Source organism: Ictalurus punctatus, chromosome 18, assembly GCF_001660625.3.
Source record: "Ictalurus punctatus breed USDA103 chromosome 18, Coco_2.0, whole genome shotgun sequence".
NCBI lineage: Eukaryota > Metazoa > Chordata > Actinopteri > Siluriformes > Ictaluridae > Ictalurus > Ictalurus punctatus.
The window spans coordinates 12,974,901-13,035,848 of NC_030433.2; the positions used below are offsets into that span (position 1 = coordinate 12,974,901).

Below are 60,948 nucleotides of genomic sequence, written 5' to 3' on the forward strand. Positions count from 1 at the left end.
TCTTTGAGTTACTGTGGACTTCCTGTCAGCTTGAACAGATCAGTCTGGCTATTCTCCTCTGACCTGTTTATTGTGAACATTAACAGAAGCTCTTAACCTGTATCTGCATTTTATGCACTGTGCTGCTGTCACGTGACTGGCCGATTGGATACAGTAACTTCATGAATCAGCAGGGGTCCAGTGAGTGTATGTGGTAGATACAGATTGGGGTGAGAATTTCTGTCACTAGCTCATACTGCAGTTAAATCCTTAAACCTGTTTACTAATCATACTGACATGTCTACTGAACATTGTATAGTGCTCTCTCTCTCTCTCTCTCTCTCTCTCTCTCTTTTTATATATATATATATATATATATATATATATATATATATATATATATATATATATATATATATATATATATATATATATATATATATATATAAAATAATCATTACAGTATGCATACTATATTCCTGAGGCGAAGAAAGGCTCCTACATTTGTGAAAATCTCAACAATGTCATGACTGATCACTTGTAATTGGTCCTCATTGTGTCATTAACTGATGTTTTTCTTAAGAAGGTTTAATGCACCCAAAAGAAATACAATGTTTTACTTACTGTAATGAGTTTTACTAAGCAACTAGTGTTTACTTCCTGGTTTATGAGGGTTTTAACAAATGTAACACACGTGTTTCAAAATTCCGACACTTGTTTCAAGTTGAAATTCAGTTTGCTAAATTATAGATATGTATACATTAATAAATGGGATCATGCTGGACAGAATTGGAATTAATCTTACAGGCTTGTCAGGAATGATGGATTTAATAGTGTTCATCTCAATGTGCATTTATTTCCCTTCCATATGTTGTGTTGATGATTTGTTAGAGTTTATGCAAATACTAATTCACCATATCCTTTTGGTCTATCTTGTGTCGGGGGGGATTGATATGAAATAAAAAGACTGATGGACTGACTGCTTGCTTCCTGTTACTTGGATTTAAATGCATACAGTGGGGTCCATGCTTCTATTCTAGTCCAAATGCATCTATTCTGCATGTACATGAATTTCAGAATTTTTTAGTATTTGGTATTTCCCTCATTTGTTTAAATGAGTGTGCACTTAAGCTGGTATGGACTCATTACAAATTCCAGATGCAGTTAGCTTAAATCCTTGTTATTTGATCCTGTAATTTGACATAAGGGATAAGACCCAAATGGTTGTTAACATAGGAACAGTACAGTATAATGAATATTCAAGATATGGATTCAAGATGTTGTCTTAAAGCTTATTGTTTTAAAATTCTAAAACCTTGTTTGTTTATTTCAGTGTGGTCTCAGACTTGGACCCCACTGTATATAAATGGTATGAATAGTATAATTAGATATGAATATTTGATGCAACATGGATGGCAACAAGAGGGGGAAACATTGTAAAAGGAAACACAATAAGTGGGTTTTTATTACTGCCTCAATGATCAGTGGCCTTGTGGTCACATGATCTATAATGGCTGAGGGAGTTTATTGATCAACTGTCAACTTGGCAGCTCTTTAACCGTGGAAAAGGGAAAGCATATATGAGAGAGAGATGGGGGGAGAGAGAGAGAGAGAGATCTGGAAATGAATCACCAATCAAAGTATATTAGCATGGGTAACATCAAAATGCAATGTGTGTGTGAATCAAAACGAGCCACTTCTGCTCAATTAGATGTTCTTTATGATTGCCAGAAATGACTGAAATGATGCGTCCACAAGCGCAGTATGACAGGCAGCGTGGGGTTTAGTTAGAAATGATGGATGGCTCCTCCTGTCACGGAATACCTGTGGGGGTAGGTCTGTAGAATCGATCTGGAAAACGAATGCAGGCTTGATCTCAAGATCCTTTTTATTTTATTTATTTATTTTATTTTATTTTAATCTTTTGTTGCACAGAAGCTCCACAGCAAATACAGAATATATTAAGAAAGCGCTGCACTTTGGACATACGAAAGGTCATTTTAGAGTTGTTTGTGTTGATTTGTGTTTTCTCTCTTAATTAAATATCGGGTTTTTTTGGAAAGGTAGCGAGCCGAGATTAAAAATGTAAACATTGTGAGTAAAATGATGGGAAGAAAGCAGATGGTGGGTAAATTCAATGATCTTACCAGACATAGGCCCAAAGTGGAGTGGCATTTAATTAGAAATAAATCTTCTTTAATATCATTTTAATCAAGAAACCATGCATTAGACCCTATTTAAATGAGTAGCAGGTGCAATTTCTAGCAAAAACTCAATGTGATTCACTAGCACCCATGCTAATAGAATTAACCCTCCTATTATGTTGGGGGGGAGTTGTATCCATTATGTTATGGGTCAGAATGACTTTTACATTTTAAATACAAACAAAAAAAAACAGCAAAGAGCAACTTAAAACAGTAAACCTTTATTATTGCTTGTCTGAGACAAGCCATAAGAAGAAATATTTGCGTACAAGTTCATGACCCTAAATGAGGAAAGTCCAAAAATTTCAAAGAGAAAGAGAGATTAACCAGTATTTCAGACACCTCAAATGTGGAAATGGGTCAAATTGACCCATAACATAATAGGAGGGTTAATGTCATTCTAATGATTTACTGGTTTTATATACAGTGGGGGAAGTAAGTAATGAATGAGTCAACATTTTTTTTTTCTTCAATAAATATATTTTCAATGAGGCTATTCACATGAAATTTTCACCAGACTTTGGTATTAACTCAAGAAATCCAGAAATATAAAGAAATCCAAACATTAAATCCATAAATAGTTGAGTGTAATAAAGAGGAATGACAGGAAAAAAAGTATTGAACACGCTAACTGAAAATTATTTAATACTTAGTGAAGAAGGCTTTGTTTGTAATGACCGCGTCAATATGCTTCCTGTATGAAGAAATTAATCGGCCGCAGTATTCAGGTGTGATTTTGGCCCATTCTTCTAAAAATATTGTCTTTAAAACTTGTTCAATTGTATTCAAGTAAGGTAATTGACTGGGCCATTCTAACATCTTGATTTTGTTTCTGTGAAACCAGTTGAGTTTCCTTTGCTGTATGCTTTGGATCATTGTCCTGCTGGAAGGTCCACCTACATCTCATCGTCATCATCCTGGTGGATGGCAGCAGATTCTTCTCAAGAATCTCCCGGTAAAGGGCTCCATTCATCATTCCTTCAATTAATATGAGGTCTGCCAGTACCTTGTGATGAAAAACAAACCCAGTCCATGATGTTCCACCTCCAAACTTCACTGTTGGTATAGTGTTTTCAGGGTGATGTGCAGTGCCATTTCTTCACCAAACATGGTGTGTAGTATGACCACTAAAAGTTAAATTTGGCTCTCGTCTGACCAGACTATACTCTCCTAGTATTTCATATGCTTGTCCAAATGTAGCAAACTTTAAACAAGCGTCAACATGCCTTTTCTTAATGCCTTTTCTTTTAGTAATGGAGTCTTGCGGGGTGAGCAGTCGAGTGCATCGCCTATTGTTTTCTCTTTGAATATGGCACCTGCTGCCTCCAAGTGTTTCTGGATCTCTTTCTGAGTGGTCCTTGGCTCTTGGGCTACTCCTCTGACTATTCTTCTGACTCCCTGGTCAGAAATCTTGCAAGGAGCTCCTGTACATGGCCGGTTGATGATGGAGTGATGTTTATTCCACTTGCGGATAACAGCCAAAATGGTGTTTACTGGAGGATTCAGAAGTATCTGATGCCATCAATATGTTTTGCAACAATAAGGTTGTGAAGGTCTTGGGAGAGCGCTTTGCTTTTACCCATCATGAGATGTTTCTTGTGTGACACAAATAGCCTTTTTATAGACCATCAATTTACTAACCCAGCTGATATTAATTTGGACTGATATGAGGTCTAATTACTTTCTAACTACTTACTGATTTCAGCTGGTTCTTTGCCTTGCCTTGGAGAACTGCTTTTTCTTAGCGTGTTCAATACTTTTTTCCTGTGTCATTCCACTTTATTGCACATAACTTTATTTATGGACTTTAATGTTGTGAATTCTTTATATTTCCAGATTTCATGAGTTAATACTGATGTCTGGTGAAAAGTTCATGTGAATAGCCTCATTGGAATTATATTTACTGAAAAAAATGTTGATTCGTTCAATACTTATTTCCCCCACTGTGTATGTATGTGTATATACAGACATACATACACACACATTATAATTTTGGTAACAGCATTGTACTTTCCAAGTGACCATACTAGTCAATATAATTGTAAATGAAGAACAAAAGAAGTCTGGGAGACCTTTTCTTCTTCCCAGGAAATTCAAAAGATGAAACTTCCTGTTGAACATGTGACCTTTAGAGTAGAGGTTGACTGACTGATCAGGTTTTGGAGATTAATCGGTACCGATAAACGATTGCTGGAACTATCAGTTATTGGCAAAAATCTTTAACATCATTATATCACTTCATCAATGTTGAAAGGTATATACAGGTTTTAGAGCAATACGTTTCCATCCAGAGTCCATTCAAATCATTGAATTCTGTTTTTAATTTACATTTTACACAGCATCCCAACTTTTTTGCAATTAGGGTTGTGTGTGTGTGTGTGTATATATATATATATATATATATATATATATATATATATATATATATATATATATACACACACACACACAGCGTGTTATTTATATGCAATTCAATGTACACTAAACACAATTTGCAATATTTAAATAATACAGTGCAGTATACAATATCATAAATTGCATATTAAGTCAATTAAGAGCAAGAAGAGATAAAACCCATCAATTAGACAAAGGTCAGAAAAAAGAATCCCTTTGATGTTCTGTCCCCCCACATCTGAAATGATGGCTACGCCCCTGTTTGTCAGTCATATCAGCAGACGCTCACATCAATGCTCCTCACCCGAGTGTGTCACTACAGATCATGTATAATGATCCTCTCCTGCTGTCTCCTGCTGTCATCTTCCAACGCCATCCGTTCTTCGTTATCCATTCTCTTTCCTCTCCTCTTCTCTCTTTTACTCCCCCTCCCCCCCACCCTGAATCACTGTATCTCTGTGGGCTGCCATCTTCCAGCTCTCATTAAGTATTCAAGGATGCTTAGAATGCCTCGGCAGCACCTGTAGCTACAATGATGAATTAGATATGAATATTCAGAGTGTAACCCTGCCAGTGTCCAATGACCCTAATGTCAGTTATTAAAATATTTATGACCCCCAAGTAAGCTGAGCTGTACTTTCAGAGCGGTATGAGCCCCTCCTGGATAAAATCGATGAGTTTAAACAAAGCCACGATCAATAACAGCACGATCTGCAGCAATTCTCTTATCCTAAAACGCTTTTTAAAAGGTCTTAACTCAGTTGCTATTACGCTTTGCTTTTGTGGATTGTATTTGACTCGATTATCTGAAATGCTATATTATGCTTGTTGTTTGTGTCTCCTTGTTCTTGTCCTTGCTCAGGGTCTGAACAAAAAAAATAAAGTACAATCCACTTTATGGGTGTGAGTGTATGAAAACTTGTTTCTGCCATATACAGTGCATCCGGAAAGTATTCACAGCGCTTCATTTTCCCCACATTTTGTTATGTTACAGCCTTATTCCAAAATGGATTAAATTAATTATTTTCCTCAAAATTCTACAAACAATACCCCATAATGAAAATGTGAAAAAAAATGTTTGAAATCTTTGCAAATTTATTAAAAATGAAAAGAAAAAAAAAAGCACATTTATGAAAAAAACTCACAATTATGAGATACAAAAAGCTGCAATTGAGGGAAAGCTGCATATAATCCCCTCTGAAAGTATTGGAACAGCAAGGCCAATTCTATTGTTTTGGTTATACACTGAAGACATTTTGGGTTTCAAAAGATGACTGAGACAATAGATTAGAATTTCAGCTTTCATTTCCTGATATTTAAAGCTATAATGTGTTAAACAACTAAGAACAGTGCATTCATTCATTTGATCCCACTCATTTTTCACGTGATCAAAATGACTGGAACATGTGACTGTCAGGTGTTTTTTTGTTGCCCAGGTGTGCCCTGTTAGCTTGACTGTTTAAACAATGAATAGCTCTGAATGTCTTCTCTTGGTTTGAGCCCTAGGTTTTGCCTATGAAGACTGCATTTGTTGTTAAAAAGGATAAACCAACAAGAAGACCAGAGAGCTGTCTATGGGAGAAAAGCAAGCCATTTTGAAGCTGAGAAAAGAAGGAAATCTATCAGAGCCACTGGGCGTAGCCAATGCTTACTGCCATTCCAATATTTTCAGAGAGAAAACTGTATATTCCTATTGTTTTGGTTTTGTTTATTGGAAATGGAAGCACCAAGTCACAATTGTGTAATATTAACAAGCAATTGCAGGATTCAAAATTTGTAGTTATAAGATATAAAGTAGCAATTGTGTAAAATCAGCCTGCATGTGCCACATAATTGTATGAAAACTTACAGTTATGAGACAACTGAGTGATCTTTTGCATATATTTAATATATTGTGAGACATAAAGTCGCATTTGTGTTATAACTCGTTGTTAGAAAAAAAAAAATCAGTAGCCTGAAAAAGTCACAATTGACTTTGTGAGATAAAAAGTTGCAATTATAAAATATTAACTCATGGCTGCAAGATACTTTAAAAGTCCCAATTTTGATATTAACTCACAATTGCGATATAGTAACTTAGCAATTACGATAAATAACAATTATAAGATATAATCTCGCATTTCCAGGACAATCACTCACAATTATGAGATACAAAAAGTCACAATTGACTTGAAACTGCATGATAAAAAGTCACAATTGTAAGATAAATCTGCATAATAATTTCTTTTATATGGCAGAAACAGGCTGCCATATGCGAGTGAAATTTGATTGTGTATGTGTTTGTTTTTGTGTGAACCCGCATGCATGCACAAGATAATGTGTTAATGCTTTTTTCCGACCTCTCTTGCCCTCAGGGACAGCTGGCTGCACTATTCAGTCATCCATGGCTGTTCTAGTGGCGAGACAGACCTACTCTCCTCCTGTGCCCTATTTTTTTGTGGTTTGTCATTATTACATGCTTGACTCGTGTTATTGTGGTGCAGCTCTGGTCAGTGGGCCATAGGGTTTTGCTAAAAAATAGTAGGGAGAGACTAGACAGAGCATTGGTGAACTACTGCAGGAGGGCTGAAGGACCTGCACTATATCAATGGAGGACAAATACCTAATTTGCTTGATTTGTGTGCTTTCAATATGCACCCATTTGCTTAATTTTCATTTGTGACGGCCAATTTGTGAGCTTTGTTTTCATGCTTTCACATGCAAGCAGCTCTCTATGTGCACAGGTGCTCTGATGGAAAAGGTCATGCTGTGCATTAACACTCTGGCTGAGGGCTGTGTGAAGACGAGTGGTGTGGGTGGTGGTGTTTTTATTTATTTTTTGGATATAACACGTTTGATTGCTCTGAGGTCGCTGTTCTCCAATTCTTTGCATGGCCAATCTTTTCTTACAGTACATATGCAAGTACTGAATTTTGAACCCAAGCAGTCAGGGGCAGGATGAGATTTTCACTTTAGCAACATTTTCATTGTAATTGTTTGATTCCCATCTTCATATCATATGTATTACAACAAAATCATTGTTGTCTGGTGAACCCTCATCATTAATATTCACAGCATGCTCTACTCCAACATTTAATTAGTCATTTGCCATAAGATCTGCTGGAGTGCTAAGGGGGTGGTCTTTCCAGACCTGCTCTCGAACATGAAGTGTTTGGGATAAGTAAGTATTAGAGATAATTAAGTCTTACAGAATAATACATCATCCTCATAATCACAACACACAATGCACCTCTGTTTTCTTCACGCTGTTGTTGACGAGCTCAAAATTACAAAATTGACCTTCAAATATTAACAGCGGTGGAAAGAGTACAAAACACAGCGTGAAAAGTATTGCTATTGTAGTAATAATTCATTTGAGTAAAAATAAACAAGAAAATAAGTCAACTGGTGAAAAATGACTTTATTAATGAATGTTCTATACATGAGCAACACATTCTTGAAGAATTATGTGAACTAACCAAGTGAGCTTTGCTGAAGTGAACACCACCTCCATTATCAATAACATATAAAGAAAGGTAATATCAGCTGGCTAGCTAACTTAAGCCGGGTTCACACTGTATGATTTTGGCCACGATTTGGTCGTCTGAGACAAATTTTGAGAATCCTAAAAGATTCCTGTAATCTTAGGCCAAAATCTTTAGTCTTTGGTCGCTAGTTTGACGTGTTCCCCGACAGCCGATTACCGGCTGTTGCGATCAAATTTTTCCTCTGATTAAATTCTGGCAGTGTCAAAAGATTTGAACCACAGACCATACGTTTTTCGTGTCTTGTCTGTCGTACAGTCTGACTTTAATGACAACTGAGATCCTACAGTGTGACATGGCTGACAGCAGGGACCATGCTCATACAGTCTGACAAGCAACAGTTGCAAAGGACTATTAAAAATTGCAGTGTGCACCCGGCTTAATATATTTATAATACTGTAGATTGCTTGGTTTGTTAGCTAAACTGAGCTAGTTAGCTTGTATTAATTCATACATGTTTCTAGCTACATAATTAAACTATCTATCAAATATGCCCTTTATGCATTATGCTGAGTGTTACCTACAGATTTTATCAACAGTTAGGGATGCATTGTCCTTAACCATTACAGGACAATAAGCATACCTAATAATCTCTTTCTCTCTCTCTCTCTTTGTCTCTCTCGTGCTACACATGCTACTCCTGAGATACCAGTGATCCTGACCTCTTGTGCTCTCCTGATTTGCCTGATCCATCCTGATGCCCTACTTCTGGTTGGAGTTCTCATCAATTGGAAATCAGTGGCTGTTGAGGATGACCCCACACGGTGCAGCCTAAATATCATTGAGATTGCTGAGGATGGTACCACTTAAAAACCATGAAGATGTTTTTGGACCACACTTCATATGAACAGTTATGCTATGATGGATTACAACTGCTATTATAGGTTTAGGACTGCAATTACCACAAACAGTTTTGCACTCAAATCTCCATCAGTAAACAGTGGAGAAGTTCAACAAAACAGACTTCATGTGAAAAGTGTAATGAATTTCCTGGTTACACAGTTGCACTTTTTGACTATGTAGTACACAGTTATAGAGGGGATTTATTTATAATTGCACTATCCAGTGTCACCCAGGTGAGTATGGGTTCCCTTTTGAGTTTGGTTCCTCTCAAGGTTTTTCTTCATATCGTCTCGAGGAGTTTTTCCTCATTACTGTTGCCTCTGGCTTGCTCATTAGGGATAAATTCAAACATTTAAAATATATCCTGAATTTATATATTTCTGTGAAGCTACTTTGTGACAATGTCCATTGTTAAAAGTGATATAAAATTAATTTGAATTTAACTGAATTGAAGATATATTTAACACAACAAGAAATAGCTACTGAATATCAAAGTGACATTTTAGGATTAATACCAAGCTTTTATAGTGGAAAACATAAAAAAAAAATAAAAAAAAAATCTGGCTTGCTAGTCTAGCTCACTCAGCTAGCTAATGATTTACTTGTACATGTTTCTGCAGGATCGAAGCTGAGTTGTGAAATGCTGATATCATTATCACACTCTTTCCTTTGGAGCATTTAAAAATGTACATAGATTATAAATTGGGCTGTGCTGCTCATGTGTCTCCACTGTCTCAGAGATTACTGCTGCTGACATTTGGGAAACTGCTTTATTTTGATTACTGTAGGTCTCAAAACTGAATTCTTTAAAATGTGCACATGCTGTCTTTTAATTGCATTACAGCATTCCGGTGTTAAATGCATTATGGTTTTTTTTTTTTAGTAATGGTAAATATATATAGCAAAGTTTAATGTTTTATTTAAGTGAAAAGGACGGGAAAGAGAGAGCATAGCCATCCCGTCCACCCAGAGAGCAAGGCCAATATTGCTCCCTTGGCTCAAAGCTCACAGATGGCTGTGGAATCATTGGGACTTGAAATTTCCCAACAAAGAGGAAATGCTTTCCTGTCACACCACTTGGGAGTATATATTTTTTTAACCCACATCTGCCTAACTTGGTTCAAAATGGCTAGTTACATATATAACTGTAGTTCTCTGAACCCAGATAAATGCCAGGGTTTGGAAACATTTGGAATACAGTGAGAAATTTCCATGGAAAGAGGGCTCTATGATAGTGGTACCTCATGCAAATACTTATAGGTTATAGGTTACTTTGTGGTTTTCGTGTATTTAGACAGGAAGGTATCCAGGTGACTGCACTTGGGAGGTATCCAGAATTGATAGAACTTTAAGTTGGAATGCCTAACGTTAGAAGACAAACATTGCAAAGCATCTTTGTTTTGGGGTGATGAGGATGTACAATAGCCACACACAGGCCTGTCACTGCATGGCATGAATTACATCTGATAAGCTATTATTTGAAAAGGAAGAGTCTTTTGGAACCAGTTCAGCCTGATTAAATCTAGAATTAGACGGAAACCACCATCCTTCCTCTGAACAAGGATGCATGTTGAGTAGAACCTTTTGCTATAAACTGTGTACTCTACCTTTTTAACTGCACTGCTGTCTGGAAATAAACTAACTGATCTTGTCAGAGCGACAACTGTCTTGAGGTCTGATGTGGATGAGATCCAGAGGCCTGAGAAGGTTGGGTTGCTAGTGGCAGAACTGGAGGTTGTATCCTTGCAACACTGGCATCAGGACCGACTCATCTTGTCCTGTCCCTGTCCAATGTTTTAATTTGTAGCCTCAGCCCTGCCAACCACTGGCCTTCATGGGGGCGTTCTTGGAGCTCTGTACAGGCCCAGCTTCACAAGATCGAGGGACGCCCATGTGCCTGCTAGGGGCCTTAAGGAAAGACTCTCCCTACCTAAGAGTCTCCTTGCAAGTCACGCAGACCCATTGGGGGCACGGAAAGGGGTTACAGGGATCAAAAACTTCCACTTGAACAGTCCTGGTTTCATCATTCTGATCCTTGCAACCGAAGCACACAGGGCAAATTTGACAGAGCAGATCTTTCAGAATGGTTTGTGCTGACCACACGTAAACCAACTTGACCAAGAATTGCCTCATATCTTGGCCTAGGTCTCCCACTGTTTCAAGAAAGGTGTTCATCAGCTTTATCACAGCATTTACAGTCAGCTCATTTGGCTGACGCTTTTATCCAAAGCGACTTACAATTGAGACAGGCTAAAACTGAGCAGATGAAGGCCTTGCTCAAGGGCCCAACAGTGCCAGCATGGCGATGCTGGAATTTGAACCCACAACTTTCTGATCAGTAGCCCAAAGCCACTGAGTAACCACTGCCCACAGCAGTAAAACAGCTAACATTTTGCCTTTGTATGCTACACACAATGCAATATCACGAGTGCTCACTAGAACGTTAATAGTGTGTCTGCATTTAGCACTTGGACAGCACAAATCTCGACATAGTGCTTTGTTAACTGGTGTTATTCTCTGCCCTCTCTGTCAGGACCAGATCTGTTGTTCATTTATCCTCAGTAGTGGTATAGTATTTGATGTCCAGCAGCTCAATACAATTGATTACTTTTACTGTACAACCAAGCTGTGATAGAGCAGGAAGCATGATCTGCACTGGCATCAGCCCATTATATTTTGCATGCATTGTTCAGAGGTTGCAGGTGCCTAAAAATAGACCGCACAGGGAGTTAATCATGATTAATATCTGTGAGGTCTATTTTTTGTGTGAAAATGACTCATTCCTTGCACTGTATCACAGGGAAACGTGCAGCAGAGCCTCAGCGTGGAGAAGGACAGAGCGGGATTGTGTCTGTCTTTGGTCACCCACAGCAACAGGAGCTTTTGTATTTCAGCCACGTACTTGACAGTCCCACATTACAATGACTCATGAGATTTAAATGAAAATCCTGTTCAGGATGAATGAAGTGATTAGAGTTACAAGCTGCTGCTCTGCATCCTTTACACATGGCTTTATAATAATGTGGTTTTGTGGAGGAGGGGAGAGGTATACACCCTCTGTATCGTTAATAAATCCTCATTAATCTGGCTGGATAAGAGCGTGTGTGTGTGTCAGTGGGTACTACATGTTTGCACTATACCTTTGTGTATGAATAGAAAAACATTTAAAATCACTGGTTTTAGCCCTTTTTGTTTTCCATTTTGCCATGACCACAAAAAGACAACCCAGACTTGAGAAAATGAGTAGCACAGCAGCTCCTCCAGCTGGTTATTTGCCAGCTACACTCTAACAAAAGATTTTTTAAGCCTTCCACAATCACCTGCAAATCTTGTCATGCAAATATGGAGTTGCTGGGCTAATTAGGTGCTGCCATCTTGGATAGGTCACCCTATTGGCTAAATTTACATGTACATCAAATCCCCTTTAAGGTCTATATTCTGGTTGCAGCCATATTCCGTATACAATGTTTATATGGGTACAGGCAGCGGAATATTCATGGACTACATTTACATGGACAGCAATAATCTAATTATTGACAATATTCTGAGGAAGACAATATTCTGATTAAGGTGTTTACATTAGTTGCTTCCTTTCACGTTCCTGTTTTACATAGATCGATTAACGTTACACGTCATTACGTCCCCATGCCACGCCGGCCGATGTTCCCTCCAGAATTTCACGTATTGACATACAGTTTATCTTCGTTATGTTACCGTATACAGTTTTGAGTGTTTCATTTTTAACTTTACAAAAGCTTCAAGTGCAGTTAATTATTTGTCATGCTATACACGCAAATAGAAGATTGCTTGAAACCGTGGGCTGCGTCTGAACCCACATACTTGTATTTCACCTACTATATAGTGAGTAAATATGTGGTTTAGGATGTAGCTGTGCTCTCTTGTTTGCCATCAAACGGTTGAGCACTGCCGTGTGTGATTGTGTCCTGTCGCAAAATGCAGTGAAAACTCCCACATGACATTAATAGTGTCGTTAAGGTGTGCACATATCTGTAATGCACATCAATAATGCAGCTAAAATAGGAATGTTCCACGTCTTAATTCAATCTGTGTTTACTTCAAATATGACTTTAGTCGGATCATGGTCATCAAAAACCGCTGTTTACATACTAGTTTCTTAATCAGAGTACGGTCTTAATCAGGTTAATATCGGATTATGGTTGTCCATGTAAATGTACTGATGGATACATGGTTGCTGTAAGTATATTTGCTCGAATTTCCATTAATAAAAACCTAGCCTACAGCTAAGCATCTGTTAGCACCCACAATTCCTTGCAAGTTGAGCATAATCAAATTTGATACATTGTCATTTTATGAATCTTGTTTTTTTTCTGATTCTTGACACATGATATAAAATATAACCATTTTTTAATGATCTCTACTCTGATACTTTCTTAAGCTATTTTATAGTCATCTTTAATAAGAGTACAGTTAATTTAAATGTGTTCATTGAGGTAAATCACTTGCCTAAGACTGGCAGAAATAATCTCTGTACAATCTTTGTACATTTCTGTACAAGTACACTTGTACTTAACATAGATACCAGTTTGATAGCAGTTGTTAGACAATAAGCTGAGCCAAAATATTAACAGTAAGATTTGTGACACCTGTAACAAAACAAAAGCTTTGAAATCTAATTTACTTTCACATTTATTAATTTTGGCAGACGCTTTTATCCAAAGCGATTTACAAATGAGGAAACACAGGCAAAGTCATACATCAATCGGAGGACAATACAAGTAGTGCTACCAAACAAAATTGATAACTGAGCTCTAGAAAAGCAAAGTGCGCAGAGTAGAGGTGTAAGTGCCAGTTTTATTTCTTATTTATTTATTTATTTATTTTAAAGGATAATGTGGGGTTGGCGTTTTAGATGTTAGTTAAGTGTTCACGGAAGAGGTTGGTCTTAAATATAAAGCTAGTGACAGCGGAATTTAATCAAGCTCGCCACAGACTTCTAATTGACTTTCGATTGAATGTGGTCCCTCCCAATATGGCGGACGTGTTGACGTGTTACTGTAGCTAAATGTAGAAATGTCGAGTGGATTACGCGATAATAAAAGTCCTACATTAGAACATCTTTTGTTTCAAGCAAAAAATAAAAATAAAAAAGCGCACAATCCACATAAATACGGTTTCAATAAAGGTAAATATTAATATTGGGTGTTATAAATAGTCGGGTCAATCTTGCGCGTTTTAGTTTATTGGTTAAACGTCATTGTCATTTGTATTAAAATTGCTGGCTTCACAACAAAGCGTTAATCACTTACCCTGTTATAACGAAACTGACCGGGAACTGCCATTTTACCCCAATTACAGGTAATGCGAGAATGAAAATATTTTTTCATAGTTTTCCCACTCCTTTCAATAATACAGTGAGAAATATATAATCTATATCTGAATGGATATCACGTTGGTTTACTAGCTAGCTTTACTTTATCGTTCTGTCTCCAGCTAGCTAACCAGCCTAGCCAAGTGTCGCTACTTCTGCATATTACAAGCGACTTTGTATTATATTGAAGATTGTATTAAATAAGATTGCAGAATGATGTATCGGTTCTTTTTAATGAGTAATTAAAATATGTGTAACTGTGATTATATAAACCAGCTTTAGTATTAAATTAACACAGATGGTGTAGATTGACTGAGCTAGTTGCTAAACTCGTTTTATTGTTTCCAAGTCTGTAAAAACGTATTCGGGAGATTATATTTTCAATATAATCGGTTTATTTTAATAGTGGAATAATTTTCTTGCAACACTGAGAATCACGTGCTGTTCTAAATAACTCAGTTGTTTATGATAACGTGTACTAAGGCACTAGACTCTCTGCGCATGCGCAATGTTAAGAACGCTGCAGAAGGGTTTAAATCATTTCAGCAGATGTTAAATATTGTGGTTATGAAACGGAAACCTCAAAATCGTATATTAAAGGGTATACACACTCTCACAGAGCACTTTTTTTTTAAGGAACACTATACTAATATTGGGTAGGGTCTCCCTTTGCTCTTAAAACAGCCTCAATTCTTCGTGGTATGGATTCAACAAGATGTTGGAAACACTCCTTTGAGGTTCTGGTCCATGTAGACATGATTCCATCAGGCAATTCCTGCAGATTTCATGATGTGAATGTCCCGTTCTACCACATCCCAAAGATGTTCTACTGGTTCAAAGTTCTTTATTTGTCACGTACATATTACATATGTGCGATGTAATGTAGTAAAATGTTTTTCCTTAGTTACTCATCCCACAGTGTAATAACGAGCAGACCAACAACGACTGAGGATGTACACACACAATAAAACAGAATGTAGTAAAATAAAATACAGTAGATGTAATAAAAATTTTATAGGCTGTAGAATAAAATACAATAGACTAGAATAAAAAAAATATATAATGGACTAAAGGGAATATGATGTGTGGGAGCAGATATATACTGTCGTGTAAAGTGTATATAGAGTTTCTACAATGTGCAAAATAATAAATTTTTCCTTCTCTATAGTGCAGATTATTTTGTGTGAGATAGGAATATGCAGACTTTCAAGTGTTCGGTAGCCCGATTTCCTGAGGGTAGAAACTCTCGAGTCTCGCTGTGTTGGTCCTCAGGAACCGGTAGCGTTTCCCTGATGGGAGTAGTGTGAAGAGTTGTGTCCAGGGTGGTGAAAGTCATTGATAATTCTCCTGGCCATGGTCCTGCATCGCTGGGTGTAGATGTCTGTGATGCAGGGGAGAGAAGTCTTGATGGTGTTCTCTGCTGCCCTCACCACTCTTGATAGTGTCTGTCAGTCCTGGGTTGTGGTGATGCTCCTTGTGAGAAGACTGCTCACAGTCCCAGTGTAGAAAGCCCTCAACACTTTGTAGGAGACCTTGAACCTGGCCAAACTTTGTAAATGGTAGAGGTGCTGACGTGCCTTTCTCACTAAGCAGTTCATGTGTGTTGTCCATGAGAGGTATAGGACTCCTAGGTATTAGACGCTGCTCACGCTCTCTACTGTAGCCCCATTGATCATCAGGGGGCTGTAATTCCTCACCTGCTTCCTCCAATAATCAATAATCACCTCCTCAATTTTGTTGACATTCAGGGAGAGATTCTTATTGCAGAGCCATGTGGAGAGGACATCTACTTCCTCTAGGTAGGTTTCTCATTGTTGTTAGTGATGAGGCCTACCACCACTGTTACATCAGCAAACTTCACCAGCTTGTTGGAGCTATGTTTGGCCGTGCAGTCACAGGTATAGAGGGAGTACAGCAGGGGGCTGAGGAGCCAGCCCTGATTGACTCAGTTGCTGAGGGTGAGTGTGGAAGAGGTGTGATTTCCTATCCTGACCATTTGGGGGCGTCCGGTTAAGAAGCCCAGGATCCAGTGGCGTATGGAGGAGTTCAGCCTTTCTGCAAAGGTGTGAAGGGACAGTGGTGTTAAAGGTGGAGAAGTAATCCACAAACAACATTCTCACGTAGTTCCCTTTCCTCTGGTCCAGGTGGGAGAGGGCAGTGTGTGGTTGATGGCATCATCAGTGGATCTTGTGGAACGGTATGCATACTGTAATGGGTCAAGGCAACTGGGGAGGGAGCAGCAGGCGTAAGTTCTGATCAGTTTTTCGAAGCAATTCATCACTATAGAAATGAGTGATACTGGGTGGTAGTCATTCAGGGACAAAGGGTAGGGGAGCAGGAATGATGGTGGAGAACTTAAAACATGTGGGAATGGCCTGTTGATTGAGGTTAAAAATGGTGGTGAAGACTGGAGCTATTTGGTTAGCACAGACTTTTAGCACACATCCAGGGATGTTGTCCAGACCACATGCTCTTCTGGTGTTAACTTTGTATAACACTTTCCTCATGTCCAGTTATGAAATGACCAGTCCTTCCTCTTCCCCTGCTAGACCTGATTGTTCCTGTTCATGGTTTTCCTGGTTTGTGCTGGAGCTGGTATCTTCAAAACATGATTAAAAGATGTTCGTCATTGGCTAGGGAGGCACTGCCATTGTTTATGGTCGGGGGGGGGGGTTGTAGTCTGTAACAGTTTGTATGCTTTTCCACAGATGCCTGGAATCTGCTTGTTCAAACTGGGTCTCAATATCGGACACAGATCCGGTAACTGGGAAGGCCACCGAATAACACTGAACTCATGGTCATGTTCATGAAACCAGTTTGGGATGATTTTTGCTTTGTGACATGGTACATTATCATGCTGGAAGTAGCCATTAGATGATTGTGGCTATGAAGGGATGGACATGGTCAGCAACAAACCTCAAATACGCTGTGGCATTCAAGCAATGATTGATTGGTATTAATGAGCCCAAAGTGTGCCAAGAAAACATTCCCCACACCATTGCTCCACCTCCACCAGCCTGGACTGTTGACACAAGGCAGGATGGATTTATGGGTACATGTTGTTGGCAACAAATTCTGACCCTACCATCTACATGCATCAGCAGAAATTCATCAGACCAGGCTACGTTTTTCCAGGCTTCAACTGTCGAGTTTTGGTGAGCCTGCGACCACTACAGCCTCAGTTTTCTCTTCTTGGCTGACAGAAGTGGAATTTTCTGCTGTTGTAGCCAATTGTACAGAGTGGTTATCTGAGTTACCATAGCGTTTCTGTCAGCTCGAACCAGTCTTGCTGTTCTCCATTGACTTCTCATCAACAAGGCGTTTCCACTCGCAGAACTGACACTCACTGGATGTATTTTCTTTATTGTACCATTCTGAGTAAACTCTAGAGACTATTGCGTGTGAAAATCCCAAGAGATCAGCAGTTATACTCCTTTTAGTTTATTTCTGTCTTTTGCTTGCTTTCTCCCTCTTTCATCCCCTTTTTCCATTTTCCTTACTTTCACCATTGTACCACTGCGGTCTGAACAAACCACGTGAAATCAAATGTTTAGAATTAGTAGCGCAGACACTCGGTCTAGACTCCACATTCAAGAAATACATCAGATATGCACTGCTGTGTAAAGAAAATGTTTCCTCGAGGAAAACGTCTCTAAAGCGCTCTCATATCATCAAAAGCTGGCAAAACCTTTTTCTCTGTTATACCCAGAATGTCATTTCCGTATGTAGTCTTCCCTCTTGTGTGATTGACAAGATTGCAGTATTATACACCTAACAGTCGAGTAAAAAAAATCTCTGAATCTGTTTGTAATATCCTTTCAGGCTTCATCACTGTCTAGTATGTAGACTTCTTTAAAGCTTTTGTAATGTTACTACCTTCAGCTCACTTTTTTGCACTTTATGCAACAGACTCTACACATTGTTTAGTTTAGTTTAGTTTTAGTTACAGAAATGTTTTTCTGCTATTTACTGTAACCTTGCTCTTGTATTTACAGATATGAGGCTGTATTTGTTTCTAGCCGTGACCCTGATGACCCTTCTCACGGAGGTGGTAAACGGGGCTGAGAAGAAGAAACTCCAGATCGGGATAAAGAAAAGAGTGGAAAACTGTCCCATCAAGTCACGGAAGGGGGACGTACTGAACATGCACTACACCGTAGGTTTCTTATAACGCACTTAAAGAGACTGATAAGCGTCTCAATATTTACGTGCAGTATGAGTCCTTACCTGCAATATCTTAATATTTATCCCAAAAAAATCTAATTATTTCTATTTTGATGTTCTTTCTTTTTTTATATACTGCATGGCCAAAAGTTTGTGGACACCTGACCATCACATCCATACGAACTTGTTGAACATCCCATTCCATATTTATTCCCCCTTTGCTGTTATAAAAACCTTCAGTTTTCTGGAAGTGTTTTCCACAAGATTTTGGAGTGTGGCTGTGGGGATTCGTGATCATTCAGCTACAAGAGCATTGGCAGTGTTGGGTATTGATGTAAAGTGAGGAGGACTCTGGGGTGCAGTTGGTGTTCCAGTTCATCCCAAAGATGTTCAGCGGGGTTGAGGTCAGGGCTCTGTGCAGGCCATTTGAGTTCTTCCACTCCAACCTTGGCAAACCATGTTTTCATGGAGCTCACTTTGTGCACAGGGGCATTGTCATAGTGGAACAGGTTTGGGCGTCTTAATTCCAGTGAAGAGAAACTGTAATGCTACAGCATACAAAGACATTTAGGACAATTTTGTGCTTTCAACTTTATGGCAAAAGTTTGGTGAAGAACCACATAATTGTGATGGTCAGGTGTCCACAAACGTTTGGTTGTATAGTGCGTCTATGCTGCACGCTACATTTTCATCACTATTATTGAACAACTGAATTTCCCTCAGAGATGAAGAAAGGAAAAAACACGACTGGGCATACTGTTACAGGAAAATAATCACTGGTAGTGTTAGAAAATCTTTTGATGATGTAGAAAATATGAGATAGATAAGAATGAGAATAAAAGGCGCTGTCACACTGCCACAGCTATATCTTGTTTCGAGCGCTTGGGAGAGTTGCCATAAGACACAAACACACAAGGTCAGATAGCAAAGTCTCTCGGTTTATTAAAAAAGACGAGAGATAGATGCAGTAGCAAGAAAAAGTAGGTGAAACTTTTGGAATTTCATGGTTTTCATAAATTTGTCATAAAATGTGATCTGATCTTCATCTAAGTCAAGGGTATTGACAAATATAATGTGCCTAAAATAATAATAACAAAAAAAATTCTGATCCCTCTTGTCTGTATTGAACACACTCATTCAACATTCAAAATGGCAGTGGAAAAAGTAAGTTAACCCTTAGAATTAATAACTGGTTGACCCCCCCCTTGGCAGCAATAACCTCAACCAGGCGCTTCCTGTAGCTGTGGATCAGACTTGCACATCGTTCATGAGGAATTTTAGCTCATTCTTCCTGGCAGAACTGCTTTAGCGCCATCATATTCTTTGGACATCTCATGTGTATGGCTCTCTTCAAGTCACTCCATAGCATCTCTACTGGGTTGAGGTCTGGGCTCTGAGCCACTCCAAAAGGTGGATTTTGTTTTTCTGAAGCCATTCTGTTGTGGACTTGCTCCGGTGTTTTGGGTCGTTGTCCTGTTGCATCACTCAACGTCTACACAGTTTCAGCTGACGTACAGACATTCTCACATTATCCTGAAGAATTGTCTGATATACTTGGGAATGATTGCAAGCTGGCCAGGCTCTGATGCAGCAAAGCAGGCCCAAATCATGACATTTCCTCCACCATATTTTACGGTTGGGATGATGTTTTCATGATGATATGCCATGCCCTTTCTACGCCAGATGTAGTGCTGTGTGGTTTTTCCAAATAGTTCAATCTTAGTTTCATCAGTCCACAATACATTTTGCCAATACTGCTGTGGAGTGTCAGTGTGCTCTTTTGCAAAGTTTAGCCATGTAGCAGTGTTCTTTTTAGTAAGCAGTGGCTTCCTTCATGATGTCCTGCGTAGATACCCTGCTTGTTCAATGTTTTACGTATTGTAGACTCATGAACAGAGATGTTAGCCAGTTCCAATGATGCCTTCAAATCTTTGGCTGTCATTCGGGGTTGTTTCTTTACCTCATTGATGAGTCTTCGTTGTGCTCTGGGTGTCATTTTGACTGTGCGCCCACTTCTTGGTAGAGTAGCAACAGTCCCAAAGTGTCTCCATTTGTAGAATGTTTGCCTAACTGTAGACTGGTGAATTTTGTTACACTTTGTAACCCTTTCCAGCTTTATGTAAATCAACAATTCTTGATCGTCAATCTTCTGAAAGCTCTTTTTGCTGAGGCATGGCTCACATAAGCATGTGCTTCTTGTGCAGAGCAAACTCCAAAAGTTTGAGGGTTTTTCATCAGTCAAAGTAGCTGTAGTCCACACCTCCAAACTAATTTTCTTAACGAGACTCCAGGTGTGCTAAAACCTGACTCCAATTAGCTTTTTTGAGGTCATTAACTCAAGGGTTCACATACTTTTTCCACAAGCACTATGAGGTTTTTTTGGTTGTTCTCAATAAAGACATGAAAGATCAGAATGTTTTGTGTGTATTATTTTAGGCACATTATATTTGTCAATACCCTTGACTTAGATGAAGGTCAGATTACATTTTATGACCAATTGATGCAGAAAACCATGAAATTCCAAAAGATTCACATACTTTTTCTTGCCACTGTATATAATCAGACAATAGTTTTAATTCTTATTGGTTAGACACAAATCATCAAATAGTCATGTGCCTCAGCAACAGGTGTGATCATGGGTCAAGGTAAAAACAGCGGGCCGTTGGTACATCGTGTACGAAGTGAGAGGAGTAGCATGTTTTTGCCAGATAAGAGAAACTAGCAGAGAAAGACACATTCCTGTGATATCGAGGAGATAAGAAAAAGGTCACAGTGTTCTCAAGAGGGAGAACTCATGAGCTAAAGTAAGAGAGCGTGTCATATTAATATTTATGAATGCTCTCTTAGGTCTCAACGGGACCTGTGCATGCTCTTTGGTGATAGGCATCTTGAAGCCTCCACAGAATTAGTCCTTCCCTCAACTTATATATACAGAAAAGAATGTGAATACACAGAAACCTATATGTGAATGTGTTAAGGAGCAGAGGCCCCCTAAGGGCAGCTTGATTGTGAATGTTTCAGTTTCTCAGCTATTGAGGATGTGATACCGGGTTCGCTTCAGTCGACTGGTGTAGATCCACTGAGGCTGTGAATTTGCAAGCTCGGTGGTTAGTGTGACTGCCATCACCTTCGCTGAGGGTTAAGACTTTTACCAGTATTGAGTACTGGGAGGAAATGGAGAGTAGGCTTTTCTGCAGGTAAAGGGAGAGAAGCAGAGACATGCACACTTCAATTTTTCAATTAAGGCTTGAGTATAATCGCCAACAATCACGACCAGGCCTCCTGCAAAAGAAATGCCAAGGTGACCTTTATTCCAAGGGGTTGGAAATGGCCTGCCCATTAAGATCTCGAAAGGAGACAGTTGTGATTTGTGTGGACGTGGTGTCATTCTGATTTTACAGAGAACTGCTGGGAGCAGATCTACCCAGTTTTACATTAATAAAATTAGAATAATATTAACCATCCCTCTGTGAAACACAGTGAAAATGGTGCACCAGAAATGGTAATACTGAATTGGGCAATGCAGCGCGGACATTGGGGCAACGAATAATACCATCTGAGGGAAAATCACAATATCAACATCATGAGGTAACCACGCATGCATGAACAGGGGAAAAAACAGTGTTATGATCAATGTATGGCGATGATGAGCCGTCTTTTTTTTTTTTTTTTCCATTTATGCCCATTTTTAATTCCCTGGGGCCAGTTCGGAATCAGCAGAATCGTGACCCTTGACACTCAATACAGTTAAGCGTAGCGGGAGGAGGGATACTGAAACGAGTGGCATGTGAGATAGGTTTACCATCAGCCACTTTAAAACCCCTGGCATGCCATATCTTAACAAAATCATGCGCAACAACACAAAGGCTTAACGAGAGTCTGTGTAAATGGTGACGTTCTGGCCTTGAAACAGACGACAAGCCTGAGTCTGAGCAACCAGTACAGCAGCCTGTGCGGACTTGTAAGGAATAGAGTGTGCTTCATGAACAATGTTGAACAAAGACGTGTGTGTGTGTGTATATATATATATATATATATGTATATATATGTATATGTATATATATGTGTATATATGTATATGTATATATATGTGTATATATATATATATATATACACACACACACACATATATATATATGTATGTATATATATATATATATATATATATATATATATATATATACACACACACACACACACATATATATATATATACATATATATATGTATATATATGTGTGTGTGTGTGTGTATATATATATATATATATATATATATATATATATATATATACACACACATATACATATATATACATATATACATATATATATATGTATATGTGTGTGTGTGTGTGTATATATATATATATATATATATATATATATACACACACACACACACACACATATATATACATATATATATATATATATATATATATAAAATATCAGACAATAGTTTTAATTCTTATTGGTTAGACACAAATCATCAAATAGTCATGTGCCTCAGCAATAGGTGTGATCATCGGTCAAGGTAAAAACGGCAGGCCGTTGGTACATCGCGTACGAACAAGTGAGGGGGTAGCATGTTTTTGCCAGATAAGAGAAACTAGCAGAAAAAGACACATTCCTGTGATATGGGTTGTCGAGGAGATGAGAAAAAGGTCACAGTGTTCTCAAGAGAAAGAACTCGCATAAGCTAAAGTAAGAGAGCGTGCCATATTAATATTTATCAGGTGTTCTGTGACCAAACACGAAAGGGAATTACTGTTACCACTCTGAAGTTGATTATTTCCCTTTAGCAGCATCTCCTGAAGTGTTTTATTAGCTTAATACCAGTGGTATATGTAAATAGTTATTTAAAATTGTACAAAGTCTGCATACATGTTAGTTCCTGTTATCAGGACAGTTATGTTATACTTACAATTACATAACACTGCCACTGGAGACTCCTTCCATAAGGAGGAGTCACTTTACAAAGATTATGTCTTTCTGTGTTGAAATAAGACACATTTTAATATTATTATGCGAGTTAGATTAAGTGGAGCATTTGCTATGCAAGCCCCCATGAATGAGCTGTTACTAAAGCATGTGTAATGCAGTACCATTACCTGTATCATATCCCATACTCTATTTGGTGAATAAAGAAATTTTGATTCTGATATTGCTTATGTGACTGATTTTTTTTTTTTAAATTGACTCTAAGGGAAGGCTGGAGGACGGGACTGAATTTGACAGCAGTATACCGAGGAATCAGCCCTTCACCTTCACCCTGGGGACTGGGCAAGTCATTAAGGGCTGGGACCAGGGGCTGCTAGGGTGAGTCCGACTTCACATGTTGGGATTTTGGCTCAATCTTTGCTTCTAGCAAGGATGAGAGTTACCGAGCCAAGTACAGCGTGGAAGTTTAAATGTGTCGTTGATTGTGTGACGTCTCTCTTTTGTTCTCAGAATGTGTGAGGGAGAGAAGAGGAAGCTGGTCATCCCATCTGAGCTCGGTCAGTATATAGTGTATAGATTTTGGCCTAGACGTGTCATGTGACATCATCACAGCATGCATTCAGTCAAAACCCTCTTCGATTCATTTGTGTCAAACATGAGTACAGCTAAAAGGTCTCATTTACTGACATCACTGCGAAAGACAGTGCAAAAGAATTTCGTGCAGTTGCAATTTCAACAATTCAAGTAGTTTTCGACTCCAATTGCAAGTTGCATCAAGCATTTTGAAAAAGGCTGCAGCAAAATCAAGCATTTTAACTGCAACCCAAAATTTAAAAAAAACTCTATAGCAAAATCCTGTATAGGGAATGATAAACGTCCAGCAAGGGCACCTGTCCTTCAGAGTTTTGAAAATGGAGGTGTATTTAAGTAGCTCTACACATCATGTGACCTGCCATTCAAATGCTCATTTAACTTTCCAGCAGGTTATTTGAATTCTGGCACATTTTCAGAGAGCTCTTGAAATTAGAGTGCAGCTAGATGTTTGCAATTTGCTGGTGTAGGGAATTCTGTAGGAAAGCATCAATAGCAAAAGAACGGAGCTGCAATCCTGACGATGTGAGAAGCTTTTGATCAGGAAATTTGTCATCTTAGAGGCGGAATGTTCAGATTTTTAGTTTAGTTGTTTACTCTTCCATAATGTGGGAATAAATTGAAAGTATATGATCATATGAAAGTTATATAAGCATAACTCTGTTATGTAAGGAATCGCTCACTTCATGGTGTCCTGTAATGAAAATAAACAAAGACAGTGCAATGGCATTTTTCCAATAACAGCACAGTATTTTCTTCTTCTTCAACTGCAGCAGTGTGGCAATGCTAACATATATTTTAAATAAAAAATGACACGTTGTACTTTTTAATCTATTTAAAGTTACATGTAATGATGCGGAATGTCCACGAAACAAGTTAGTTCCTGTTTTCACTTATAACAGCTCCAAACAGTCATTCCCTCACCAGCCTCTTTTTTCCCCCGCTCTTGAAGTAAATAAGAGGAAAAAGACGCAGCGTCACTGAGAAACCTGAAAATGCAACGTCCAACATCGTTAAAAAAGCTTAAAGGAGCATTTTTACTGACACTGGAGACTCCTTCCATAAATGTTAAACATCTCTTTACGAAAAGCTTCACTATATCAAATGATGTCTTTTCCTTTCCTATACAGCAACACAATTGTTTTCTCTTAAAAATGTAACTCCATATTATAATACATCAAATGTTAAAAATGAGTTACAATCAAATGACAAATAAATCATTTTCTTAACCCTTTACTGCATGGTGTTGCCATATGGCAACAATTAATTTATCTCCAATTTTTGGATAGGCAGTAATACAAAATGACTATTTTCCTGTGAAACTTTAACTTCGGCATAGCCAAAAAAAAAAAAAAAACATGATAAATGCAGTGTCACATGACCAAGAAGTGTTGTTTTCACTTCCTTTTCTGCAGTCACATGGCATGGTGAAGGTCATCATCAGATGGCTCTGAAAATGTGAAAAATTTTCAATATTTATGCAAAACTGTTTAAAGTTGAAAAATGAAACACTGAAAAGTTAACATTTATTTGCCGTCATTAAAACAGCTTTATATATTTTTAGTATTCTGTCAAATGGTACAATGGAATTGTGATAATAGAACTGTGGTATGTGCACTCATGAATTGGAACAGGCCTGCACGGCAAAACAGACACTAGACTTCTCATAGTATATTTACATTTTTTTCATATTCAAAGTAAGAAAAACTGTTGTAGGAATGTTCTAAATTTTATCTTTCAAGAGAAAGGATTAAAAAGATACTTCACCCAAAATATGTTTGGATCTAATTTTTAAGATAAGTTCATCCACATACATTTTACAGCTGGGTTAGGGTTTCTAGAAGATAGAACCTTTACATGCTTACTAGGTGGCAAAAAGACCTGGAACCTGTAGTCTGAAAAATGGAGTAATTGGAATTGTAATTTCATACATCTTGTGATATTTTTTGATTATATGATACTTTCCACCATTGCACATTGTGGCCATATAGCAATAATTTACCAACTTGAACAAATTCAAGTAATAAAAATACAGTTTAAAAAACATTTATGTAAATGTAGTAATTCATGCAATAGAGGGTTGAGAATGTGGCATATTCAATTTAAAAAACATTTTAACTTTGACCCATGTATAATGTGTACATTCATATATTACATAAATATATAAATAATAAATACATATTACATAAACATTTGTATTCTCCTCAGTTTCTGTTTACACTCAGTTAAGTGACTGTAAAAAAAAAGAAAGGAAAAAAAATACAAATTAGATATATAATTTATTATATATATTTTTTGTAGTTTTTGATGTTTTGAAGTGTCTGTTTTTACAAAATGCCATATAAGACACACCTAAAAGACAAGACTTAGTCGAATTGTAGTTGCATGTTATTTATTTTAATGAACCAAATGTTAAAAAAAAGTTAGAATTTGGAAGCAATTAATTAATTAATACGTAAATAAAACCAACAGCAATATGGTGAAATGAACAGCAGTGAACACGTTCGCATTAGTTCTCACCCCTTCATGTGTTGGTTCTGCATTTGTGGCTGATTTTCTTTGCCAAATTCTATACAAATGCTCTCTGTGGTAGTCAGACCTGTGCGTGTGTGTGCGCGAGCATTTGTGTTCTACATTGTATTTGTGCTTTAGTACCAGGCCTTCATTTCTGTGTGGAAAGTTTCAGATTTATGCTGGATTATTGATTTTATTTGAAAAAATGAAAAAAAAAAAACCTTGTATTTTATCACATTTCCCAATCACTTTCAATGTGGGGTCAGTATGACCCTGAACACAGTGTGTGACACTTTTTTTTTTTTTTTTTTTTTACACATACCTTCAGAACAACTGAATCAAACCCAGATTGTGTGTGTGTATAGATAGATAGATAGATAGATAATGTATGAAAAATTACAACATCTTATGCCACTGAGATGAAGGGGACCATGTTTATTAAACAAGGAAAGTTCAAATGGGGGCTCATACACCCCAAACACCAGACTAAAAGCAGCCAACAATTGTGTATATGGGAGGTATGCCAGTAGAAGTGATGCAAGCCAATATATTATGCATGTCTACAGTATATGTTGGGTGTGTGAGACATCATTTGTCTCTTTAATGATAATACATGATAATTAAGGCATGTGGCTTGTCTCTGTGATTAAAAAAAAAATCTTTAAAAAATAAAATAGCCAGTATATATAAATAAAATATATATATATATATATTTTAATCCCTTGACTTGTGTTTTCTTTTCAAGCTGTACCCTAACAGGGTTTTGGTTTGATGATCTTATCTTATACTCTGATTTAGCAAGGGTGTGCTTTTGATGGAGACTAAAAAGCACTGCTATATGCCACACTGGATGAGGGCGTTTGCTAAACATTGTAAATAGTAACTGGCATTATTAATGCTTAAGTAACCTCACATGTAGCGTATATTTGTATGTATGTTTGACAACTTTGTTCTGTGTATTAGGTTATGGTGACAGAGGTGCACCACCCAAAATTCCAGGTATGTATTATAAATCTAACACCTTATATCTGATGGGCCTGTAACCTGAGAGCACAATTACTGTAGTACATTAGGTATGTTCCTCTGGTTTTGTTTTTTTAAATATACTTTTGCCATCCTCTAGGTGGAGCCACTCTCATCTTTGAAGTGGAGCTGTTGAGCATTGAAAGAAGGTCTGATTTATAGTGCAGCGAATCAGTCTGCTGTAAAAATCAGAAACCCTCATTTTACACTGTACATGCACTGAAATTAGCCAATCACTGTTGCTCTGGAGACTATAATCAGGAAATTATTCTTTCTTGGGTGGTTTATTGTGTTTCAGAGATTAAAGTCACATGTACAATCAATAAAATAATTCAAATGAATAACACCATCTCCATTGGAGCCAGCATTGTTTTCAGCACCATTCTTTATTTTCTTAATCTTACTACACACACTTGGATGCAAGAGTGCATACAGTACAGTATTTCATTCCAGCAAATAGGGATTGTGTTTACTTCTTGTTGTCAAACAATTGAAGTTGAATTGTTGAGTGGAATAAAAATTTTATGTACAAAAAAATGTCTATTTTTTGAGCTATGATACTGCTGTCAAACATTTCACTCTGGTCTCATTAAAGTTGTATTGTTCGATCTGCATATAAGGAGGCTGGTTAAAAACCCGGCGTAACAAAAATGCACTCAAGGTATTGCTACAGTTCAGATTGAATTTGTTGATCTAGATATTATATCCTTCTGTTTTAAAGCATACAGAAGCAATCTAGAGCACAAAGCAGAGATTTAGTGTTCAGTTCGGTTATATCCTAAAGTCCTACTAAATGGAAAAATCTCAAAACACGCAAAAGCCCCAGTTTCCTCGTTCCCCTTGTTCCCCCATTTCACTTCAAAATACATCATAACCTAAGACATTTCATTTAAAACAATATCACTCACTGTGTCGTTTCTAATAGCTGCCGTAGCCCTTATAAAAGAAAAAGCAAAGACATAAGGTGAGATCTACATGGACGGAAAAAGCCGTAACCTAGTTTTCTACTCAATTACAGATGCACAAAGCCATGTCCTATGGCACTTAGTGTTTAAGCGTACAAAACTGAATAACTAACCATTCCACAACACGTCCTGTCCCTTACAGTATTTTAAGCTAAAAAGGGAGACTAGCACACACTCTATGGGAATAATATATTAAGGAAACAGTAGTGAAAGAAAATAAGACAGTTGGAGTGATTAACCTGCAGCTGAGATTGGCTTGGCTGAGCTCCTCGCTCGCCTCCATTTGACACACTGTATTGGAGTAGTACGGTCTGTGTGCCCTTCTCCACCGTGCACGGTTGGAGGAACAGGGTAATGGTGGTGGTGGTGGTGGTGGAGGAGCTGGTGGGTGGTTCATGGGGTTATGTCCCCCTTCTTCTGTGGGGTATTGAGCTTCTGCATGCCTCGCACCTTCTCCAACAGTGCAGCCACAAAGTCCTGTAGGAACGCAACAGTGGATAGAAGGGTATTTCTGGATTGTACCAAAAACTACACATGAAAGCATTTGACATTATTTAACAACTTGACATGGTTTGAGGCAAGTGTGTTGTTTTGGCATAAAGTTTTAATTCTAATAGGTGGTCAAAAGTTAGCATTACTTGTTAGCCCTAGCTAGATCATAAACTAAATATCACCCAGAATCGTTAGCCTAAAAAAAAAAAAAAAACCCAGGAAAACTTTTTCCACCATTTCAGGGTCACGGTGAGAAAAAAAAGTGTAAAAAATATTATCAGCTGTGTAGTCAGGAACTGCTTGTTGGCATCGGTGAAAACTGGGAGCTGGATGGTGGACTTTTAGGTGATTCTGCAGTAACGTGCAGTAAACTAAAAGAGTTGTTTTTTTGTTTTTTTTTAAAAAGGTACAATTTTTATAAAAACCTTTTAGAAATACATTGACTTTTTTTGTTGACGTGCTGTTCAACATGTTTGAATGCGTCTGAGCACAGGAGTAAACATATTTAATCTCTTTATAATTATCACCATTAACATTACTGGTGTTGATAATAAGTGTTAGATTTGACACTTCAATTTAGGCCCATGTAATATTTTTAGGTCAAAATATTCATCCTTTTTTTTTAAATATCATTGACAGAGAGAGACCATTTTTGGCTGAAATTTTTCAGTGGCTTCCCTAATAAACACACAGTTACATTGATACATTGAACAGGTTTGAGCCCCTTAATTCCATTCTTGTAAACCTACAGCATGCAAAGTTATTCTAAACAATTGAGTGCTTCCAACTTTATGGCAAAAATTTGGGGAAGATGGTCACATGTCCACATACTTTTGACCATATAGTGTAAATGTAAAAAAGTGGGTAGTTTCATAAAGTGGGTAGATTTCAAAACTATATAGTAGAAAATGTCGAATTTTCACCATGTTAAAAGGTTTTCCCAGTTCACCACACATTTTGGCTCAATGACTACATTTACAATAAGTGCTAAATTTGTGATCATTTGTTTAGCTGAAACCAAAAGCATTCATAACTGACTTACTTCACAATACACAATAAAGTGAATTATAGGATTTAGAGTATAAAAAGTCTGTGACTGAACAGCTTATTAAATATGGACTTACATCATTAGGTTTGTAACAGTCAACAAGCAGCATCTGGAATAAAAACATTTAGAACATTTTTTAACATTTATAAAAATAAATAGACCAATGTCCTGCTTCCTAGAAAATGAGCTCAGGTACACAAGCGTAATGAGGATTTAATACAGTAATTGCAGACATAAGTATTCGGACCGTAAACTATGGACTTAAGTGCTATTAAGTTAAGTATAAGGTTGTTGTTTTTTTTGAGTGAGTGAGTGAGTGAGTGAGTGAGTGGCGTGGAGTTGAGTTTGAGTAAAATGGAGGCTCTGAATGTCCAGCTCCACTGTGACAGTTGATGTGATGCACAATGTGTCGTGCTGAATTTTATGTTTTCGGCTGTACATACACTCTAAATAACTATGGAATGCCATATTACATACATAAATATGGCACTATTAATTAAATTAGTAATGTCATCCCTTTAAAGAGCACAAAAGTTTTTGTTTTTTTAAAATTAGACATTAGAGGTGACAGCATCTTAATTGGAGACTCTGCTCAAAAAGAGACCTGTTTTAGGGATAGTTATGAATCAACATTATTGGAAAACTCCATCTCTGACACTACTCAAGGAAAATCTTCAGAGGCATGGACTACAAGCAGGGGATTTGAATTATCTAAATGAGGAACCCAGAAATTCGACTCAAGCAGGTGCGTAATCTCTGAATAAGCATACCTTTCCCAGTGTAAATATTGACCTAGCGTTTTTAAGTCAGAATACAGCAACCTTTTAACACACTTATCACTGTTTGTCTTTACTCTTCTACACTTGTGTACTGTGATGATTTATCCAGAAGAGTACGGATTCCCTTGTGAGCCTGGTTCCTCTAAAGGTTTCTTCCTCATGTCATCTCCTTACTACTTTTGCCTCTGGTTTTCTCATTATGGATCTAAATCTACATACAGCATTCTGCAAAGCTGCTTTGTGACCACGTGTATTGTTAAACGCGCTTTACCAATTATACTGAGCGGACTGATTTTGTCGGTTACAGTTTGTTCACAGTTTTATTAGTATGGTGCCCAAATTAGAAACGGCAGCATTCTGAAGAAATGCAAAATAAAATAAAATGCCAGCTGGAACAATAGCCTTCAGACCCCAAAGGCAGGAATAATGTCATGGCTGATGGGTGTGTGTTTGTTTGTTTTTTTTTTTTTTTTTACATAAAATAAGTCGAAATGTCAAATTAGCATAGGTATGCATGCATATTCAGTGAGATCTTTGAAGCTAAGGAAGAAAAGGCACAAACCTTCACTCTGATGGCTCTCTCTACATCACTGGGCAGGTCCAGCAGCTCGTCCACGTCAATCTCTAGCTCGGGCACTTCATCTTCCTGCAGTGAGAGAAAACAGAACTGCTTAGTAAGCTTTAAAGAAGCATCTCCTCAACAATATATTGTTGGTTCATCAAGTAACTAATATCCCTCCATGGACATTACATTTTACATTAGACATTAAATTTTAAGCTAGCGGTCTGGGAAGGTAAAGGCTCCAGTGCGATTCCCAGTCCCATGTTTTGGTTGTCTGGAACCTGACAGTAAAAAATGGTAGCAAACTTAATGTAGTAACATAAGCAGAGCTAGTTAAGCCATTGAATACAGACTACAAGAAATGATCAAACGAGTGCAAGATTATTATCCTCTTCTAACAAAGTTTCTAATGCACATCATGCTTGTGCTCTCGACTAAAAGGCAGCAAGATGTTGGCCACCATTTTTGCTATAATATTTAGAGTTCTGTCCTTGCATTACACGTAAAAGATCCTGTTATTTCTGGCTAGCCTCTTAATTTTCTCTCAACATGTTTAACTGTGAGGTAAGTGCATGTAGTAACCACGAGAGTTACAGTGAAGGGAAATAAAAATTCAAATACTTTTATTAATATTGTTTAAATATTATTTCAGTGCATACAGTCATGTGAAAAAATAAGTACACCCCATAGAAATGGTTGGCTTTTTTGACATATTTGAACGAGCAAATATTTGATCATCTTTGAAACAGTGCCTATTAATGAAGTTGATATACTTGAACAAAACCATAAGGAAAATTAGCTTTTTCAATCATTTATTCAACAGAAATATCAATAGATGTGATATTCTTCTGTGGAAAAACTAAGTACACCCTTGGCCTCAGGAGCTAGTAATGCCCCCCCAGAAATAACTTCTTGTAGGCATTTTGCATAATGTCCAGTTCCTGAGGCAGCAAAGCAACCCCAAACCATAAAATTTCCACCACTGTGCTTCACAGTTGGTATGAGGTACTTCTCCTGAAAAGCTGTCTTTGTTCTGTGCCAAACATGTCTGCTGTTACTGTAGCCAAGCAACTATCTTTGATTCGTCTGTCTTTGCCTGGACTTTGCCTATATGCTCAGTTGCAAACTGTAGTCTTGCAAAGGTTTTTTCCTGGCATACCTCCCATGCAGGTCAAATTTGTGCAATCTCTTTCTGATTGAAGAAGCATGCACTGACACCAACAGTAGCAAGACTTCCTAGCAGATCCTGTGATGAAATTTTGGGGTTCTTGCAGACTTCTTTTTGCGTCAGACGGCCTGCTCTTTGGCTGAATTTGCTGGGAGAGGTTTTTGAAATCTACACTATTTGTAGATTATTTTCCTTACATCAGAATGATGTATTTCAAATAATTTGGATACCTTTTAAAATCTCTTGCCAGACCCATAGGCATCCACAGACTTTTTTCTGAAGGCCTTACGGAACTCTTTGCATGATGACACCACACACCTCAACAGCCAAGGGACAACAAACACTAGATATGAGAGGGGTATAAATAAGACAGGTTCCACCTGTACTTAAGTTTGTACTTATAAATATGAACAAAAGGTAAGTATTTATAAGCATAAATAAAGATGCATAGGTGAACAAGTATTCAGACACTATAAAGAACCACAGTTAGAACTTTGTTACAAAGCCAGTGTTGGCAATTACAGCTTTGAGACGTCTATGGTAAGGAGTAATTTGCTTTCTGCAGTATTGTGGTTTAATTGTGATCCATACCTCTTGGAAATAATCTAAAAAATATAATAATTGCACACATCCCAAATGTGTTCTGTTGGATTCAGATCCGGTAACTGGGAAGGCCAATGAGCTCATGGTCATGTTCATCAAACCAGTTTGAGATGATTTTTGCTTTGTGACATTGCATTATCATGTTGGAAGTAGCTATTAGAAGATGGGTAAATTGTGGCCATGAAGTGATGGACATGGTCAGTAACAAACCTCAAATACACTGTGGCATTCAAGCAATTATTCGTATTAATGAGCCCAAAGTGTGCCAAGAAAACATTTCCCACACCATTGCTCCACCATCATCATCCTTGACTGATAACACAAGGCAGGTTGCGTCCATGGACCCAAATTCTGACCCTAACATCAGTGTGCCTCAGCAGAAATTGAGATCAGACCAGGCTACATTTTTCCCAGTCTTAAACTGTCCAGTTTGTGTGTGTCTGTGCCCACTGCAGCCTCAGATTTCTGTTCTTGGCTGACAGAAGTGGAACCCAATCTGGTCTTCTGTTATTGTAGCTCATCTGGCTCAAGGTTTGATATGTTGCACATTCTGAGATGCTTTTCTACTCAACACAATTGTACAGAGTGGTTATCTGAGCCTTTCTGTCAGCTCGAACCAGTCTGGCCATTCTCCATTGACTTCTGTCATCAACAAGGCATTTCCATCCAAAAAACTGCCACTCATTGGACATTTTTCCTTTATTGCACCATTCTGAGTAAACTGTAGAGACTGCTGCATGTGAAAATCCCAGGATATCAGCAGTTATAGAAATACTCAAACCAGACCGTCTAGTACCAACAGTTATGCCATGATGAAAGTCACATTTTTCTCGCATTCTGATGGTTGATGTGAACATAACCCAATGCCCGTATCTGCAAGATTTTATGCATTGCACTGCTGCCAGATGATAGGATGATCTAATTGCTGCCAATTAATTGCATGAATGATTAGGTGTACAGGTACTCCCAATAAAGTGCTCAGTGAGTGTATATAAATTACATATTTTTTTATTTTTATAAATACAAACATTTTGTTAATATTTATAAGCACAAAGTTAAAAGGTATCAAGTGTGTAAATTTGAAGTGGACATGTTTAATTCCTCTCACAGTATACAGTTTTGCACAGCATTTTTGTTGTATGTCACACAAAAGGTGGTGAGATTTAACATAAGACGTACATATATGGCCAAAAGTTTGTTTTGTGAAAGGAAAAGTATTTCTTTTTCTACATAGATGACATCTGTTTCTTCCGGGTACTCCACTTTCCTCCCCCAGTCCAAAGACATGAATGGTAGGCTGATTGTCATGTCCGTAGTGTATGAATGGGTGTGTGAACATGTATCTGATTGTGCCCTGCGATGGATTGGCACCCTATCCAGGGTGTACCCCTGGAATGGGCTCCAGGTTCCCTGGGACCCTGAAGGTTAAGCGGTATAGAAAATGGATGGGTGGATGGATGACATCCATGTGATCATGTCTCAACTTTGTCTTTCATCATTTTGTCTTCCTTTCATCTGATGAAAAGTACATTCACAGATGGTTTACACAGCCGTGAGTAAGCCAATTTTCTACGGTCTTTGTCCCCAATTTCCTTCCAACACAAAACAGGATGGGCTGAAACCAGTGTGTGTGTGTGACAATAACCCTCATCCCCTTCCTGTCAACATAATAAAGGACACATGCGTTCAGTGTGTTCTATTCTTTCTGCAAACATAGCCGAATAAACCCTGTCTTGGCTTTACTGTGACATCAATAGCACTCTTCAGCCCTGTAGCAGTTGAAACTGTGATATCACAAATCCAGTCATTAGCCATTTCCACCATCTCTGCCTTTCACTCCTTCTTGAATCTACAAGCTCTTTTAGATCTTTGCCATTTCCTTTCCCTCTGCTTGACAATCTTCACAGCTTTCAAGGACAGCTGTCATTGCACCTGGCTTTAAATCACCCTCGCTGCCCATCACTCACACATACAGTTTCTCTCATGCTGTGCTATTGGGCACTATTCAGTTCAGTGTACAGTACATGGAGAAAGAGCTAAGAATGGCATTGGGATGGGGAAAACATTCATCTATTTGCTTACTTCCCATAATATGAATTAAATGCATATAATTAGCTCATCATACTTTTGAGTTAAACTACATTACTCACTGCTTTTTCACCTAGCTAACAGACTTCCAGCAAGCATAACTTGGGACTGGCCAGCACAGTGTGTGTACAGAAATTATACACACCTAGCACTTTAATAGGAACATCTATACACCTACTCATTTATGCAGTTATCCAATCATTCAATCACATGGTAGCAGCATAATGCATATCATCATGCAGATACAGGTCAAGAGCTTCAGTTAATGTTTACATCAAACATCAGAACGAGGAAAGAGTGTGATCTTGGTTACCAGATGGGCTGGTTTGAGCATTTCAAAAACTGCTTATCTTCTGGGATTTTCTCACACACGTCTCTAGAGTTTACACAGAATGGTGCAGAAAAAAACATGTGGCAGTTCTGTGGGTGGAAATGCCTTGTTAATAATAGAGGTCAGAGAAAAATGGCCAGACTGGGTTAATCACTCTTTACAACCATAGTGAGCAGAAAAGCATCTCAGAATGCACAAAACATCAAGCCTTGAGATGGATGGAGTCTTCTTTTCTGCTCACCAAAGAATTAATAAAGTTCAGGAATGTGTAAAGGACATCAGACACTGGATGCTTATTACCTTCCTTTTACTTAATTCTGAGAAGACAGAAGTACTTCTACTAGGACCACATGCAGCTAGAATTAAGCTTTCTGATTACATGGTAACTCTGGACGGCCTTTCCGTTTCATCCTGTGCAGCAGTAAAACACCTTGGCGTGATTATTTACTCCAGTCTTTCATTTGATGCTCATGTAGATAATATTACTACGATAGCCTTCTTTCAATTCAGAAATATTGCTAAGATAAGAAATATAATGTCACTACATGATGCGGAAAACTAGTTCATGCTTTCTTCACCTCTAGGTTGGTTTATTATAATGCCTTACTGTCTGGATGTTCCAGTAAGAGCATAAACAAGCTCCAGTTAGTCCAGAATGCAGCTGCAAGAGTCCTTACTAGAACCAGAAATTATGACCACATCACCCCCATCTTATCCACACTGCATTGGCTCCCAGTAAAATTTCACACTGATTATAAAAGAATATTAGTAATTTTTAGTAGTTATTAGTGTGTTGTGGTGAACTGGGATGTTTGGATGCCCCCCCTTTCACACAGTCACCCAGGTTTGTTGATGGTGGTGTGGCTGGCTGTCTTATGTCCCAGAGAGCCCTCATGTCTGTGTTACCTTCTGGCTCTCCCTTTTAGTTATGCTGTCATAGCTAGTCTTGGCTGGAGTCCCTGCTTTCACTCACGCAAATTACATTGTCCTTAACCATTACAGGGCAATAAGCGTACCCAACAATCTTCCTCTCTTTCCCTCTCTCTTTCTGTTGAGCTGCACATAATGCTCCATAGATACTATGATCCTGACCCCTCCTGTTCTCCAGACCTACCTGATCCATCTTGATGCCCTACTTCTGCTGCTGCTGAGGATGGCCCCACATGGTGCAGCCTAAAGATCATTGAGATTGCTTAGGATGGTAGCACTTAAAACCCATAAAGATGGCTTTGGACTTCAATTTATATGAACAGTTATGCTGTGATTGCTAGGACTACAATTGCTATTATAGCCTTAGCACTGCAATTGGGCCATTCTACGGAAATGTGCGTTTTTCTGTCCCTGGATTCATAGAATGATTACACTTGGAAAAAAAACAAAAGACACTTTATTGTTACAATGTATTTATAGTTTAAAGTTTTTAAGTAAATTAATTTTAAATAAACAAACAATGTTGTTTGAACAATTACACCTTCTTGAGCCATCAATGTGGCTATATTTGTTTTTTCCATCAATTATATAGAATTCCAAGCACCATAAAAGTGCTTGTCCCCACTGTCATGTATAGAGGTGAGTGCTGTATTTTGAAGTCAGAAACATTTTTTTTTAAACCATTTAAACAATAATGTATGCATAACAATATAAAGGACTTTTTTTTAAAAAACCTAAATGTCAAATAAATATTATAAAATATATAATAAAAGTAGTTGTCCCCTGGAGTCACGTCATGTCACTGGTGTTACCGTACAATAAAAGTCTCTTATTTTGAAATAAGAACTCCTACTGATGTCATAATTTGACTTCCTGTGGCCCCTTCCCTGAGGATCTATGAAGAAAGGCACATGGTAAGTCCACTGTCTCTTTTTAGTTATTAGAAATGTCATTTATACCATGATTTAATATGAAGCTTTTAGTTGAGGTCACTGGTATGACATTTTATTCTTAGGGGAATGTAAAAAAAAAAAATGAACACAAATGGATTTAAATTACATATTAAATTACATTTAAATTACATATTTTATTGTGTATGCCATGATTTACAACACGTGGCTTGAGGCGCTGTAGCAGCCATTTTGTAAAATGCATTTTTCTTGAAAATTGTAACTGATGTTACCTTACTTATAGGTAACACCAGTGACTATGAGTAACACCAGTGATTCCCATGTATAAATAAACTTTATTCAAAGCTGTTTCTTGAGTTCTCTTGCATAGAACATCACTCAGTTTTCAGGATTATAACTTCTGTCTCGTTGTTAATGCTCCTTTGCACAGTCATGGCTAAATTGAGTGCAGCTGAGAAGCAGTGGCAGTACAGGCAGCATAGGGATGTTGATCCCGAACGCAGAAAAGGATATTTGCAGAGCAGGAAGCAGGGCTATACCAGAGATGTTGAAATGAAAAAGAGGAAAAGAGTGAGTGAGTTAAGTGAAAGAGAGAAGAGTGCACAACGAAAGGCATGTAGGGTCCGTCAGCAACGGCACAGGGCAGGAGTTAGGGCAGGAGCGGTGACCCCTCCATCATCACCAGATAGCAACCCATCACCCAACGTTTCAAGGTACTAACTGAACTGTTACAGATCCAGAAATCAAGAGTGATAAAATAGTTTGATATTTATCTATTGAATAGATAAAATGCACGTTTACTATTCACATTCACACACTTTCTGAATTTGAATAGTAAATGTGCATTTGTATCATTCTTATATACATGTATATGAGAGAGACTTTTTTCAAGAAAATACTTTTGTTTTACAGACAACGACAACAAGGGAGGCAAGCACGTAGGACGTTTGACTGTTTATGCTACGGTCTAGAGGAGGTTACTTTTGTAGCTATGGATGCAATTGATGAAATGGATTAAGAGTTTAGACCCAATATCATCGAACATCATCACAGTGGGCAATGGTGTGTTGTTTGCTGTGATGATTAACCCTACCCTGGCATAATATTAAAGGTGGAGGAAATTAACGTGGAAGTCAAGTGCATGCACTGAAATGGAGCAAATAAGTTCTTCTGGCCGAGCCCCAGAGAAATGAAACCATTTTCTTAATTCGAATTGAGGAATAAGGATCTTTGGTCTTGTATGTCACTGACTACGTTTACATGGACAGCAGTAATCTAATTATTGACCTTACTCTGAGTAAAATAATGTGATTAAGGCGTTTACGAGTCGCTTTTTGAATACTCCTTTCATGTACCCGTTTTACATGTTATAAAACTATAGCTAGTTTTCTACAGTCAGTCCCTCCAGGATTTTGTGATCACAAAAATTTACACAAAAATCAAGGAAACTCAATATTCGGAGGAGCTTGCATTTTTCAAAATTACAGCAGATTTGGGTTTAAAAAAAAAAAAAAAAAAAAAATGATGACATTTATTAAATATACATTAAAATATATGAAATTCATATTCAAATACTTCTCTGCTTCCAAGCTCCATACAATTACTTAATTTTTCATTTGAATAGTAATGAACCGATCTGAATATTAATTAATGTGCAGTTTTGTAATGTTATATCTCTAATCTTACAAAATAGTTACATGCAGCCACATTTAGGACAATTTGTTAATTGGGATTTTTTTTTAAATGGACATTTAAAAAATTAGAGCCCTTTTCACACATCAAGAGTCATTTGGCCAAGAATGGAATATTTCAACAGACTTGTGTCAGATGATTAAAGGCAGAATATGAGATCTTGAATCTCAAAAATGCAAACATTTAGAAAATTAATAGTATTCAAACAGTGAAATTCATTCTGACTGTCCTAATAAAAAAAAAAATACAATAAGTCTATAATGTGTCATAATGGATGAAAATCTTAATAGTGTGTTTTATAAGCAGTTAGTAGTCATGACTGTGTGTGTGTGTGTGGGGGGGGGGGTGGTCATAATGTTGGTTGCAGAAGTAAAATAAACCTCAAGAATGAAGTTCAATCAAGATTTGAATCAAAATCAAATCAAATCATGAGCTGCTTAGATATGGTCACTTCTGGATCAGAAGATGTGATGCATTTTACATACGAATGTGAACGCAGTCAGTGAGAAATCAGATATCAGAGCAGAGTTATGAAAGAATTCACGCTGAGCTGTTTTGCGCCACATCACCACCTCACCGATTCAGCCAGAGCTGCGGCTTAATGAAGCTCACACACTGCCTTTTACACTTACTGTGCTCTGTGGGAAACTCTGCCTTTAACATAGTTGCAATAAAAATGATTCAACCCCCACTGCAAATCAGGTTTATTGTCAAAATTTAAAGACTGTCAGCTGTTTTCAATGAACAAATCAAACAAAAGCAATTGAAATAGTTCAACACAACGAATGCTTCAAGTGGTTTCCCCAAATTCAGCTGAAAATGCAACTTATGACGACTTCTCCAGTTTGCAATGTGGGTTGAATAATTTTTACTGCAACTGTAAATGATAAAAAGGCCATAAGTGTTTTTTTTTGTTTTTTTTTGTTTTTTTTACAGGGCATATCTAGCAGCATATTAAGTTTCATACATACTGAAGTATTTTATTATATATTATTTATAGCAAATGCAGTATAAATATGCAGTACATTGAATTGAGTTTTTAAAAATAGGATGCACAGTTCAGTGGTCAGCGAGTGCAACAACAAACTCCCCCACATCATTTTAAAGGCATCTAATTTGCTGTAGCGTGAAAAAGGAAATGAGTCACATCAGGCTACAGCAGTAATGAGGGAACAGATATTTGCAGGCCAAATGATGGCCTTCTTCCAAACCTTTAAGGAGGAAAATGGAACTGAAAAAAGCGTCCGAGTTCAGTATGATGTCACTGTACATTTCTCATCGTTACGCCTTTAGCTAGGCTACATTTGACATTAAATAGAGTTTCAGTTTGTTGTGACATAACATGTACATTTCCCAATGATGACTAAACTTGAACAAACATTTCTGGGACTGGAGCAATTTTCTGGATAGGTGCTCCTGTCAGATAACGTGAACTTACTGATGGCATTTACATTTATTTATTCAGAAGGCACATCATATTCAAAGCAGTCGAGAACTTCTGGGCTTGCACAAGGGCCCAGGAGTGGTTTTCTGGTGATCTATGGATTTAAACTGATAATAATAATAATAATAATAATAATAATAATAATAATAAATACTTGCTTTGAATTGTAATCACTAAGCAATCACAGGAATTGCTTGCCTCCATTTTTCAGGCTAACACTAAAAGCACAAGTCCGATACTGGCTTGGATTGACGAGACACAGATCATGCGAGTGGACACAGACTGTCTTAATGCCCTTCACTATTGAGCCTCTGATATTTGCTGAAAATTGGCTGAAGTAGTAGTGTCGGATCAGTATCAAGTATCGTTTGACACTCAGAGCTTTGATAAATGGTATCAGTGAGGGCTGGTGGTGATATTAGATGCAAGAGCTAAATTATAATCCATCAATAGCTCTGCAATGAAACTATTAAGGCTGAACAATACATTATACCACGAGGTCTCACTGAGATAATAAAAATGATGTGGGACAATGTTTGTATAATGCTCTGCTGGCTTCATGCTGTGCTTCCTCTGAATACCAAAAATACTGAACAGTCGTTACCCTTTCAACCACCCACCCTCCTAAAAAAAACCCCACTAACTTTATGGTCGTGATTTTTGTCCTTTTAAGTCATTTGTGCGATTTGTCCATCTAGTTTTGTGATTAGTCGGTGTGATTTTAATGGGTGATTAGTCTAACTAGTTTTACTTTTCACTCCAAATGCATTTTGAGGAAAAAAAAAAAAAAAAAAAAAAGCATGAGAGTGAATAATACATGGATATAGAGTTCATTACACACATGACTATATTTCATGTGCACCTCTTCAATCACTACTGGTGTATTACAGATGTGTCAGTGAGGTGGATGAAAGATACCAGCCCAAATGGAGACCAAATCTAGTGGGTAATGACCAAACACGACTGCCACTGATAAGCTGCATAAAGGTACGTTCACATATACAGCGACTCGCAGCGACAAAGCAACTGGAGATCATTCATCTTCAATGAGAGCTGGCAACTTCTGCTGACGTGAGCCACAGCGACCGTTGGCGAGTAGATGTGGGCGTGTCCAGAGACATGACAAAGTTGAGAAAAGTTTAACTATGTAAACCTGGTGTGACTTGGTGCAGTGACTACCAATCGGAGTGAAGACAGTAGAGCACATGTAATCCATAGCCTCCTGTGCTCGCTAGCTATTATTTTGCTTTAAACATGCTACAGTCAGCTAATTGGTGCTTGTGCTTTCACCGCAAATAGATGACAGGAATGGCAAAGTGTGCACGCTGTATTGTCTAAATGTCACAAGACATGATGCATATATACACCATGCATATATACAAAACGCTCTCCCTCAAGGTTTCATTTTAGCAACAAGAAAACTTGTTTGCTGTCAACAGTGGAAGGCTAGTGGCGCCACCCATGATAAATGTTACTATTGCAAGCAGTAGTAAGAACACCTACTGGGGACTGGCAGAATATGTGCGCGGGTGCCTTGAATCTACATCCTGGGCTTGAAAGAAATCAGCCCCAGCCTCACTAACTCTTACCTACTTCTGTGTGTTTTTCATTGGTGGTGCTGCTGCTGCTCTTTGTTGCACAAAAGACAAAACTCGTTTACACAAGCAGTCCCTGAATGCCATGACTGAAGAAAAAAAAAATGCATGGCCTCATGACCTCCTTAAATATGACCTCCTTAAATGTGACCCCCCCCAAAAAAAAAGAAAACAGAAAAAAAGAGAAAGTGCTTGAAAATGATTCCTTGTTAAAAGATCTGGTGTGAACATGGGACAATTAGACATAGTTACCTAAGGAATATCACAAGACACAGGGCTAAGCAGCATGGTTAAACGTCTTACACAGAAATAAATAAATAAATAAATAAATACATACATACATACATAAATACAGATCCCAGTTCAAAAGTGCTTTCAGTGAGAACAAAGCTCTGTTCATGACAATAATCTGGGTCGGATTTGTTCACCCACTATTTCCACCTCGCTCTGCATATCCGAAGAGATGACATCATCTCTGGCTGAAGGGAAGTTTCTTTAAAAAAAAAAAAAAAAAAAAAAATCCTCACAAGCAGAACATCTAGGTGAATATGCACGTGCATATGAAATAATGTCAGGTAGATATATTGGAAGAAAGGGCTGACTGTTTTAGTTTATGGACTGAGACTGAACTAGTTATAAGCTGATTCTTTTCATGGAAAAAAACGTGAAAGCGTTTAAGTGTATATAGATATAAACACATTACAGTGTAATGTAATTAAGGTTATAAGCCTGGATATCATTATGATTATCATTACTGACATGTAAACTGGGATCATCCTTTTGTCATCACCTGCATGGTCACCTTTGTTTTATGGCTTTGTCTGGAGTTGGATGTGGCCACGCCCTTCCATGTAGCTCCAAACCACACAGCCGGTAAAATAATAATAATGTCACAAATAGTCAAACTGAAGACAATATTCCGGGTAATGTAAACGAAAACGACTAACATCTGGATGTGAATTAGATACGACAAGGAGACAATGAGAAAGGACACGACTGAGGACTGAATCCTTACAACAAAGGATGCACACTGTGTCAGAATGATGCTGCTCGGTGAATCGTTTCATTCCTACCTCGCAGTCGTATAAAGTCATTAACTGACTAACTATCCACTCCTCCAAATTCAGCCTCCTCCTCAGCTCCTTTCGGTCATATTTCACCGTCACTCGTCCTTGCTTCTGTGGAACTTCTTCTTCAGTACCAGGAGGCGTCTGGAAATAGACCCGGGGCTGAGCGCTAGATTCCGGGCTCGTTATTGCCGCCATTGTCCGTGTGAGCTAACAAACTAACAAAAATTCCGATTGATTTTTCAACAACAAAAAAATGTCGCCGCGCGCGTCGGTTTAAAACACCGTGCAATCAATCAATCAGTTCATCAATCAATTCACTTCTCTTCTTCTGCCATGTGCACCACCTCCATTTACACACAGTCTCACAAACCCAGGAGAGCAGGTTCCTCTTGGAAATTAGTGTTTTGGGTTTTTTTTTTTTTTTTTTTTTTACTCGTGTGTCTGTAGATTGTCCACAGAGAGAAGCGTTAAGGATTAATTCGCCGGCGAAGTGTTTGACATGTGAAAGTCCATCTTGCGGGATCCACCGGCTCGCGGCGTCTCAGCTTGCAGCTTGTGGGCGAATCCACAATCAATGCCAAACACGATCAACTAAACTTACGTTCTGTCATGTTCATATGGTTCTACCTGACTTATATACACCTTTCCATCATTAAATATGAATATTTGTCAGATATTTCATATAAACACGATTTTATCATTATTTTATTTTTTATTCATATTTCCTCAGCCACATAAGTGAACCCCCCCTCTGCTTTGTTGTCTTTGGTCTCTTCCACCAAATCAGATCTTTCCTCGTCTCCTGTCTTCTATGGCGCGCGGCTAAACCCGTCTAAGCTGTCTTTCAATTCAATTTGCCTCGTGTTAGCAGGTTAAACTTCATTTAACTCACTGAGTAGACGAATAACCTGCTGCACTGCTCTTGGTTGTTCACTGTCCTATGATATTTTTTTTTGAATGTTTAATGTAGTGTTCTATCTGTATGTGTATCTGTGCATCTACATTTTGAAAGCTCAGCTTTTCCTTATGGAGCTTTTTGGGTAGGAATTAGACTGAAATATAATATATGTAATATTAAATATGATATATACATTTGGCATAAGCCAAATAATGGACCTCTGAAGCATGTATGTAAATAAAATTTTATTTACACTGAAATCTTACAACACACTACATACATGATGAAAAATAAACCCCAATAGAAACCATCACAGAAATTCTAGTATTTTCCATTACAAATACCATTATAAACCATCAGCTAACCATTACAACCATTACCACTGCCATTATTGGTCCATCATGGTATCCACTAGACCAGAGCCCTTGAGAGAGAGAGAGAGTTGCGTCATCTCCGATCACTCCAATGGACTCATGCACTGGATTCCCATGCAACCATGAGCAGTCTATTAAATTAATTGTAAAAATTTATTCTCTTAAACATCTATGGTTGTGAAATTAGAGGAAAAGGACTCTAAACGTGATTTTTTTTTTCGCATGGTGGGGGAGTTAAATATTAGTTAAACATAACATTGGGGCGTGTGATAGTGGTGGGTGGAAGTGGTATGAAGATATCCATTTTATTCCTTATTACATGTATAATAAATAATAAAATTCCTTATTGTAGGAACAGAGATATTTTTTACGATGCATCATATTGATATATCTTTCAGTGTCCTCATCACTTCTTTCTTTGGAACTGATATAGGCAGAAGTACTGCTAATTTTTAAATATTGAAAATAATATCACTTCAGAATAAGAAATATTACTACAATTAGTAAGAGTTCATACATATTATACCTGTGTCACCTATAACACTATAGCTGTGATCAGCAGCAATGTGCTCTATGTTTATAGGTATAGGGGCACATCGTGGTGCAGGGGTCCTCCTAATTTTGACCACAGGACAATGCACAAAGATAGTGGGAATAATAACATCTGGTGTTGGCCTTTTTGGTCCTGACAAACTGGTCTGCCTCAAAATATGCCTGCAAAGTGATTGAGTTTACTTCCCACACACAACTCCTTTTTCTCTATCCACATACTGTACATATCCCATAGTGGTTAAATGCACAGTGTTAGGGAACACTTTATACATAGTTAAAAGACAACCAAGAACATGACACAATGGCCTGAAGGCTCTCTGCAATGAGACAGTACCCTCACCATGAGTCTCAGCTCTGGGTGAGAGTCTTTCACTGTTCCTTATTTTTTAATAAACCTTATATTAAAATTTCCCATGGTGTGGTCTTTGTGAAAAAGTGCAAATATACTTAAGTATGATTACCTCACAAATTTTTTTGTTGTGTAATTTTGTTAGATTTAGATTGCTCCTGCTGATATCAGTCAACCATTTTTTATCCTCTTCGTGTCAGTAGTTAAACCATACATTCATACTCCTTTCTCTGCGTGATTGGAGCATCCACATGCAGCACAGCAAACCATGGTGTACATGGTGTACAAGGGCAATTTGGAGGAAAGGACACAGACAAAATGCTTGACATGCTTTTCAGTTTATTAGAAATTTATAAATCCATCCATCCATTAAACCATCTTCTATACCGCTTACTCCTTTTCAGGATCACGGGGAAACCTGGAGCCTATGCCAGGGAGCATCAGGTACTACGCAGTTTACACCCTGGACAGGGTGCCAATCCATCACAAGGCAAACAAACACATACACACATTCACACACCTATTCTTACACTACGGACACTTTGGACATGCCACTCAGCCTACCATGCATGTCTTTGGACTGGGGGAGGAAACCGAAGTACCCAGAGGGGACCCACGCAGCACGGGGAGAACATGCAAACTCCACACACACAGGGCCACAGTGGGAATCAAACCCCCGACTATGGAGGTGTGAGGCGAACATGCTAACCACTAAGCCACCGTTCGCCCTTGTTTATAAATCCATTGTTGTAAATAAGTACATAGCAAAAGTCAAAATACATTAAATATATATGATCATATGTGTATGAACATGTTTCAAGCAGTTTTTAATTTGAATAGTGCTCAAGGAGTGGCGACATTGGCTCGAGGGAGCAATGTATCCTTTCACCATCTTCACAGACCATAAGAACCTTGAATATCTCCGCACCGCCAAACGTCTGAAACCACGTTAAGCTCTCTGGTCTTTGTTCTTTTTCAAGACTGATGCCTTTTCCCGTCTACACAGCACAGAAGAACGACATAGCCACAATGAATTAATTCTACCATCTTAGGGAGTTTTTCCTTGCCACCGTCGCCACTCAGTGGCTTCCTCAGTTGGGATAAATTCACACCTTTAATATCTGTATACCATGTTGATATTTCTGTAAAGCTGCTTTGAGACAATGTCTATTGTAAAGCGCTATACAAATAGTTGAATTGAATTGAATTCATGTCTAATCAGCTTCATTGAATGGGAATTGGATCAGGCCCTGGCAAGAACACCAAGATAACGGATCCCCGCCGCATGGCCTCCAGGGAAACTGTTTGTTCCAGATCAGGACCGGGTGGAACTCATTTCATGGGCCTACCCAGAGGTCAATACAGTATGCTTAAGGATGTGCATCACATAGTATCTTCATGCTCAACATGTGCCCAGTCAAAGGCTCCTCGAACATTGCCAGCTTGAAAACTCAATCCTCTGCCGATACCTGAACACCCATGGTCCCACATCTTTGTCGACTTAATCACAGACCTGCCAGGGTCTCAGGGTAACACAACCATCTTAGTGGTCACTGATTGCTTCTCCAAATCACTGTGTCTAATAGCAGTACCATCCATCCCATCCACCTTCACAACGGCTGAGCTGCTGTTCCAAAATATTTTCAGATACTTTGGGATCCCTGGGGTGGTTTTCAAATACTTTGTGGTCTCCAATCACGTCTTGAGTCTGGTCCAGTTTCATGAGCATGATGAGGACCACTGTCAACCTAACCTCAAGTTACTATCCACAAGTTTCTTTGGACATTCTGTGCAGCAAACCCTGAAGACTGGTCCAGATTCATTCCCTGGGCCGAGTACGTCCAGTACTCCCTACGTCATCCTTGATACCAGCCTGAGTCTGGCTCTCGACTCAGACAGCCACAAACCTGCAAAAAGCTTGGCCCAAGGTACATAGGACATCCCCAGAGTTCTAATTAGAGACACCTGTTTCCAATCATACACACACTCATGCCACTCCTTAAAAGAGACTATTCAAGCACTCTTCAGTTGTGAAGTATATGCTCAGTTGATCTTATCTCTGTTATTACCAAGCCTTATCTAGTGTTTGCGGTTCTGTTTTTTTTTTTTTTTTTAAACGTGTTTATTCCCTCGATCTTAATTCTCTGCCTTGTCTGTTTTGGATTGTCTTCATGATTGTTGACCTGTTAATGTTTCTCGAATTCTGCCTGACCTTTAGGATTTGTTGTCTCATTAAACTACCATACCTGCAATTGCTTCTGTCTCAGATTCCATTATGTAATAATTAGTGGATTTTATAATTTTTTAAAACATTGATATAACTATATACACACACTTCATACACGTCGGTGTTTTAAATAAATATTTTAAATCAATTAATTTATTGGCTACTAATTACCAAAAATCAGAGTTCTGTCTCTCTAATTCTATGGATTCAAATAGCCTGCAAATAACTTCCTGAAACTATCTGAAGTCTACATGAATCATGTGATAATCAATCATTTTGAACTTCCATTGACGCGACACTCTCTCTTAAGGGCTTTTTTTCAGCAGGGATTTTTAAATTGCATTTATTCATGCAAATGAGGCTTCATCAAATTTGTTGTGTACATACAGTGAGGGAAAAAAGTATTTGATCCCCTGCTGATTTTGTACGTTTGCCCACTGACAAAGAAATGATCCGTCTATAACTTTAATGGTAGATTTATTTGAACAGTGAGAGACAGAATAACAACAAAAAAATCCAGAAAAACGCATGTCAAAAATGTTATAAATTGATTTGCATTTTAATGAGGGAAATAAGTATTTGACCCCTCTGCAAAACATGACTTAGTACTTGGTTTAAAAACCCTTGTTGGCAATCACAGAGGTCAGACGTTTCTTGTAGTTGGCCACCAGGTTTGCACACATCTCAGGAGGGATTTTGTCCCACTCCTCTTTGCAGATCTTCTCCAAATCATTAAGGTTTCGAGGCTGACGTTTGGCAACTCGAACCTTCAGCTCTCTCCACAGATTTTCTATGGGATTTAGGTCTGGAGACTGCCTATTTCACTCCAGGACCTTAATGTGGTTCTTCTTGAGCCACTCCTTTGTTGCCTTGGCCGTGTGTTTTGGGTCATTGTCATGCTGGAATACCCATCCACGACCCATTTTCAATGCCCTGTCTGAGGGAAGGAGGTTTTCACCCAAGATTTGACGGTACATGGCCCCGTCCATCGTCCCTTTGATGCGGTGAAGTTGTCCTGTCCCCTTAGCAGAAAAACACCCCCAAAGCATAATGTTTCCACCTCCATGTTTGACGGTGGGGATGGTGTTCCAGGGGTCATAGGCAGCATTCCTCCTCCTCCAAACACGGCGAGTTGAGTTGATGCCAAAGAGCTCCATTTTGGCTCATCTGACCTCAACACTTTCACCCAGTTGTCCTCTGAATCATTCAGATGTTCATTGGCAAACTTCAGACGGGCATGTATATGTGCTTTCTTGAGCAGCGGACCTTGCGCGCGCTGCAGGATTTCAGTCCTTCACGGCGTAGTGTGTTACCAATTGTTTTCTTGGTGACTATGGTCCCAGCTGCCTTGAGATCATTGACAGGATCCTCCCGTGTAGTTCTGGGCTGATTCCTCACTGTTCTCATGATCAATGCAACTCCACGAGGTGAGATCTTGCATGGAGCCCCAGGCCGAGGGAGATTGACAGTTCTTTTGTGCTTCTTCCATTTGCGAATAATCACACCAACTGTTGTCCCCTTCTCACCAAGCTGCTTGGCAATGGTCTTGTAGCCCATTCCAGACTTGTGTAGGTCTACAGTCTTGTCCCTGACATCCTTGGAGAGCTCTTTGGTCTTGGCCATGGTGGAGAGTTTGGAATCTGATTGATTGATTGCTTCTGTGGACAGGTGTCTTTTATACAGGTAACAAACTGATATTAGGAGCACTCCCTTTAAGAGTGTGCTCCTAATCTCAGCTCGTTACCTGTATAAAAGACACCTGGGAGCCAGAAATCTTTCTGATTGAGAGGGGGTCAAATACTTTTTTCCCTCATTAAAATGCAAATTAATTTATAAAATTTTTGACATGCGTTTTTCTGGATTTTTTTGTTGTTATTCTGTCTCTCACTGTTCAAATACAACTACCATTAAAATTATAGACTGATCATTTCTTTGTCAGTGGGCAAACGTACAAAATCAGCAGGGGATCAAATACTTTTTTCCCTCACTGTATGTAAATATGTATAAAAGATATTTCAGACCAAAAGCTGTCTCACCAGCAAGTTAGACCACCTCACCCCATATGTAAGTCATATGCACAAAACCTGGGTATTATCCTTGATTCTGAGCTCTGCCTTGATAAGCAAATCAGTTTTGTCATTAAAAATAGCCTCTACGAGTTAAGAATTATTTCCAAATGAAAATTTCTGTCATTCCATGATCTGGAAAACATCATCCATGCCTTTATTACATCACAACTGAAGTACTACAATTCCCTTTATCTAGGTGTTAGCCAGGCCTTACTAACACACTTGCAGATGGTCCAGAATGCAGCTGCAAGACTGCTGACTGTTACTAAAAAGCATGATCACATTACCCTAGTTCTGGCTTCCCTTCAGTGGCTCCCTGTCCATTTTACAATTCAGTTTAAGATCCTGCTGATTGTTTTTAAGGCTCTTAATGGGCAGGCCCCATCTTATATCACAGACCTTATGTGTTTGCATTCAGCTACTAGGTCTTGATCTGCCTACAAAGTTCTCTTGCATGTCTCACAGTCATGTCTCAAACTGAAACATGACAGAGCCTTTACAGTTGCTGCTCCACACCTATGGAACCAGTTGCCACTTGACATTGAAAGTGCTCCATCCATTTCTGCTTTTAAATCTAGGCTCAATGCACACTTTTTTTGCTGGCCTTCTTTGTCTATTAATCTTTCAATCCATTATGTCTGCGCTTTTCCCTTGCTGTTTGCCAGTTACTTATATACTTACTTACTTACTTACTATGTACACATTTGCTTACTTAAAATCCCCCAAAAATCTAGTTGTTGGATAATGTTACTATCAAAATCTTCAAAAATCTTCACTGTAATCACACTCTTCAGAGACAGACTTTTACAAAACAGCTTATTGGATTACCATTTATGTATCCTTTAATTCTTTACTATGCCATGTTTCAGTATAAAAACTATCATAAATACATAAATGATTAACATTTTGAGAAATTCCTTCCATTTTGAGCTTCTAAATAGGGATAGGATTGGATATGTTCATGAATGCGGGTCATCTAGAAACTAAGCTTTCCGGTTCTGAGCAATGAGAAAGTAAAGCTTAAAAATAAATGCGATTTAATGTATTTCTACAATAGTAAGTATGGTTCATAAGGAAACATGCATAGTATATGTCATCACACAAACTAATCGAAAATATGTTTCCAATGATGCAGTGGCTGAAATAAAAAATAAATAAATAAACAGGCTTGATGAATAACGGAATCAGGACACTAAAAACTAGTAACTAAAAACAAATGAATCAGATTACAGGTACATTTTGTAAAAAAAAATAAAATTAAATAAAAAAAAAAGGAATACTATCAGGATTACAATTATTTTTGTTTGCACTCTGTCCCAAACTGCGGAACTTTTGGAACTCTTTCTTCGAAACTATGTTCAACATTCTTAAAATCAAATTGGATGTTTGCAGTTTAATTGCCATCTTTGGTGTTCCATCTCAGCTTCAGCCTCTGAACCATAAACAAGCTAGTGTTGTGGCTTTTGCATCGTTACTTGCTCGGCGCAGAATATTTCTGTCTTGGACTGCTCCACAACCCCCTTCTATTTCAGTCTGGCTTAAAGATTTACTGTTCTTTTTAAAACTTGAAAAAATCAAGTACAACATCACAGGCAGGGGTGAATCATTTTTGGGAAAATGGCAACAATTTATTACCTGCTTCAATGATGTACGCACCCTGGAGGTGGATTGAGGAAAGGTAGACGGTAAATACTAATCATCTTACCTTTTTTGTTTGTTTGTTTGTTTTTGTTTTTCTGGTTGTTTGTTTGTTGTTGTTTTTTGTTTCCCCCTTTCTTTTGGTTTTGGCTGTGATTATTTTGTTGGGGTTGCTGGATGGGGTGTTATGTAAAAATGCAATTTTCCAATACAAATCCTATGATAAAAACAAAGGATTACAATTATTTTTATTTAAAACCACATTTTTTAAAAAAATCCTTTGACATAACACAATATAGACAACTGCATGATTACAGTTCTGGTTCTCTCTTGCCTGTTGTGGCTCACGTGAGCAACCTGGTGCATGCATAAAATAAATTTTAACTCAAATTGTTCTCTGAAATGCTTTTGTTAGGGACCCAACGTCCTCTTTTTCCCGGACATGTCCTCTTTTTCAGACCAAAAAAAGCGTCCGGCCGGGATTTCTAAATTTGAGAAAATGTCTGGGATTTGGCTTTAGTTTCATTATGATGTGTTTGTGGTCTAAATACTGCATCATGTGTGTGCATATTTGCATTGCTTTAACCCCTCTCTGTAATTCCCACCTTCGCGCACACCAATTGGTCGATTATAAAAGGCTTGCAGCAACTACTGGCCAAATTCTTGCCTTTCAACCGTTAACCTACTCTCAGCAAAAACAGTTGCTTGACAATAGCAGCAAATGACAGCTGTCCTGAGTTGAAACAATGCCCATGGCCATATAAGGTTATTTTTAAATTCATGTTTTCACATTGCTTCGTATTACATGGCCATTCAAATGTGTAAATGATGGTAGAAGGTTCACTCATAGCATCTGATATTTTATTTTATTCTATGTACATTCAAAAAAATATAGTAAAAAATGTAAAACATGGGTAGAGTGAAACCAATTTTATTTATATACATTAATGTGATGCTAATTAGCTGTCTTTTTCAGTATATTAAAGTCTGCATTCATAGTACCACAGTTTTGAACACTATTAAAACCCCTACACCTCCTAAAAAAGGTGTCCTCTTTTTGGAAAAACAGAATATGGTCACTCTAGCTTTTGTGAAGTAATGTTACCCTCTTCATGGATAGTGATCTCTTATTTATTTATTTTATTAAAACAAACATTGAACATGTTTTTATGCTCTAAAATAAGCTCTACATAAAAGTATTTTAGATCATATTTAGATCAACTTGTTTTGATAGCTTCTTGGTAGCAGGTGCAAGTGTGGAAAAGTGAGCACTTATGCAATCATTACTTTTACCATTTTTTTTGGTAAATAATTTTTCTAAACTATATAGATCCCCTCCTCACCTCAATATTATGAGCTATTTTGTGTAGATTTATGACATTAAACTAATGATGTGATGTCTAAAAACTAATTAAGGGGGTTCACAGCAAGTGGGGGTGAATATTTATGCAACCATGACTTTTAACATTTTTTGGGGTAAATAATTTTGGATCTGGAGCTAATCCCAGGAAATCTAGAAAAGAGGTGGGAATACACAATCATGGGGGGAATATGTGAAACTCCACACAGACAATAACTCAAGCTCAAGATTAAACCTTGACTAACAGATCATCCCAGGGTGCCACATGCACACACCTACAATCATTATTAAAATACTCTGCAGTTACTCCCTGGATTCTTCTTCAGGTACTGTATATATTGTGTATTTTCCAAAGACAAAAGTACTCCTAAAATCTCAGTGAGGATTGCATGTGACAGTGTATGAGCAGTGACAAGAAGTCAATAGAATCTGTCAAAATATGTGTGACGTAGTCCAGCTAGCTAGAGAACTAATGTGAAACAGTCCAAAACACACACACACACATACACACACACACACACACACACACACACACACACACACACACACACACACACACACACACACACACACACACACACACACACACAAGCATGGCAGGTGAAATTCCATGACACTATACAGATCCTTGCAGGATGCTTTATTCAATATAGAAAAATATCTTATTCTGTCACTATTAATGAATCTGTCACTAGTAATGTTTTAAGGAAACAAGCCCTTTCCTTTAAACCTTTATAAAATTTACAATTCAACACATGATTGATGCATTTAAGCATTAAGATGGTGCACATAAACTAAGCTAAGTGATTTTCATGTAGTTACTCATAGCAACTCATTCCCATAATGACAAAGGACCTGGATATAAAGATGCCAACTCTGGGGTTTGGCTGAGAGTTTTAGGCTGCAAAATAACCTTTGTGTGACCAGAGCTAATGTGGAGGGGTTGCATTGGCAATGTGTGAATCCTGCTAAATTTCCAGATGCCACAATAATTAGAAAAGCTTTAAAAAATAATAGTCTTCAGCAAGTGGTGTTTAAAATCAATACTCTCCAAAATGGTTCAAATGGTGTGGAAATAAGCTTCATCTTTGTTGAAAAATCCCTGTGTAGTTTTAGAGCTGTAAATAGTTGCAGTCGCATTGGGAGAGAAGAATATTGCTTTCAAATTTAATTTCTCACAGTCCATGATGGGGGAGGAAGCAATATTGCATAATTTGGCCACAAGTGAGTGAGTCTATCCACTCCCAATACTGTCTTACTGCCTTTGAGAGATGAAAAGAAGACAGTGTTCATTTGCATGTCAGACAAAGAGATCTGCTGTTCTATTTTCAGATTTGGCTGACCATCTGAGGCTGAAGCATACATTCATCATATAGCGAGCTCCCTGTGGAGAGGAGATCTGCTCCTACAGTCATTATGCCCGACACATTGTGAGCTGAAACGAACACTTTCAATCAGTTGGGAAGCTAGAATGTGGTACTGGGGGGAATGTGTTTCATTTTTGTAGGCTACTACATTCGTATTGACAATCCTGACTAGGAAATGACAACCCTTGAGGAATGTTTTACAGTGATAGAAACACTGTTAAAGGCTTGAGGGAATTTATGTAGCACTGTGGAGACAGGTTTGCCAGATATCAATGACTTTTTCTCTGGAGTGCCAGTCTCAAAAAACAACCCAGGCTTCTCTACTAACAGACAGCCTCAAGGTACTACAACAAAACTGCTGAAATGGAAAAGAATAAGTTCAGATACCGTGCTTAAAGTCTGTTATCCTTAACATGCTAAAGAGGATAAATGCTATAGTGGACAATATGGGACATAACAAGCAAAGAATTTGGCCTTACAAAATGGGCATTGTTAAATGTACTCTTTCCACAGTCTGAAATCAAAACAAATCCAAATAATCCCCGAAAAACACCAACACTTTGTCTAAAAGCAACTAATATTTATTGATTTAATCAGCATATAATTGAATATGCAATAAATAAAATGTAAACATAATAAATAAGACCATTTACAATGGAAAATGTGTAATCATTTTGATCATAAGCATCGTCCACATGAATCTACCTAGGCTCTTCTCATGAGGTAAAGGTGACTCGTGACCTCATTGTTATCTCTTTACTCAAGTGATTACCGTTTGCACTTGCATTCTGAAATAATCATTGATTAATTATTCTCTCATTACATGCAATTTTGTCAATTGTCATTTCTATAGAGTAAGCAACAAACTGTGTATATCGCAGAAAATTTGATAGTTGGTATTTATACTGTTTGTCTATTAAGCTTATGTTTGTTTCGCTATGGCACATATCCAAAAACATGACAGTCATATTGTTTTGTTAAAATAGTGACATTAAAGTATGTTATAGGTAGAAAAAAATATTTTGGTCACAATTAGACTTTTCCTCCCTGCATTTTTGGATGTTTGAATTCAGTCACAGCTACAGTTGCAATCAAAATTATTCAACCACCATTGCAAATCAGGTTTAATATCAAAATTTATAGTTTTTCAGCTGTGTGCAATGAACAATTCAAACAAAAGTAATTGAAATACTTCAACATAACGAATACTTCAAGTGGTTTCCCCAAATTCATCTGAAAATGCAACTGAAAAAGAAACTGAGAGAAGTCATTATGAATTGCATTTTCAGTTGAATTTGGGGAAACCACTTGAAGCATTCGTTATGTTGAACTATTTCAATTACTTTTGTTTGATTTGTTCATTGAAAACAGCTGCAAGTCTGTAAATTTTGAGAATAAACCTGATTTGCAGTGGGGGTTAAATATTTTTTATTGCAACTGTATGTTAAAGGCAGAGTTTACCACAGAGCACAGTAAGTGTAAAAGGCAGTGTGTGAGCTTCAATAAGCCGCAGCTCTGGTTGTATTGGTGAAGTGGTGATGTGGAGCAATCAGCATGAATTCTTTCAAAACTCTGCTATGATTTCTCACTGACTGCATTCACATTCATATGTAAAATGCATCACATCTTCTGATCCAGAAGTGACCATATCTAAGCAGCTCATGATTTGATTTGATTTTCATTCAAATCTTGATGGAACTTCATTCTTGAGGTCTATTTTACTTCTGAAACCAACATTATGACCACCCCCCCCCCCCCCCCCACACACACACACAGTCATGACTACTAACTGCTTATAAAACACACTATTAAGATTTTCATCCATTATGACACATTATAGACTTATTGTATTTTTTTTTAGGACAGTCAGAATGAATTTCACTGTTTGAATACTATTAATTTTTTAAATGTTAGCATTTTTGAAAGATAAACAATTCTATTAGTTTTATTTATTTAATTTTTTAGGATCTTATATTCTGCCTTTAATCATCTGACACAAGTCTGTTGAAATATTCCATTTTTGGCGAGATGACTGTTGATGTGTGAAAAGGGCTCTAATTTTTTAAATATCCATTTAAAAAAAAATCCCAATTAACAAATTGCCCCAAATGTGGCTGCATGTAACTATTTTGTAAGATTAGCGACATAGCATTACAAAACTGCACATTAATTAATATTCAGATCGGTTCATTACTATTCAAATGAAAAATTATTAATTAATTGTATGGGGCTTGGAAGCAGAGAAGTATTTGAATATGAATTTCATATATTTGAATGTATATTTAATAAATGTCATCTCTCTTTTTTTTTTTTTACCCAAATCTTCTGTAATTTTGAAAAATGCAAGCTCCTCCGAATATTGAGTTTCCTTGATTTTTGCGTAAATTTTTGTGATCGCAAAATCCTGGAGGGACTGACTGTAGAAAACTAGCTATTTTTTGTTGCATGTAGTTTATTATTATTATTATTATTATTATTATTATTATTATTATTATTATTATTTTAAAATGGACCAGTTTTGAGTGAAAGTGTCTACTTTGCCCTAGGAATACTGGTTGCTTCACCTTTTATTTAAATTCAGTTAATTTCTTAAAGAAATTAACTGAATTTAAATGGAAGTGGTTTACTTCCGTACAGTTCCTTACAGATTAGGCTTCCAGTTTCAATGACATGACTTTAATGACATGACTAACAAAGGGGCAGTCCTTTTTTTGCAGCACAGAAGATCCAAAATGTGGGAAGCAGTGTGTTCACATGAGATTCATGGAACAGCACTCCTGTGCTTAACTGGGGCTTCGAACAGTAGCCTAGAACCTTAATATTGAGAAGTCTACATTCTCAGAACCTTGTGAACCTCATAGAATGTTGTGGTTTGAACATTCATACCATTTTACAGCTTTTAAAACTTTTGTTATAACTGAGTTGTTTGGGCAACTCAGTGGTTAAGACATTGGATTACTCATGGGAAGGTTATGAGTTCAAACCCAACACTGTCAAGCTGCCATCCCTGCTGAAAAAAACATCAGCAATAGAATACCTCATAGAATTTTCAATGGTTATAATGGGAATTGTATGGGTTTTTAATGGAAACTGTAATGGTCCCTATGGGACTCTACTGGTAATTTGTTGCCTTCTATTGGTGGCATATTATGTCTAGTGGATACCATTAAGGACCAGTAATGTTAATGGTTTTAATGGTTTTGTAATGGTATTTGTAGTGGAATTTTGTTCATGGTTTCTGTTATATTTTTCAGCAGGAACTGCTGAGCCCAAATGCTCAGTTGTATAAATGAGGTAAATGTATGAGTGTGAGTATATAACTCATACTGGCCATGTGATGGCACTCAGTCCTTGCTTGTAAAACAGTTTACCCTGATTCCCACCTTCAAAAAGATTTTGGTCAAGGTTAAGATTAAACAGTGTGGTGGAGTTTGACTTGAGATAATCTCCTGACTAAAAATATTTTTAATTAAGATAAACACTAAGCTAGCATAGAAATGGAAGTCATTTAGCATGCTTTAAAACGGTGCCAATTTTTGGATGGAAAATAGCATACATTTCACTTGTGAGCATATGTCTTTGAGATGTGAATAATATGTGATTACATGTGAAAATGTGAAGCCACATTTCAACAACATGTGGCCTGAAAATGAACATAACTCCATGCAACATCATCTTAATAGCATGTGATAAGTAAAACTACATTAATAAATAATTATGTACAGTATTGGGTGAAAACAGGTGAAAATAAATGACAAATAAATCTAAAACAATAAATGTGAATTGTCTAAAATGGGCAAATTTACATGGAAACATTGTGATTATTCATGTTTATCATTTCATTGTGATTATTCAAGCTTGTGTGACTTTTCTGTTTGCCTCTGACTGCAAGTCAAAACTAAATCTGAAATGAGTCCTGCAGTTGGGGTAATGAGTATGTTGTAAATCAGTAAACAATAAATAAATAAATAAATAAAACAAATAATTTTTTTTTTTTTTTAAATACCTCCTTCTCCGTGTTAAGCTTCCATTACATTGATAGACCAACAACTTTCAGAGTTTAGATTTGGTTATTTACATTATTATTTAATTGTTAATATATTATAACGTTCCTGATTCAGTAGCTCAGCAGGTGTCAGGCTATGATCAGTATTCTGTATCTTCAATAGCCTGCCCATCCTTTGCAGGTTTTCAGTATGCTATTGTACAAATAAATATAGACCTGGACAACGGTGAAAAAGCCATTTATATCTTAAGTGAAAACTTAAAATGCAAATAAAATGCATTAATTGAAAATGAGTATAGATCAAATTATTTACATGTGCTTATGACAAAAGCATTGAAGCAATGTGAAAAGTGTGTGACTGCTTTATCAGGTGGAACTGAATTAGTGCCTCTGTCTCAAATATGGCATTCTGGCTCTTTCTGACTCCCCATTACTTCATGTTATCAATATGCTCTTCTGTAGCAGAGGGCCTAAATGAAATCCCAGCTAAAGTCTGCTAATGCGGCATGTAATTGGCCCAGTGGCCCTTGTGTGCTATTCGCCATCTTCGGATTATGAGCTCTGCGCCCTGCAGCACTCTCCATACTGCTTTGCTCTACCATAATAAAACCAAGCATACAAGATGTGAGTTCAGGAGTGTGTTTGATGGAAAAATAATCTGGATTTGTGTAGAACTAGTTGGTCCTAGAGCAATATAAACACTGAAAATCAAAGCTTCCCCAGAGGATAAAACTGCACTCCAACAATTTAGCAAGAGTGTATAATGTTGAGTATCTGCACCAGAGTGGCTTTAAATCCTGGATTAAGTTCAAATGGAGTATCGAGGCAGCCATCTTCACCAACAGCTTGATCTATGTATAAAGTCTTTAGCAGGGTAAGATGGAAGAGGAGGCTTGACGAAGCAATAAATCTATTACTTTTACTAAGCCTTTTAAGCATTGGTCTATCTTTTTTCTTTAACCATTAAGAGAAGGCAACTAACTCCTAGGCTATATTCCCTTCTTGGCAGGCTGTTGAGACTACTCCAAACAGGCCTATTTGCAGGGCTGTAATTGCAACAGAACGATGATGATAAAGTATAAACAGCCAGAACACCTCCTAACGGTATTCTGGATCAGGAAACGGACATCTTTTTTTGTTGTTGTGATGGAATTATCTCTGAAGTGTGGTCTATGATATACTGAATAAGAAGGTAAAGTGATAGCTCTTTGTTCACTAAACCAGTCACAAGTTACAAAGAAGGATGGAGTTAAACCTACAGTGTTGGTTTGCAGGGCGACTGAATCATTTCCACCCTGAAGTGACACTATGTGATGACTAACTCGCTTCAGCTAGTGATTCATGAAACAAGCGCCCATTTTCCGCCTCTCCTCCCACCTCCATTTTATTTTCTCTATCTCTCTAATTCCACTTCTGCTTTTCATGCTTAAATGTTTCAGAGACCTGACATATACGGTGAGAAACGCTGCATATGTTTTCACCCATTCTAGTACCATTTCTATTATGATACTCAGAAAACGGAGGCGAATGACAAAATGTTCATTTAATATTTATACGGAGTGGCTTTTAAACTTTAATTTGTCACAAGACCAAATGACAGTGCATTAATATTCCAGATGGTGGAAAAGATAATGCTCGCAATGAGGACATTGCGATGTACCTTAGGCCTTTCTGTAAAAAGAAACTGTGAGAAGTATTTCGCTGTAATGTAAGACACCGCTGATCTGTGTCATTGTTCTGTTGCATAATCATACATGTCAATATCAATGATGCCACCTGCCAGTCAAGATGTCCAAAGCTCAGCACCGGTGTCTAACATATGAGGCACGACAGCGGTAATTTGTACAGAGCAAAACCAATTGCCAATGACAGCTAAGTGTGTGTGAGAGTACACTCATTGCAAGCTGACCCTTTAACCAAGGCTCCAGTGATTGATGGGACAAAATCATAGCTACAATGTCTATCAGCACAGCTGCGTTTTCCCCCCTGATCTGAAAATAGCGCTGGCAATTGCTCAGCTCTCCCCAGGCAAAAACAATGGCTTTCCAATTTGTTATCTTTCAAGTGCCTTCTGCCTGAATGTCTCTACCTTGTCTACGGTTCTGTGAGTCAGATGTTTCCAGGAAAATAGTGAGACATAAGAATAGGATTAACTCTTCCTGGGTTAATTTTGGAAATCTAAAGGAAAAATCCTTCTAACAATTGTGCTCTAAGTTGAATTTATTTGATTTTTTTTTTATATATCACAGTGCTGTTGAATGCTCAATGCTGATTGCTCAGGAGGTGTTGATTGATTTTCTACATTAGCTTTGACAGATTTATATTGATGCATTTGTCATCATTTCAATAATAACAGCTTACACAGGGACTTGTGTGGCAGATGCTCCACATAAACCAATTCTAAAAATATTTTTTAAATGGTAAATGGCACACTTATATAGTGCTTTTATCCAAAGTGCTTTACACTGTGTCTCATTCACCCATTCACGCACACACTCACACACCAATGGTAGCAGAGCTGCCATGCAAGGTGCTAACTTGCCATCAGAAGCAACTTGGGGTTCAGTGTCTTGCCCAAGGACACTTCAGCATGTGGAGTCATGTGGGCCAAGAATCGAACCACCACCTGAGACACAGCCTCCGTTTTTAATCATTTATATGTTGATGTTTTTCTGAGAGGAGATATTCACTTAGCATTTTTAGAAGGAGTCTCCAGGTAAAGCTGTAACTGTAAGCTTTCGGACACTGGAACATCTACAGGACAGAGCTCCACAGTAATCAGCTCATTTTATTAATTTGACAGAAAACAGTGGCCATTACTTGACATGTATTGCTAAGGAAGTGCAACAAAACACTTTGGCATTTATTTAAGGTGTGTTTTTAATCACTTGCATTCAGTCA

General features: G+C 37.8%; 3 protein-coding genes across 3 annotated transcripts in view; 2 read left to right on the forward strand and 1 right to left on the reverse strand.

Annotated features, from left to right (window-relative positions):
* pcxa (pyruvate carboxylase a) overlaps positions 1 to 359 on the forward strand; it is a 180,021-nt gene extending 179,662 nt beyond the window's left edge. The window contains exon 21 of the mRNA XM_017492563.3: positions 1 to 359. This exon is cut by the window's left edge and continues 2,934 nt beyond it. The gene's annotated coding sequence lies outside the window, so the exon portion shown is untranslated.
* Positions 360 to 14,215: 13,856 nt separating this feature from the next.
* Positions 14,216 to 28,066, forward strand: fkbp2 (FKBP prolyl isomerase 2). Its single transcript, NM_001201141.1, is given in 6 exon segments — positions 14,216 to 14,281; positions 18,290 to 18,450; positions 23,667 to 23,779; positions 23,912 to 23,958; positions 27,470 to 27,505; positions 27,630 to 28,066. Coding segments are annotated over 5 exon segments (417 nt in total). The 5' UTR covers positions 14,216 to 14,281; positions 18,290 to 18,291; the 3' UTR covers positions 27,692 to 28,066.
* ppp1r14ba (protein phosphatase 1, regulatory (inhibitor) subunit 14Ba) lies at positions 27,636 to 43,765 on the reverse strand. The gene is made up of 4 exons (XM_017493326.3): positions 43,211 to 43,765; positions 31,376 to 31,459; positions 30,111 to 30,143; positions 27,636 to 28,971 (listed from the first exon to the last, which is right to left on the reverse strand). The coding sequence occupies exons 1-4, from the start codon at positions 43,400 to 43,402 to the stop codon at positions 28,888 to 28,890; spliced, it is 393 nt and encodes a 130-aa protein (XP_017348815.1). The 5' UTR covers positions 43,403 to 43,765; the 3' UTR covers positions 27,636 to 28,887.
* Between the last annotated feature and the right edge of the window lie 17,183 nt (positions 43,766 to 60,948).

Bases quoted from the DNA above. Each gene is read 5' to 3' on its own strand.
- ppp1r14ba (XM_017493326.3), bottom strand. From the start codon at position 43,402: ATGGCGGCAATAACGAGCCCGGAATCTAGCGCTCAGCCCCGGGTCTAT. The intron at 31,460-43,210 runs GTAGGAATGAAA...CTCTCACTGCAG, and splicing joins TGACTTTATACGACTGCGAG to GAAGATGAAGTGCCCGAGCT. The intron at 28,972-30,110 runs GTAAGTCCATAT...GCGTTCCTACAG, and splicing joins ACTGTTACAAACCTAATGAT to GACTTTGTGGCTGCACTGTT.